The 72,089-nt window shown below is 36.1% G+C and overlaps 3 protein-coding genes across 5 annotated transcripts; all 3 read right to left on the minus strand.

Moving 5' to 3' along the window:
- Positions 1-20,909: 20,909 nt before the first annotated feature.
- Positions 20,910-47,712, minus strand: osi (electron transfer flavoprotein regulatory factor orsai). Of its 3 annotated transcripts, none has more exons than XM_081759138.1 (3): positions 47,614-47,712; positions 39,259-39,318; positions 20,910-21,848 (listed from the first exon to the last, which is right to left on the minus strand). In XM_081759138.1, exons 2-3 carry the CDS (start codon positions 39,295-39,297, stop codon positions 21,642-21,644), a joined length of 246 nt encoding a protein of 81 aa, XP_081615264.1. In that variant the 5' UTR covers positions 39,298-39,318; positions 47,614-47,712; the 3' UTR covers positions 20,910-21,641. The 3 variants fall into 3 exon arrangements, with proteins under 3 accessions (XP_081615264.1, XP_081615265.1, XP_081615263.1); XM_081759139.1 differs by having other exon boundaries at positions 47,596-47,668; XM_081759137.1 differs by lacking the exon at positions 47,614-47,712 and adding an exon at positions 47,443-47,607.
- A 12,168-nt stretch (positions 47,713-59,880) lies between these two features.
- Positions 59,881-61,086, minus strand: LOC145685263 (uncharacterized). The gene has a single exon (XM_081757631.1). It carries the CDS (start codon positions 61,084-61,086, stop codon positions 59,881-59,883), a length of 1,206 nt encoding a protein of 401 aa, XP_081613757.1.
- A 1,145-nt stretch (positions 61,087-62,231) lies between these two features.
- Positions 62,232-63,006, minus strand: LOC145685264 (uncharacterized). Its single transcript, XM_081757632.1, has 2 exons — positions 62,458-63,006; positions 62,232-62,351 (listed from the first exon to the last, which is right to left on the minus strand). The coding sequence occupies exons 1-2, from the start codon at positions 63,004-63,006 to the stop codon at positions 62,232-62,234; spliced, it is 669 nt and encodes a 222-aa protein (XP_081613758.1).
- Positions 63,007-72,089: the final 9,083 nt, after the last annotated feature.

The following is a 72,089-nucleotide window of genomic DNA, read 5'->3' on the forward strand; positions in this document are numbered from 1 at the left end:
ATACTGTATATGTATAGCAAACAAGTCCTTTCGGGTTAGTAGCAATGGGTATCTTGCAACATTTCGAAGTTTGACATTGTCCTCATCTTCAGGCAAATATGATAGGGCAATAGAGTAAGTGAAATATATACTTCATGTGTGTGTGATTGGCCTCTTCTGATTGATAGTTGGAATGGCTGCTTCTGATTGGTGCTTGAAATGTCGGGATATGATTGGTGCCCATGTTTGATCAGATTAAACCAACCAGAAAAATCCGGCCTAGCCGAGCATATCATCAATCAGAAACAAGATTTTATTCACAGATACCAAAATAATAGCAAAATGCTCAAGAGTTTGGGATAGAATAATAAAAAAAAGCTGTTGCAATCACGCAAGAAAATAACGAACCTTAACAGAAACACAGGATTCCAACTAAGTCAAACATGGACACCAATCATATTCCGACATTCCAACCATCAATCAGAAGAGTCCAATCACACACACATGAAGTATATATTCCACGCACTCTATTGCCCCATCATATTTGCCTGAAGATGAGGACAGTGTCTGCCCTCGAAACATTGCAAATACGACAGTATTTACCTATCTGCTAACCTAAGACGACCTGTTTGCAATACGTCGCCAGGAAAGCTTCAATGGATATTTTAGTATATGTATACTTCTAAAAAAAAAAATGCAAATGGTGTCTACATTGATCTGCACATGCCTACCAACACAATATAAAATATAACTCTCACTGCTACGGATTGAGACATAATCCAAAATTGTGTAATCGTGTTTACGGGAGTTTTATTTGTAGAGCTCCTTCCTAGCTATATGGTTACCATACCTTCCTTTGGCATAGGAGATACAGGTACGATCCCCAATAGGAGCTCATTTAAATCAGATCTCATGTTAAGCAGTAGGTCCACCATGTTTCATATAGTCTCGGTACTGAAATGGAATATTTCAGTTAAATTCTGTGTATAGGTGTTTAAATTTCAGGATTCCTTCACTTGTTAATTACCCTTAAGAGTTGTGATATACTTTAAATGTGATTTACCTAGTCATGTATTGAGTCAAAGAGGAATTATAATATACGTAAGCAAATTCAGACTGATTCAAAAACGAAAACTGTCCCATTCTTATTATAGCTTATGTGTGTATTTTTGTAGAAAAAGAAAATTGTCAAATGATATCATTGCAGTTAATATAATGAATCATTATTCCTAATAAAACCTCCTCTGCTTTGTAATTGTAAACCATCATCATGTTAATAAATCTTATTCTTCTACTTATTTACTAGTTTGTCATTTCTTATAATTTATTTGTTTGTTAATTTTTTTTATATAAAAAAACATTCAGAGTGATGTTAGGCGATTTGTGATTCATTACATTGGAATACATGTGGTTTTCAAAGAATAGAAAGAGTCTTGATTCAGATCTCGAGTTCCAAGTACATATTTATAACAACGGTAGAGAGCTCACTTCTGATGAAGGATGCCTGGTTTAATCTCAAGTTATGTAAGTTTGTTGTGGAAACATCCTGTCCTTGATTGAAGCACACGAAACAAAGTATTTTACTTTACACTGTCCATAGTTTTGCCTAGGAGTGTATCTGTATACCTCAGAGCCAACGATTTTAACACAATCATTGTTACTTTAAAAAATATGAGAACATCCTCTTCCTTGAAATACTGAAAGCAGCAGTAATGTGGTAATTTGCTTTAAGATGGTCTTCAGTCCACTTTATAATAGACGAAAACTCCAACAGAAACTTTTATCTTGAGTCCGCTCAAAAATAATAATTTATGTTCTTTAGTGAGAAAGTTTTAAGTAATGTAATACCCAGATTTTACTGCTGTATAATTTCGTCAAGCTACAGATCTTGTTAGGGTTAGTTTGTTTAGCACTGTAGAAGCCTTACTGTTCGTTAGATTGCCAAGTCTTATATTATTGTTATTGTATTCTCTCTCTTCTGTATCCTCGGCAATAGTAATGTAATACGAACAAATTATGTCTTCAGAAACCAGGGGGAAAAAAATCTTAATGAAACATTGGCTCTGAGGTTGAATTAAGGTATCTTTCTATCTTCATGTTACAGATATGTGACAAACTCACACATTACAAATCCTTGGTAACATGCTGAGACCTAGTGAACAAGTAAACTATATAATTAAATCTGGCAACTATCTACCTATACAGGCGATTGAAGCAGGCTATTTCTCTTCTGACAACTTACGAACCTAGAAAATTAGTTTTCCTGTGAAAGCGATGCCGTCTTGGGAAGGGTGCTGCAGTTTTGCGCGTCCATTTTTATTAAAATTTTTATCCTTCATTTATTAAGAAAAATATACATTCAGACATTTTCTTGTTTCTTTGAGAGAATCAATGTCGAGAAATTTAGAAATGAAAAAAAAATGTCTCTCCAGCTGCCTGAACAGCATACTTCATTTAGAAAGTTAATGAGAAGCTCTGTAGCTTACATTGTTCCCTTGATCTAGAGGTCAAACACAACCGCAGTACATGGTTGTTCGAAGTAGGGAAAAGGGGAAAGAGTGATTCAGTTCCATGTAAAAATAGAAGTATTACTTTTAATTTTATTTCCATTAAAACAACGTAATTGAACAAGATAAAAATCGACTATCAGAAGTCCAGAATGAAATTATTCATTGCAAGCAGTGGAAAGTCCAAAAAAGGAAATTATAAAGAACTGGCATTGCCAAGAATTATAAAAAATAGAAAGGTCGTTCCTAATTAAATAATTACGATTGTTATGCGCCTGAAATATTAATACAATGTGCTAATACAAGCTGAGATATTAAGAACAAACCGTAGGAATAAAACAAAAGGAAATGTTCTAATAAGCTATGATTAATTAACCCCTTAATTGGCAAGCATTGCTAGCATTTACCATTAAAGTATTTAGTTTGTTTTTATGGTTGAATCATGTCTTCCTGATCATAAGAAATTTCGTGGAACGTAGGAGAAAAAGCTCTACAATACTAAATTTCACTGTCCCCTGTTGACGAAAGAGTAGAAATATCTAAACAAGTGACCCCGCGCAAATCATGGTATATGAATATTGTATGAAAACAATAATGCCAATTAAATGATGACTGGAGTTATAATTCGTGCGGATAACGCAATAGAATGCGATGTTACTTGGGAGCAACAGTACTAATAAAGGATTAACATTCAGATATAATATTTATCTTCTGGGTTATAGTGCTTAACTCTATTTTAAAACTATACGAGAACTCGTATTATGTTCATAAAATAAAATGACAAAAGCGATAAACTATTAATAATTACAAGAGTTGAAACGTGAGATAAGATGAACCAGGATCATAATGAAAAAGAAATTCAAGACCAGCAGGAAGGGTGATGCTAAACAGTGTGCGAATTAGATAATCTATATTGGGGGGGATAAAATTAGGCCAAAGGACATAGTCTGAAGGTTCAAATTTCAAAATGAGACAATAAATGCCTTACCCCCATATATATATATATATATATATATATATATATATATATATATATATATATATATATATATATATATATATATATATATATATATATATATATATATATGTGTGTGTGTGTGTGTGTGTGTGTGTGTGTGTGTGTGTGACATCTGTAATAAATAAGAGATTTATTAATTTAATAAATCTACCGACAATAACTATGCACATATATATTGTCTGACATACACACACCCCACTAAACCTTTCTGAACGTGTTTTAATGTTGTACTCACTCTTGTCCCCGTAGCTCTCTAAGGTTTATTTATTTAATAATTTGGCTCGAGCGATAGCCATGATCACAAGCATATGTTAATTTTTCCACTCATATTGAAAGCTTCCACTTTGTATTAATACATACAGGTTGCGAAAAGAAACCTACTTCAGTCTTGTGAAAACCACTAAAATTATCAGTTAAACCGGACATTTTTTTTAAAAGAAAATCTAGATATTAGCCTATCAAATAAGAAATGGATTGTTGCTGGTCCCGATTTCTCACATCAAGGTCAAATCGAAGGCCAAATATTTAAAATCTCTCAATTCAAATTTCGAGCTTGTGCTTCTACTTCCCGCTAAAGCTGTGCTCATCACGACTTTTTTTCTCCAAATATCGATTCCGTTATGGGCACTTAAAGTCAACACTTAAAAATTACTTTACTGTTAGGTTGAAGATGAGTTGATTCACTATGGGCTACGTTATTCAAATAAAGTAAAACATTACACTGAAGTTTTTCAGACAACATTAATTGCGTGGACAGCAAACTGTACAACGAAAAGATGGAAAAATGAAGGGTTAACTTAAAAAAAAAAAAAAAAAAAAAAAAAAAAACTGCTCCAGTTGAAATGCTTATACAGACACGGACAATGACACGGAGAACCAGTCTTATTAACAAATGCTGAAACAAATCTTGAATTATTCGCTTATTCAGCTAAAAATCACCTTCATTAACATGTCTGCTCACTAGGAGCGTATCCCCCAGCGTGTACGTTAACATATACTTACGAGAGAATACCTATATTTCAGATTTTGAGTATAGTTTCAAAAGTTCATTTCCGTAAACTGTAAAAGCAGTGATTACTATGCTAATTATCACAAATTAAATGCAACTTTTGAGTTGCATACACACAACCTACTAGGGAATGAAGACCATGTGCTAACAAAGAGTACACTGGAAAATGAAATAACATGTTATAACAAAAATTAAAATAAGATGATAATCGATACAAATATAGAGAATGAATATGACATACCCGAACTTCGCCAAGTATGGTAGAAGAAGCTATTTGTTTACTTCTTCTTGGCCAACCGCTAAGAACATTTATAAATTTATATGTGGCTTTGTTATACGCAATTAGTACATTCAAATTCACAAACGATGACGAACTGAAGGGTACGAAGGTACAGTGGCAAGTAACAACCGTAGTCATAATAATATAGTTCTACTAAACAACGTTGAAAATAGTGGGTAATTAGGTGGTAAGTAGAAATGACCAAAACTGAACAGTTTACATCGATCATTTCGAAATACAGCTAGAAGATTAAATTTACAAGAAATAACAAAAATCAGTGAAATTTGGAGTTATACTAAGCATAGTTTGAGGTGGAAAGCGAGCATCCCCGGTGGGGATACTTCAGCTGACTTCTTTGGGGGGGAACACAATGTGATTGAGGGGGAAAATCCCCCTCATCCTCCCCGGTAATTCGCACCCTGATGCTAAACATGTCTTGGTACTGAATAGAGAGCCTTTACTGGAAGCCTACCTGGGAAAGAGGTGTAAACTTAACAGTGTAAGATACAGTGATGTGCTTGCCAACAATCTAAAACCAGCAATTCGTATCTAAATACAGATCTATTGTCGACGACAGTACTTTTATCGTATGATCATTGTCCGCTTTTCTTCCTTGTGCACACTGCCAACCGAGTGGCCATGTTCTGTCTGCAATAAAGGAAGAAAGATGGAGCTATTAAGATCAAACTCTCATAGTATTACCACAACAGGGCGCAAAGTCTAAAGAGGCAGATGGCGAAATTGTTAACAATTTTTGACTTTTCCTTGTATATTGAAGAGTAAACAATAAAATCGGTCGTTACTTTTTATCGTCCAGTCCTAAAAATTCGTAGACTCACTGGTAAAAAATTTTGATGAAAGCTGCCTATAGAGATAACATCCTTTCATACAGCGACAAGACATGCAGAGAAGCAATTCAAAAGTGGACACACTGCCATTCAGAACAAACTAAGGAGAGGACAACCTTGTTCCGTTATAGGTGGCTACATGTTTGAACAGTGAAATGTATAATGTTCTGGGTCAAAATGATCAACATCAACTCTATGATGAATATTGTCCTAATTTATGGTTTAATCTTGGCCATACTTCATGAATATCTACAGCTGTTCAAAGTGTTTGGCCAGTAGATTTCGCGCTTGCTAATAGTTGTTTGAGAGGGAGTAGGATGTTCACGTACCAATTATGCATAGGATTAGTGATCAGTGAGTGGTGGATGGGATGCACCCAGGGATGTAATGGAAGGTATACGCGGGTATACGGCGTATACCCACCTCTAATTTTTGGGAACTATCGTATAGCCACCTAAAATTTAGGAGGTACGCAGGTATACGCAACATTCGATTAATAGTATACTCACTTCATTGGAACAAAGAACAACTGCTTTTCATGTATTTTTCAAAACAAAAATATCTCACTAAGCAGCTGGTCATCAGGCTGTTACCGCGAATGATGTCTAAATTCTTTTAAAATATTTGCGTTTTCGGGGCATGGGAATCAAATTTTCTGAGAATCTCTTCTATAAAGGAAAACAGCGCTCTGGACATGCAGTGATTTTTCATCAAGATGTCACATGGGTTGTCCCTACCTTCCAAATTCTAAATTCAATTTAAAGTCTGTCGATTAGATACAATTTGAGCAAGGCAATATGGGATGGAACCAGTTCCTTTTTAATCGCGGAAGGAGGTACCGAAAAAATGTGGTCTTTACTTTACGAGTTAAGAGGAAATTAAATGAATATATTTGAGCCAAGAAATCGTTGGCCTCCACAAAAATAACAAAACATATGACCTATCGTCGGTCTAGTTTGAAGCATTCACCGTCGTTCCCAATATCACCAAATACAACAGCAAACCTCGGATTAGTACTGCTCATTTGTAGCCGCAATTGACCAATGAAAAGAGCGATTGATTTCGATAAATATTCAGCAGCTAGTACTAGTAGTAGTTTTTCCTCAACCTACTGAACAAAAAAAGGGACGGGGTAAAAATAAACATTTTTCTTCGTTATTTGATTTTCTTTCAGATAAAAAAGAAAATTGAAGAAAATTTGTTAACAGGAAGGGGTAGAACACAAAAGTTAGGAAAGACTTGTAGCGTATGAGCATGTCACAGCAATCTTTGATCTTTTCGATACAGCCGTTACTTCGAAAATATTTGCTTAGTAGTGTTTAACCCTTTGGAGATTTACGGTACGAATCGGTACCATGGAATAGCGTTGTGTTTAAACGCTTATTAAGCTCATATAACACATATTGAACCCATTTTTTTTTAAATTGGTCAAGTCAAGCATGGACCAAAGAGCACCCCAGATGCGTTTCGGAACCGGATGGTAAACTTGGCGGTGCCAACTGGGAGCGGAGGGGTGAGGGATTTTTTTTTTTTTTTTTTTTAACTTAGTTTTCAAGATATCAAGATTAAAATTTTGCATACGGATTGCGTGCACCTTTGAATATTTCTCTCTCTTCTCTCTTTTTGTTTTGTTTTTTAATACCTACCTGAACCCGGTTCTTTTAGGAAATACTTTTAGGAGGAGTGCATTTTTTTGTCTTTATCTATTTTCCTTTTTTTCCAGGGTGCGTATTTATTTTATTTATTTAACAATCACCAGATACAGCTCAGTGGCCATTTTATACTGCATATCTAACTACAACAACAACAATAGAAAGGATTTGGGAAAATATCGGCCAGGGCCTGTTTAGTAGGTACTATCTCGGAATTTGCATCGTAGAACTGAGGAAAACCACAGTCAGGATGGTTGGCAGCGGTAATCGAACCCACGACCTACCGAATGCGAAGCCATGCTCTACCACTTGAGCTACTTCTCTCGGAAAGATTGCCGCTTGTGATTTTTAAAAATCGCTCCTGACGGGAAACCTAAAGCTCGAATCGAAAGAAATTCTTGGCCTAAAGTTTTAGATGGGTATACCGATACTACTCGACTGTAACTTAGGCGCTTGTATTAGGGCTTAATTCAACCATAAATTGGCCTCGAAAATGCTCTCCAATGCTGTTTGGTCGAAGCGGCTCTTTTGGATCGCTTCTGATAAAACATACTATACGTTTAATTTAAAAAAAAAAAAAAAAAACTTATCGGACCAAGTTGCAAACATGAAAAATACTCGACCATAAATTGGCATAGACCCGATGTGACTTCCCTCAAGAGCCACCCCTTTATACGAATTTATTGAAGTTTAGTGTCAGTTTTCAACACCGTGACTGTATGAAATATTATCCTGCATTTTAAGGTGGAATCCCGGAACCATTGTAATGCATATAAGGCAGCAAAAGATCACAACAAACACTAGATTTGAACTTATGACAGAGGGCGATTAATCTCTTCTTGGTTATGGCCCTGATTATCACAGCAGCCAGTAGGCAGTGATCCGCGACCGATTTACAATGTTAAAATTCAAAATTTCAATCTTAAATTACTCCAAATATACTCAACATTTTAACTCAAACGAGATATGTGTATTTCTGTGTACATTAAATACATCCTTTGAAAGTCTCACAGTGATAGATAGTACCAAAGGAATGAGCAAGGTGTCGGAAACGACATTGGTCCAAGTCATTTTTTTCTTCTTATAGTTATTAGTCATACAAGTACAACCACTTCTACAGCCTGACCTACTTAACGCAGAGAGCTAAATAAGGCTTCAAATTAATCTATAACATTATAGGTAATCTTTTTCTTAGTCAATGGTTGATAGGTTAAGTGGTTCGGTAACTGTCCTCCAAAACATAGCTTTCCATTCAGACTTCTCTTGCTACTTCATGTACATATCCTGCTTGTTATGTAACCGATACGCACAGAGAGCCAGTGTGAATTGCCTTTAAGCAAGGATATTTCACCATAACTTTCTTATAAACTTTGAACTTTAAATCTTAATAGTGCAAAGCCTGAAAGTATTGAACACCCTATATATATATATATATATATATATATATATATATATGTGTGTGTGTGTGTGTGTGTGTGTGTGTGTGTGTGTGTGTGCGTGCGTGTGAGTGAGTGAGTGACACAAGGGATGAAGCGTATACCCACCTAAAAATTAGCATTACATCACTGGATGCACCAGTATGATCCCGAAACGAAACCTACAAAGCAATAAGTGGAAAGACTTAGCGTCACCCAACCATGCACAAGTATCGACACAGAAGGTAATACTCGTAATAGTAAGTTTGCAGATGTATTCTTCTAACAATCACCTTAAATTTAGGCCTATAATAATCACTATGCGAGGCATTGAAGCAGAAAAGATGCGGCATATTATGCAAAGATGTTTCCCTGCTAACAAAACAGCAAACCGTTCAGCTTGACAGGGAATATGATTACACCCAGCAATCACATCAACTTTATTCGTCTTATAGAAGACCTTGTTTTACGTTATCCCCCAACTGAAGAAGCCTATGTAAGAGAAGCATTTCGATCTACTATTCATTAGAGAATCTTCACGACAAAAATGAGGACCTAAGAAAGCGTAATATATATTGTTTTACACGAGGAACTACTCGTATGTAGAGAAAACGTAATACCACTTTGTAAATTCTATTTATGTACTTGTATTCTTTATATGTTTCATGAACCGCCTCATTTTCCTAAGTCCTCCACAGTCAGGTCAAAAACTTACCGGAGTTTCCTTGTCTTTATGCTGATACAGCCAACTAGGATAATTTTACACTGTTTATGAAATAAATTTTAGATGGCAACACTCGATAAGACTTCTTTGAACAGTAACTGAGTAGCTATTTTAAGTGTCATTTTCACAAAAGAAAAACACTCAGGGAAATCTAAATATTGTTTGTTACTGTTACAATCACACACTACTCCACCTCGAATTATTACTCATGAGCAATTGAAATCGAGTCCGCTGCCCAGACATAGAGTCAGACACAGAGACAGCTGCTGTTCTAGAGAAAAGGGAATGCGCTTGGCCCGGCGAATATAATAGAAGGGCGTGGCATGTAACCGCGAGGACGTCGTCAGACCTCGTACGGACTGTATGAGTAACTGTTGACTCCAGATGTATGGGCCACCATATTAAGAGTATATCGTGAGTTCGTGGAGTCGGGCAGAACCACCACCGCCAGGATCAACTGTCATGATATGCGACGCGTTGATGCCAGGGGGCGTCGTCGCCTTGCTCGGATAGTAACAACAAATAGATGGACCACAATTCAACAAATCACTTGTCAATTCAATGTTGGACAACAACGATGTGTGAGCAGGCATACTATTCAGAACCATGTCCTTGTCATGGAGTATAAAAGCAAACGTCCCAGGACCCAAACGCAAACTTCTGCTCAACACCCGTCACAAGGCATAATGGCTGACATGGGCAAACGAACACCATAACTGGACGCTCGAAGCATGAAAAAGGTCACTGGCTCCCCAACACTTCCGGTGTCTTGTGAAGCCCACCTCACACCGCATCGCTGCCGCCTTTAAAGCAAAACGGGTGGTGCAGCTATCTCTAAGCCAACTACTAGCCAGGTATCTCTAATTCAACTACTCATGAGTGTAATAAAATAAATGTATCTTATTTAATCGAAAATGTTATAAATCTTAATTTTACGATATCTTAATATAATTTATTCGCAACACAAGGAGTATTCGATGAAGAATAATGTTCATAATAGCACAGTAAATGTAAGTAATGACAACCCATTCTCCAATTGGGTATGGAATCTTAAACGAAGACTGGGCAAGATAATTAGCCAATCAGATGTCAGAAATAATTCTCAGATATCCCCAAAAACTCCTGCAAAATCTTTCTATCGGCCCAACAACGTCCTTGCACCAGAAAGCTTGAGAAGGCGTCTAATCACAACGTCTTCGGTTGAGTTGTAGCAGTTAGTTGAAGCGGACATGCGTCATCACTGTCTCTCAGCTGCCAAAATATCTTATTACCGCGACAGTGTTACGCCATTAACTCTTGAGTGCTCTTGAACATGAATGCTTCGACCACGTACGAAGAGCTGAGTATGAACTTTTAGTGACCCTGTGATGTTCAATCGATTCTGTTTACGATTGCATAAACGGATGGTATGATGGTGGAAAATGCGCACCAGTTATAACATTAACGGAAGAAATATTGAAAAGACTGCAGTTGTCATTCTTAGTATTGACCTACGTCTTACTGTTCGATAACTTACTTGCACAGATATTGGAAAATATCAATGGTAAACACCAATGATTTTGGATGATCAGTTGCATGTGTGTAAGGCGAGTGTCATGTAGTGACAATTTTTAAACACACACCTCATTTCTATGGTTCCACATGCGCTGTATAGCCTCGCTTAGCCCCTTATATTATACATATACAGGGTGTTAATGAACTATACCGACAAAATGTAAGACGTGATCTCACATCAAAATAAGACAAAAAGTTCATAGGGACCTGTGTGAAAAAGTGCATACTTTCAGAGCTAGGGCTGTTCAAAATCGCGAAAAAGCCAAATTTCGAGAGGCCCTATTTCGAATTCGAGAAACTGTGGATAGTGGTTCTATTCAGCGTAAAGGAAATAATTCATATGCAGTCCAAAAATGCACATTTCATTAATGTTCAATGGGTGTACAAAATATTCCCTGCAGGGTGAAATTGCCAGACGTGCCATCAACCGAATTTTGAGATATGCTCTGACTTTATGATTGCTCCAAAGTAGGCAAACGAGAAGCCTTGATACCAGTGAACACGGAATCCTTTGACGCGATGTCGGAAGTGTTAAGGATAGTCAGCAAGACGGTCTCTTGTACTCGGGAAAACGCATGCTGCGATGTTTTCTTTCACACTTATAAGTGAAGAAAACGTGAAATATACCTTGACGAAATACATCGAATCACACGTTATTCTGAACACCAAAGAATATGAAGCTGCCGGTTCCTAACACTTTCAGCTTCCCTCCGAAGCATTGGATGTCCATTGTTGTCAAGGCGTACCTCCTGCCTACTTAGGACCCCCCTTAAAGTCAGGGTATATCTGAAAAATCTATTGAGAGCATATCTGAGAATTACATTCTGTAGGAAATACTCTGTACACCTATTGAAAATTAATGAAATATGCACTTTTGGATTGTGTATGCGTGGCTTCCTTTACGCTGCTAAGGACCACCATCCACAGTTCCCTGAATTCGAAATAGGGCCTGTTGAAATTTAGCTTTTTCGCGATTTTAGACAGTTCCAGCTCTGCAGTTTGTCGGTATAGTTCATTAATACCCTGTATATATATATATATATATATTCCTACATTTACAGCATTCAGGGCTCTTTGCGTGAGTTGAATTTTTACCATAGTCTAAGATTTGTCGCAAACACGTACGAAAAATAGGAAAAGAATATTGTTCAATAATATTGCAATGCCAAATTCAATTGGAGGCCTCGGTGCTCAGTGATAGAACGCTTATCCCTACTAAAGTTACTATAAAAACGCAAGAGAGAGTATAGGAACAACAGAGGTGCGGGATAACGATGGGAAATATAATTTAAATTAAATGAATGGTTCAAACAATAACTATTAGTAGCAATTGGGATGTAAAAGGGCTAAGATGGTAGAGTTTGGGAAAGCAACTTAATTTCAAAGCAGTCTCACCGAAATAGATGTTGTTCCCATGTTTCTCTCTCTCTGGTAGGTGATAGTGTACGTCGTCCAAGAAGTCCTGAAGTCTCGAAGAGCGGGCGTCTCCGACTGTTTCCATTGGAAAAGATTCAATCGTTAATTGACCATAACATTGAATGATGGAAAAGTGACCGAAGCCGAAATTACCAAAGGCGAAATGGCGAAGCGGAAGTGACCAAGATCGTATTTTCTCAATTGCTTTTGATCCGACTGCTCCTCTTACGTCATGAGCGTAAAGACGAAAGGAACACCCACATGTGGACCTATGTCAGACAGAGGTGGTCAATTACTCCAAAGTGGCACAGACGAAGTTCATAGGCCTCTTAGAATTGACCATACACAAAGTAGCTAAACTCAGAAACCAAGCTGCTAGCGTTGCTAGATGTTGAATTCCAAAATCCAGAAATACGAACCCATGGAAGTCAAAGTACTTACAATAACCAATACTTCCTCATCACTGCGATGAAAGTCAGGTAAACGATCGTAGCAGACAAGTCTCGGTGATGACATATGACTGCGAGGGTCAGTAACATACAAATTCATTGAGAAAGCGTCTGATCTAATGACAAACTTAAAAACAGCATGTGTGAGACTTTGTAAACATGATGAAACATAGACGAAAGTGAGGACAGGAGTAAAGATTCGGGAAACTGTTACCACAGTTTTATTACAAAAGTTTTACAAGTATAAGGAATTCCTCGTAGACAGCAAAACGATAAGTAGGAAACAAACGCATTTCGTTGACGTTAAATATATCTGTCAGCTGGCGACGTCCGGGAGAATGGCCGATGTTATTAACCATCCAGGCGATGAACTTGGAAATGCAGAAGAGTGTTTGGCTGTCAGTTGTTAGGCAACTGTTTACCAAAAATGATTAAAGCTGAGTGGGTCCCAAAATCTGTTACACTAGTGTATAGTCCCTGGTTCGATTCCAGCTCTCGCCAAGTGTTTTGTGGTGGACAAATACTATCCACGTGAATTTTATCGGGGTTGTCCCATTTTCTCCCGTTTCTTCATTCCATCATTTTTTATCATCATCACTCTCTCTCTTAACCTCGGAGCATAATCGTGGGATGTTAAATGATATTTAAAAACAACAAGTGCATAATATGGTTTATAAAGTTTAATTCGTAATACCTCGCTCACTTGGTGGCTCTCAAAACAGAATTTAGAAATTTAATACTACTTATTTCAGATGTAAGCACTGTTCGTAAATTTTATTTAAACTGGATATTTCTTACGTATGAATTTACGTATATCGAATTTACGTAACTCCGGGACTGTTTGTTTAAACCCTTTGGTCGAAAAAGATCTTAAGAAACGGCGAGAACGACAGTGAAAAGTTCGAAGATGAACCTGGAGCGAGTATCGAAGAATGATTTCCCATATATCTTTCAGGAATGGTAGAGGAATCGAAGTGGGACAAATGTATTGCGTTAGCTCGAAAGTATTTTTGAAGGAAGCATACGTATGAATATATAACCTATAGCAATATACTAGGAGTGCTCAAGTGATCGGTTCTCGTCACTAATTTCAGCCCCAAACTACAGGAATAAGTCTCTAATTTCCAGGAAAACACACACTATGTTCTCTCTCTCTCTCTTTCTCTCTCTCTCTCTCTCTCTCTATATATATATATATATATATATAAAGTGTGTTTTTAATAAATTTTCACTGAAAATATGTTTTATAAAGTCGAGAACAATGCACTCTCTCAGTATTGACACCTTTCGACTCCAAGTTATTGAGACGGTTAGAAATTTAAAAAAAAAAAAAAAAAAAAAAAAGCTAGGCCAAAATAGATTTATTTATTTATTTTTACCAAAGTCATTATCGAGCAATTTTTAAAATCATGGAGGTAAGGAGGGAGGCAAGGCGAGTTAAGTGATCACAATTCTCTGACTCTACGCAGTAAAGATTATGTGAAAACCTCAAGAAACACACATACCATATTCTGGCAAAATCGAATTATTGTTGTGGAAACTATCGTAAATTATATGTTTTAAATTCAGGTGAATGAGAGAAAAGTTCAATGTCTCGTTTTCGATTGAATTTAAATCTAAGTAATGGAATAATTCTAAAATATCAATAAATATGCGCCAGCCCTAACATTTGTACAAAAGATACCGTGGATCATTATTTTTTTAATTGAGGAGGAGAGGATATTCATCCTTTCATTCTTACCAGATTTAAATATTTTAAAGAAACTACACACTATGCTTTGACATAATCGAATAATTTTATTTCATATGAAACTATAAACTATGCTTCGCTGCGCTCCCTTCAACTAATAACACCAACAGCGCCAGTTTAAACTAAACATTCCTCGTGCAGTAAACTGGTATCAGAGAATGTTAAACATTACAGTTTTACAGAAATTCTATAATAAAAGTACATTTGCTTTCCATACTACGAAATTATTTTGATATCAAAGACACAGAAGTTCAACATTGCTTTTCCACGTATATGGAGCGAAATTACAATTAATGTGCAATTCGCAGCCCTAGTCGCCATGTCTGAACAAGATTTTACGTATAAGTATTATTCTCATTTACAAGCATGATATTACGAACCGCTTCAATGTGCCCGAGAGACATTCATTGGTCTGAGCTTCATGTGTGTTGTTCATTTTATTAGCATGTGATGATACGATGGGTCAGCTCTCAACTAGTTTAGCCATATTATTAATTATTCTATAAGGAGACTTCAGTATGATTTAATAGAAGTACATAATATTATTATCTACCACAAAAATTATGAATAGCAGAATTAAAGAACTAACCCTAATGCTACCGGTGAAAGGTGCTCACGCTTGGATAAATTTTTAAGTGCGATTTTTAAACTAATTTCAGGATGCTAATCCATTGAATATATTTTCGAACATTTCCACGAGAAAAATATCCTCAAAGTCCACTTACCTTTGGAATACAACTTATATCAATGGTAAAAATGCCCACGCTTTGATAAGTTTCTAATTGCGCTTTTTATACTAATTTAGGGGTGCTGAATCCAATAGAAATATTTCTAAACATGTCTCCTTATGAGATCATGATAAAAAATAACTATGTTACAATTGGGATATAAATAAATATCTCAACTCTAAGTTCATTTTTCTTATGACTCCATGGATGGATATCTTTAAAAAATAGTGCCATTGGATTCAGCACCTCTTAAAAACTTACCCAAGCGTTGGCGCTTTTACCATTGGCATTAGCGGTAGTTCAAATATCCCAACTTCGATTTTTTTTTCAGACGCCCCCCCCCCCCAATAGAAGAACATGTTTAAAATTTGCTTCATTAGATTCAGCATTCTCAAATTATTACAAAAATCGCACTTAAAATTTATCCATGGGTCAGCACTTTTTACCAGTAGCATTAGCGTTAGTTCTTTTAAGTTAAAAGAGAATTAGGGATCTTATTTCTTTATAATTAGATACCGTTGCATGATAGATTCTCTGGGACTTAAAAATTAACATTTTTGCATTTGTGAGGAGAACTCGGTTTGGATTCCACGTTAAAAGTATAAGATCACATTCCATAGCTTCGATGCTAAGAAAGGAACATTAAATTCGAAACTCACAAAATAATACTATTTAAAACGAACAGTGGTTCTTGCACTTAATTTTACAGAGGCGAAAAAAAAATGCAAATGGAATAGCTCCACAAATAAAATTTGAATTCCTTAGATCATGGGTTGAGTAACTACAGGTATATCAAGTTATAATAATTCTATTAGAAAAAATGAAATCTTTGAGTTTTACGTCCCACGGTTATGCCGGTTAGGCTAAAGGAGACGGTGATGATGAGTAATGAATGAAATGGTAGAATGAAGAAAGTGGGAGGATACGGGAACCCCGAGAAAACCCACGCACACGGTGTTTGTTCACCACAGGTTCACTTGGCGGGGGCTGGGATCGAACCCGGGACCCCAAGCACCAGAGGTGAACGCTCTACCACTGAGCCATCGCAGCCCCCAATTCTATTAGAAATTTAATATAATTACAATATATATGCACTATATCTCAATATGTATAGCATGTCTTACAATTTCATCTCATGCTGAGGATATTACAAGATAAGTAGTAATGATTTCAAATTGGAAGAACAACACTCATTCGTAACAAGTATTCGGCATACATTATCAACGAAGCAGCAAATTAATCAACTACCTTCACGATAGGGCTGAAAATAAATGTGTTTGTACCTGTTATTTAATATTATAAACATCGAAATAGTTACTTTTAAAATTTAAGGAAAATTATTTCTAAAATCATACTGACCAACGTGGTGATGCATTGTAAAGAGTAGAATCTATCAGATAATATTAACTTCTTTGTTTTCAATTTCGTTCTTATGTTATTTGTTTTTTCATTTTCCACGTCTTGGAAGATGTGGACAACATACTTCAGTCTGTGAATGCGGTTTATGCAGTTTAAGAATGTAAAATAAATTGTACTAATTTATGTAATGCACACGTACGTTGAATTCTGGTTATATGCTGACATTACAACTCATAATGAATTTCCTGTTATATAAGTAATCTAGGACAATTTCTCTAACAAGAAATGAGTTTTTCAGACTACATAATTTTGGAATTGAGGGCACAGGTATGTAGCGGGCATATCAACATTTGTTTATGATAGCACTCTAGATCAGCATACTGGCATATAAAGTATACTGTTTATTTTGAAAAGTACGTTGGTTGGAAGCCGCACCTGTAGCTGACAGTCGAAGCCGGAATCTGATTATACTTGGTCTTTGAAAATCGTGAACTAAGTGGTATTCTTTATAGATCAACAAAGTTAACAGAAGGACAGGCAGAGAGTCTTCATTATTGAATTCTGACAACAAAACTATAAAGGTAACCAAGAAAGTTCTGTCACTTTTTGTGGAGGTGTGTGTTCTATTCACCCTCATACCGTGAGTTGAATGCGAATGGAGATAAGGCGAAGGTCAATCGTTGGTGTCGGTATATCCAACATACAACCTGGTTGTGGCAGTTCAGTTTACACCGTGAACTTGCGTAAGGACAGAGTGAACATGGGACCTGCACAGATCGTCATAAGAGCGTGTATACTGTACGAGTTCAAACTGGAGTCAAACGCCGCTGCAGCGGGGAAGATATGCTAGGCCTTTGGTGAGGGTTTCGTGACTACGCGGACAGTGCAGCGGTGGTTTAACAAGTTTAAGGACGGTGACGAAACACTCGAAGACGCACCACGTGCCGGAAGACCAATACGGACAAAATGAAGTTTTAGGCAATAATTGAGGTGAACAGGGGCCAGAAATGTAAGGAACTGGGACTGCAATTCAGTGTGAGTGGAGAAACCATTCGACAGCACCTCCATTAACTTTGGAAGCACTACAAACTGGGTCGATGTGTCCCACATGAATTGACTTCGGGCCAGAAGGCAATGCGAGCTGACACCTGTGTTTCTTTTTTCTGTCTCGTCTGAGGAAGGAGCCCTTTCTGGACAGGGTGTTGACATGTAATACGAAGTGGGTCCTATACGAAGCTTCACGACGCCGTCATCATTGGTTAGCATCCCATGAACCGGTTCCAAAAACAGCCGAAACCAGCACTGCACCAGATGGTCCTCCTGTGTGTTTGGTAGACTGCTCGTGGCATCGTGCATCGGAAGCTGCTACCAGCTGGTCAGAGCATCAATGCAGCTGTGTACTGTCTGCAGGTCAGCAGTGTTCAACAAAAAACTAGAAACTCTAGAGCCAGCACTTCTGAATCGAAAAGGGGTCCTCCTGTTACAGGACAACGCTAAGCCCCACGTGGCTAGGATGACCCGGGACATCATTCTACACCATGGAAGGGAAACACTATTGCACCCGCCATATTCTCCGGACATTGCACCGTCCGATTATCACCTATTCCATTCCTTGGGCAATCACCTTAGAGGACGCCAATTCAAATCCCTAGTAGAGGTTCAAAATGCACTTGATACCCTCTTCACTTCCCGGCCCACCAAGTTCTACTGCGATGGAATCCATGGCCTTCCAGATCGTTGGCAGAAGGTCGTCGATGCTGATGGTGACTTCGAACAAGATAACTATGAAGAACCGTCTCCTGGCAGATAAATTAATAAACCCAACATCAGCCAGTAAGTTTGAAAATGCGTCCTCAGTGCGTTAAAGGTGGAACATACTCAGAAACATATACACAAAACATATTCAAGTAATTCATTACACACACAAACTTGATGAGTGTTTCAATCATTTATATAAGTTGAGCCATATGGATGGGATATACTTATATTTCAAATATGGCGAGCAATAACAATCATACATGTTTTTCATATAGCTTAACAGGAAATATAAGGATGGATTTATTCGTACATGTTTCTTTCCTCGTTGTAGGGAATCATCGTAATGTGGACCGCCGTTGAAATTTCGCACGCCGTGGAGGCGTTCTTCAGTAGTGGAAGCTCCATCGTTACAGAGCAACGACGTTTCAAACTTTTAAGAAACGGGTACTACCATCCTGAAAGGTCATACTGTGTCCTATTCAGAACTTTCGTGACCGCAAACGCGAACAAAAACTGGGAGACTTCGATCGTCGTGTACTGCAACAAATATTGAACGTGTGTCTAATGCAATGAACTAAAGTCCGAAGAAATTAACTCATCAAGTATGTCGTCAAGTGCATATTCCACGTATAGTGTGCGGCAAATCCTTAACAAGGACTTTACAAAGCCCATTATCATCAATGAGCTGAAGGGAGATAGCAGCCGTCCCTGCCGAAATCTTGCGCCAAACTATGTTGAACATGACTATTATGGCCAAAGAATATTCTTACGAAGATGGTGCCCATTTAAGGGATGTAATCTTCAAACACTGAACACAGTGCAAAACTCTCGTCCTTTGGCAATGTGTTCCACATGGTTGGTAATAACAGGGCTCATAGCGAGTTACTTTTTTAACTAAAAGTTACTTTTTTTCAAGTTGGTCACTAAAAGTTACTTTTTTGGGAGGTAACGTGTGATTTATGTTTTCATTGGCAGTTTTCTAAGAAAAATATAAAAATAAATGGAAAAAGGCAGAAACTTGTTACTCATTACTCTTCTGAAAGCTTCAGTACTTGCTGCCACATGTGAAATAGTCAATTTTATTCTCACTTCAGCTTTTATTCTTTCTAAAGCACAGTGGATGGTTGGTGGATCCTTAAGCTCTCAAGGTAAGGTTAAGAACCCTTCTATGTCTATTATTTCTTCTATCATAATAGTCTTTTAGTTTTCTCTCGTAATAGTTAACGCTCCGCTCAACGTTGTGTATGTGTGTGTTTATATGGTTCATAATGTCCGTCTTGTGTTATGTTTCTTGTATGTTCTTCTTAAGAGTAGGTAATGAATTTGAATATTTCATGACTTTGAGAACTATCAATGCTAAGTTAAATATAATATCTGGGATGAAGAAAGTTGGAAATAGGCCAGAACTGGTTCCACTTACTCAGAAGCTTCTTACATATGCTAAATCTGCTTACTGTAACTACAAAGCATACTTAGAAAACCTAAGAAAGGAGGAAGCCCAAAAAGAAGTAAAGATAAAACAAAACAGCAAAGAGAGAGGTGATGGAGAAACTGACAAAGGAAAAAAGGGGCATGATGAGATTTTGGTCACTTTTTCGTGTGCTTTTGTCATTTTTCAACTATTTACAAGAGACCAGACCACTATGAGCCCTGTAATAAATATTGCGTTCAACATGCTCCACAAATGCATTTTAAATATATCCCATCAAATGGCCACCCTGTAAATTGCTTAATCACTCTACCGAACTTCATTCGGTAAAGATTGTACCCCTCTCTGCGGTTCAAGATAGATCTTTAAAAAAATAAAAAAATAAAATCGCTATTAACCCCTGGAACTAGAATCATATTGAGGGGGATGACATAGTGGAGATGCTGGATGGACTTTCTAGTATGACAATGGTGTTCAAAATTCAGAACAAGTGTACAAACTATTGAAAAAAAATATGACAAATACTTAATTAAAAAAACGTAATAGGTGGATGTACAAAGTGAAAGAAAAACCTTGATTGGCTCTAGGAAGAGTGGACGTGACCCCTTTCACTTTTTTTTATGTAACTAAGTAGTTTCTCTTTACAGTTAATTCTTGGTCTCTCATTACAGTTAATTAATCTTTCACAACGTGGCTCATGAAGCTGATGTTACATTGTTGAACCTGTTACAACAGTATTACTAATATAGTACATGCTTTGGTCAGTATGTTTTAATTATGTATGTTGTAATCACTAAATAGTAATAATAATTAATAAATAAAAAACTTAATTTGTGTGAAAATATGATCATCTGGTATAATTCCCATCACTTTCTGTCCAAAGATGTATGTTCAGTTCTTAGGATTATCAGTGATTTACATAATGAAAACACGAATTACTGTAGCAGTAGATACAAACGAAAAACTGTTACCGAACAAAGGAACCCTTCAGAAAGATTTGATGGATATAATATTAATGACACAGCAACACAGTCAATTTTCTATGTCTTATTTATTCCCTTAATCTATTACATTCCTCTAATGAAACAGATTTCGATAAAAGATTATATGCACAGAAAAGTGACTGTGTTGTATGAGCTCAGTAGTAGACCATCTGACAAGTGAAACACAATTTTTCATGAGTCTCATGATTAATTTTTACAACATTCGAGCTCTTTGCTTAAAAAAATAAATGTATTTAGGTCGATTAACAAATAGTTACAGTGCTTTGTTTCTATACAGAACAAACTTGTGTATATAAATACAATTACTTCATAACTGACAATCTTACCTTGTACCAGGTTTTGAATTATCTACTCAAGAACAAACTTTAGTAACTATACCAATACTCCATTGTTTTTTGTGTGAAGCAACTACTTTCCTATTGATTACATATTCATGGAGATGAAAGATTTAATCTAACATCAGCTACATTTTCCATATATACACATAATCCTATCCCACAGTAAGTTTGTACAATATTACATACAATATTTTACAACTTGATTCTACATAGAAGTTTAGTAAATTCACTCCGAACATTGCCCTGAACTCTCGTTTTCAAGTCTAAACATCTATGGCTTAAAACAACATGTCCGAGTGTTTAACGTCACTTCTAAAAACATCACAAATTCGTCCAAGAAAAATTTATGTGAAGTTGAAATTGTTCCAACATGAAGCATTTAGATACGCCACATCTCGTTCAATACTGCACGACACATGAATTAGTCTGAATAATATCTCTTCTTCAGTGTCCGATACTTTTTAAGCATATAAAGTGCTTCTATTTCCTTTATAACATACTCTCCACGAGCTATGCATGTGTCAATCTGTTTTGGATCTGTCAAATCTTTGTTCTTCAAGAAAGCTCTCTTCAGACGAGTTCGAAAATAATCATACCCTTGAGGATAATCTCTGCCAAGGTATAAGAGCTGCAAAATTAGAAACAATTAGTTTGATCAGAAATATCCAACAGTGTTCGAAATAATTGCAATCATTACACAGCGACACAGTCAATTTTCTATGTCCTATTTATTCCCTTAATCTATTACATTCCTCTAATCAAACAGATTTCGATAAAAGATTTTTTGTAGAATTTCACAATGCAAACGTACTAGTCTTTGTTCCTCAAACCTTTCTTTCTACTTAGATTTAAGATACTTTACTCGCTCTTATGCTCAAGTTAGGATGTTTGATATTTGAAAGATAAACTAGACTGCATTATTTCTGAACATTATTAAACAATTAGACCTAAAAATGCAAATTTCCTTGCAGGAGAAAGGAAGTAATAAGACAAAAGTGAGGCAGTAATTTAGCTGTAACCAGCTAAAAGAAAAGCAAAATAAAAGTTAGTTAAATGATATTGATTATTTTTTATTGGGTCATAGTTTATGGACTAGTATCTGTAATTCAGAAAACGAGATCTATGGTTAATGATTAAACTGTATGCACTAACACTGATCTTGGTGTATGGATAATAAAAGACATAACCGAGGACGAGTTGAATTTCAGTTTAGCGTCCGTTTCAGCAGCGAGGCTATGTGAGACGTGGACCTACTGATTAACGTGGAATCCGAACCACATGAGCTCCCGCCGGGAATCGAACCCGGGGTAACCGAGGACGAATAATAAATAACTTACTATTAAGCTAATGACCGATGAACATTTTATTTTAAGTTATGTTGAATAGTATTGAACTAATATTAAGAGTAAATTGTCACTTACACCTTGTAAGTCTAGTTGGACCATCCAAGTTGTTTCAAGGCAGTGGCAGTGGAAATTAAGAAGTGTACTAGGTGGAGAGAGTATTTTACATTCTTTAAACGAACAAAGAATCTCTCTTAAATAATGAATTTAAATTATACCAGGGAATAGTTTTTGACTGGGGTGGTTAAAATATTTATTAAGGCGCACAGAGTTGCAACAAACTTTCAGGTTAGATTTATTATTCAAACCAAGAATGTTAGATTGATACATTACATCTCTACACGATTGCCGGATATGCTGTGCTTTTTTCACTTTATCAATAAAAGGTACTGCCGTTAAATAGGGACATATCAAAACAAAGATAATTCAGAACTGACGAAAGTGATATTGTATCAGTTTAAAATTGGATCTTCTGACTGATTTCTGCAAATAAGGCTGGGTTGAAACAGTTTTTCAAGTCTGTTCCATTTATCTTGGCAAACTTTCCAAAGATCGTTAAATGTGTTAGCTGTCGACGCTTAAAAGTTCATTTCAACAAAAGGAATACATGGGGAATACATCAGGAGATTTCACAAGTATAACTGCAAAAGCCATATAAAAAATACATAAATTCACGTGTAAGCCACCGTTAACTTCGTCATATTATGGACGCCTTGTAGTGGTGAATGACGAAGATGTATCGCTGCCCTATAGGGATGGAATATCATGGTCGTAAAGTTACTTTAAAATGTTCATTTGATACTAAGCTGCATTGATTTCGACCTTTTAGTCCACTCTGCGTAACGTAAGTTTGCCATTATAGCAGTTACCACGAACAATCATAAAACCTGTCACACATTTACGCACCCAATCAGAACGACCTCTAGAATCACGAGGACGATATAAGATGACCCTTTTTTATTACACTTCGACAGATACGTCCATGTCTCGTCTAAAATCACTACGAACTTTCACACGGGATGGCGTCCATATAGCTTTCGATTGTTCGTCTTCTTTTACGATATGTGAGGGACGAAACATATGAACTTGAACCTGATGCTTCTTTACGAGACGTAAATTTTGCGATTTACTGTCACAGCGGAAAGCTGCACTATCCATGCTATTGTGCTTTGAGACGGTGAGTTCTCACGTGCATCAATGAGCGTACTTTCTGCAGAAAATCCAGGATACGCTTGGGCCTCTAATATCTACGATGCACAATTGAAGGGGCGCCTGTTTTGTTGGATATAACACGGTGTTGATCCCTTTACGAGTATTTAACATTCGCAAGCCTTTTGTCACTATTTACTTCTTTGGTATAACTAATATTGGAAAGGAAAGAAATGTAGGCCTCCCAGAAGTCCATAGTTTTCAGAGTCATATGATCTCACAGACACATAACAGCTACTCCACTGCAAATCAACACACTGTACTTTCGAATTACCTGCAATAAATTCTTGAGCGTGTTCATGCGTGCTGCTGTCTAGCGATCAAGTTAGTTATCATCCTAAAAACATCTTCTGTATTGGTGTCACCACAGGTTAAATATTCATACACTTCCAAAATCTCCTCAGTCAATACAAAGCTCCTATCCCATCTCCTCTGCCACTCTTGCCAAGACACATTACAATTGATAACAGTTACAATCTAAACTGTCAATTCGTAAATTGAATTGGAGTTTCGTCCCTTGCAGTAATAAGGCTATATAAGAAGTGGACCATAGTTTAAGGTGGATCTAAACCACCGTAATGCGTTAAATTTCAATGCTCTCCCAGCAGGACAACAGGTGCACGCGCTAGCACTAAACCAGCAGGAAGGGCTAAATAATTTGCTAGAGTTTGAACACGTATTTACGAAAGAAAAAAATGAAAGTTCTATCTCTACAGCAACATTTTTTAAGACAGTCTGAAAAAAACAAAATCAATGAAAGAAGAGAAAAAACAGATTTTCATGACATTTCCAATTCTTGAAAATATATATATATATAAAAATTGTAGATTTTCCACGATACGTAAAAGTTTTGTGAACCTAAATGACAGTTTTTAAAATAAAGTTTCAAGAAAAATATTCGGTACAAAAATTTACAATCATTTGAATAGAGAAAGTTACGTCAATCAAAACTTCATGTTAAATATATATTATACGTACAAATAATAAAATTCAAACGTGGTCGGAACATTTTCGCATCAAAATTGTGTAGAGGATATATTATGTGGCTTTGTTGGATTTTTTACAGAGAAAGAAAAAAAAAATGAAATCTTTCAGTTTTACGCCCCACAGTGCGCCGGCTAGGCTAAAGGAGACGGTGATGATGAGACATGAATGAAATGGTGGAATGAATAAAGTGGAAGGAAACGGAAGAACCCCTAGAAAACCTACCCATTTGGTGTTTGGAGAAAGAAAGAGAACAGAACACAGAGAGAGATATAAAACGACAAACAGTACATTTTGAATGGGACAAGTGACTTTCAACAATAAACATTCTAGACACACTTACAACAAGAACCTATTATTACGGAAATATATACGCACAATCCTATAATTTTTTAAAGTGACAATACGTCTCACTGCGCATTTTCAGGCAGACTCCCAAGCTGTTATTTTGCACCTACTTATAAATTAAATGTAAAGACAACTCTACTTGTCTTTATCAGTAAAAAGGTAAATAAATAAGTAACTCAATGTCTTATGGTTGTTATCCTGAGTACGTTCAAGGATATGAATGGTAGTTTCAGTAAATGATAATGGTACGAATTGGTGAATGAAAAAGTGAGGACACGGACTATCCTAAGTAAACTGAACAATAAGATATTCCCCCACCACAACCTTCCATGGGCTATGCTCGAATCAGAAAAATTTCAGGTCAGAGAGGAATAATCTACTACTGAGTTACACAGCCCCTAGCTTTAGTCTAACATACACAGAATTATAATCTACAGGATAAAGAAAGACGATCAAATACTCGCTTGATCTCATGCAAATTGACTGTTACATCAAATCGTTGCTGTTTCCTTATTTCTAACATCTCATTTCACATCTAAGAATATTATTAAATAACACATTACAAAATACGATTACTTAACTCTCTAAAAATTACACTACTAACGAAATAAATCTCATACTATTTAAATAATCTCAACTCTTCTCCATTCTGTTGCTAATTCGTTGAAAAGAGCATTATTCGTTAAATATTCGCTGATTATACTGTCAGCATTGTTGAGAAATACGTTGGAACGTTCATAAGATTTGATGGAAACCTGCGAAATATATAGGATAAGTGAAGACATTCTCATATCCTGTTAAGTTTTTCCTTATGTTCTTTTGAGGCTCTAATACTGAATTAAAAAACACTTTTCGAAAAAAAAAAAAAAAAAAATTGTTTGAAATCGAGTGAAACAAAGGCATACCTAGCATCATCCTTTCTTTTGATACTGTCAGTTCAGAAGAACGTTTTTCAGCCTATGTAACCATTCTTCTTTCCGGTGTTTAATAAAATGTTGATTTCAGTCATTTAGTCATTCTAGAAATAATTCATCTAGATGTTGACATTTATTTATTTGTGTGTGCCGAAATTGCGTATATGTACCGTACCAGACGCCTGCTGTATCGTTTCGGTGTATATTAGTGTGAAATTTAATTTCTTATAAATGGGCATGTTAAGAAAATTTAAACTGTTGTTGGTTTTAGTTTCCTTTGATACCTTGATATTAAGATTATTTGATAAGGAGTTTATACTGTTGTATATAAGTTCCAACTAAGCATCATCCCTATAGAAACAAATGTACTGTGTCATTCATAAATTAATAGTATTCTGTGTATTGTAATTCTGGAAATCTTACAATTTCGATCTGAAAATGATTTAGCTCTTCATTTGCTAAAACGAGAAGTAAGACTTTTTTTTCCATAGGCAAACCGTCAGTTTGTTTATAAAATTTATTCGAAAATTATAAAACTTTCTTCCTCAGACAGTACTCTAATAAAGTTCAGTACAGGAGTAACAGCACTTGCGCTTTTGATACGTCGTTTTGCTTGGTAATTCAGTTTATTCGGTACAAAAACAAATGTAGTGTTACCAGAATCTACTGGCTGCGTCTGCATGTCAGTGTGCGTGCGCCATTCACAGCACGACACACATCCAACTGATAATCAATTTCACACCAGACCAATTTCCATTCACTGTATATTACTTTCTTTTTAATGCTGACAGCATAGTAATGAAAATCCGATGATAAATGATCTTTTAAAGAAATTCGTTAAAAGATACGAAAAAAGAATAAGATACCATAAATATATTTTGAGTTTATTTATAATACAGCTCTTTAAGTAGCTTACATTAACAATGTATTTACTTTTTTTCTTGTCCTAGGAATACATTGTTATGTTACCATAGTGAACACTGCTTTTTTTTTTATCAATATTTACAATTGCCACGAATTTCCACTAAGTCCGCGTTTAATCTATATAAAGAATTCTTTATACTGTATCACCGCATTTCATTTTATAAAATAGCGTAAGGAACCCATAAGCTTAGCAGACTACAATGGAGCTATTATAGCGACACGCTTACAACTGGTTTCTTAGAATTGCATAAGAGACTGGGGCAACAATGCTAAATGCAGCAGTGATGTCTACACTCTACGCTGTTATTTCACGGCAATAACAACACTGAATCTTCTTCCAAACAAAGGAAACATACGAATGCATACTGGAAGTGACATCCGATGGGACAGAATCTGATCTTGTAGAAGACCTGTAAACGCTCAACTATAACGCAAAGGAGTAAGTTTCCTCAACATTTCTTATGACTTCATAGTTCCGTGACGTAATTCAGATTATCTTGCTTGTGATCCCTAACGGGGCAAACCAGTCTGATATTTGACCAGATGGAAGCCCAACATTCCTCGGACGTAACTATTGCGCCCACTCACTTGTTTCGTAAAATGTTTAACTATCGCTGGTCCATATGATACCGACTGTAGATCTTAGAATTGGCTAACCAGAATGCAATTTCAAGGCAAAGGTAATGTATGATGAACTATAACAGGCCTTGGAAGAGGCAGACCAAGATGATCTTTACCAAAATCTTAGATCTCAGAGGAATTTGGAGAAGTACATCCCAACTGCACATCTAGATTTTTGAAGAAGCTGAAGGAGCAACGAGATACATCATAATTATGAATTAATGAATCTGGCTCTTTAACAAAGCCAGGTCTGTTCTAAAGAACTTAACTATAATTATTCAGAGAGAAGTCCTAGTATGTACACACGTTGACACAATTGCAATGATCGAATTACCGTATCAAATAGGTTCAACTCATAGTTGATGTGCAAATGGAAATTCTATGAAAAATATGCACCATGAATAAATAATTTAAAAATATTATTTGGTTTACATTTTCATCTATGTGTGTACGCACTTCATATTTATCCTTGTATTTACTATATAGCTGCTAAAAAATTAAAATAAGAAGAAAGAGGAGACAAAATTAGAGGTAGGCAATGCTGCCATTCCGTTCATATCACAAACATCGCAATACTGAACTGATGATCCTAGAGCATAGCAACAATCTTAAGATTTTGTTTTGATTATACTGAGATTAACATTTGAACAACTACTTCTTGTAAATCACAAAAATACAGAAAGTGGATAAGAAAGAATGTTAAAGATTTAATTTTTAATTTGTACTCAACATATCCTAGGATAAAATGAAACTATTTTACCTTGAGGTTAAAAATTTCACATTTGCCTGTTGTTTAAAACTACATTTGCTCACAAGTTTGCAGCATGAATAACGAGAACGAAAAATAGAGAGCACAAAAAATTGATTCCGACAAGAAATAAAAACGAACCTAAAGTTAAAATAGTTTCATTTTATATTAGAATAAGAAAGAATTTCTAGCTCTAACGCATTCGTTCTTCTTTTATAAACACAATATATCTGATGACAACATGAGATAGTGGCTGATAAACGTTAATCCAATTGAGGGAAAACAGTTACAGCACTCAAAGTAAGTTCTTCAAAAAGTGGCCAAGAATTCCATAGAGATCGTATACAGATATGTTATTCACGAAGAAATGATCATAAAAGTTCATAATGAAATTAAAACACGACGAAAATATAAATACAAAGAATTAGCAATGCAGAATAAGGATACGTGTATTTGGAGATTGGCATATATTTTTAGCATTAATATTACATTAGACATGAATGAACATCTAAACCATACAAGGGAGCTTGTCGGAAATTATATTACCTAAATGCGATTTTCATTATAAAATAAAATAATGCCTATGCAATATCACAATATGTAATCGTGTAACATCTTGTCTAAGATGAAAGATAAATTTTAACAATCATGGATCAAAAACTCGTTCTTTCAAAATGAAAAGCCAAATGCGTGGCAAACTAAATATATAGAGCAGCACAACAACTATGAATTATTCTTAAGATTCAATCTAAATTTCTCAATACACGGTTGGGTTGGAAATTAATTTATTTATAATTTCACGTGACATGGTCCTATACTTACCATAGGAATGTGAGTGCATTCTTCATAATTATTGATTCCTTACCGTTCTTAAATATTTCAATTCGTTCCAAGTGCCAACAGAATTACTATTTATATTTCATGTTAGTTGATAGGCAATTAAACTCCTCTATCCCTTTCCCTCTTTGCACCGCTGACTTTGTGAAGGAGTGGAACTTTTTGTAAGACACTGTATATTGTAAAAATTAAATTTCCTCCCCGTTCGCTCGTACTTGATATTGGTGAGAAGACATGCTGTTCCTTTTAGCGGCTACAAATAATTACTTTTAACAATTCCTCCATATAAGAGTAAAGGATGATTTGAGGCAAACTAATCTTTAAGTAGAAGCTTTGCTTTGTTATAATTAGATATAAACTAATTATTTGCTGAGCAAAACTATATATTTTCATTAAAATTCAACACGTATTACAGTTTCGCCAACTAACTCTTTGGCTTCGTCAGACAATATCAGACAGAAAATATTGTCTGATGAAGCCAAAGAGCTAATTGGCGAAACTGTAACACGTGTAGAATTTTAATGAAAATATATAGTTTTGCTCAGCAAATAACTAGTTTATATTTAAACTAATCCTGTCGAGATTCCTACCTTTGTTTAAAGAAGGTTGTCCTCTATGTGACTGGATTATTGATTACCTGAAGTATTGAAGTTGCAAACTATCGTGTGAATGCAGCACGTATAAATATTATATTCAGTGTCGCCTTTATTAGAGGATCGGAGAGGAATTAATCCACCAATATTTAAAGTCTCACCATTATCATGTTAGAGCACCCTGATATTCTACCCATACATACTGTATTTGCTTTTGGTTCGCATATTAACCCTTTAATGAACGAATTAATTTGGTTGTGTTGATTTTTCTCTGTGTATTACGTAGGAAAATGAAAGTAACGTAATTTCTTGTGAACTTTTACTTGTGCTAGAAATCTGTCTTACCCCAACCTTTTGCGGATGCAATTAAGTTATTTACCAGGGAACAAGTTTTTCCTACTATATCTAACTATTGTATCAATTAACAGGTTTGATACCATTTGGCATCATAGTGTGACTTTTGTGAAAACCAGGTTTGTTTCATATAGTATATTTACTTGTAAGAAAGAAAAAGAGAGAAAGAGAGAGATTTGTGAAACATTTGTAATGCTCGGCACCGCTCCATATTTTGACACATCTGACTTTTATTTTATATAGACCAAGGAGTTATGTTTAGCCCTAAAACTGAGTCGCCACCACGTTTATGCAAAACGTAGAAAATCGGATTTAGATCCAGATTCTTGATTTCGGAAGTAAGTGAAACCATGAAGATTTATTTGATCACATTGCACGGTGCGAGATGAAAAAGAAACCGTGACTCACTGAGTGAATGTATGAAAATCTCTTCAAGTAAATTTCGGATTTCAATAACATAATTTAAATAGATAACAACTAATTTGAAGACAAACAAATAATACTGTTTTGAAGTAGCTTGTTTATAGCATATCTTCATAAGGAACAGATTATAAATAGGAGTTCAAGTAGTTAATATTGGGCATGCCACTCATGACAACTTTCTTCGTCACGACCACCTTAAAATGGGTTGGTTCCGGTCACTGGAATTAATTAGTTACAGAATCTTCGCGTAAGCATTACCCATGGTCAGAGTTTATCTTATTGCAACACTGAAGTTATTCTTTATACAGTCAGCATTATCCAGAGCTCATAAATTCAACAAAGGCAAACATACATTAAATATAAATTCTACCATATATTAAACACATTATTTAGAACTCCCGTAAATACATTTATCTCCTTTAATATTCCTTTATAATTATATCTTTTATCTCTTTAAATATAGCCTTTGTATATACCATAATCGTTCTGGCATTGCTGTAACTATACGATGTCTAACTTCATGTTTCAATATGCAAACTTTATTGACTAACTCTGTTTTATCCAATGGCATAGACTACGTTTAATGCTGCGCTGATTCATATTACAGGCATCAGTTATATAACTAAAGGGTCAGTAACATAGTAGACGTTATGATTACTATAAAATCATGCCAAGGCAATAACTAATTTCAAATGATATTTGTTCCCGAAGATATTCCATTTTACAGAAAATTACTAGAATTTTGATTGTATATTTGCCGATTACACTGTAATTTCCATCAGAATATGTTTTTAAGGTGAGTTGGCGGTATGGAAGAATAAGGGCCTAAGCCCCAGAAGAAAGTATTTAATTATTCATATTTATTAATTTACTGCCACCGTTAGAAATATCCACAACACGTTCAAAACTTATATAATTACGGATTAATATATAACTTTTACCAGATGATGATTCAAACACATTAATAAGTTCTAAAATTATTATTTTCGTTAAATTTGCAGTTAAAAGAATTAACTGATTCACAATTACAATTCTTCTTTTTTTTAAATATTTCTTCTTCCTCTGATATTTAATGAATTAAATTTAGTTTTCAAAGATTAATTTCGGATACCGACCAAGAAGTAGGTTGACATATAACAAGACATATAACAAATAAAATCTACATAATAGACAAACACGAATAGAAACAAAAAAAGCAAAAGATATAAATAAGAATAATTGTGAAGCAAAAGATACAAACAAGAATAATTGTGGGGCATAACAGTTTTCCCCCTCCTTCAAGAAAAAAAATTATCAGTGATAATTTTTTTAAGTCACCTCTATAGTATATTTTTCCATTAGTTTATTTTTCTCCTCAGGTGAACATTTGAAAAGTTTCAAGTTTCGGAAGTTATGAGTTCCAATCGATTTATTGTCTAGAGTATCCAGCACTGCACAATTACGTAACACTTTAGTTACTAAATAAGGTCCCACATAGCAGTTCAAATATTTTGCCGATTCACTTTTGAACGCAGATGATAAATAGTGTGTCTTTTTCATTACTAAATCTCCAGGTTTCAGCACAATATCTTTCTCACTCGTAGCATTTGTAGATGATTTCGGCAGAACAGGGTTTCGTAAGGTTATGATCCTATCGTGTATGTCCAAAGGATATAATTCCTCCGGCCAATTATACGCTTTCTTAAATCTCTCGACAGATGAATGTCCGAGAAAGATTTCGGCAGGAATTTGTTGTGTCATGGTATTCACGGAATTATTTAAAAGATCTTGTATTGATTTCAACATCTTGCTCCATTTACTTTGTTCTTCAGCACAATATAGTCTTATAATTCGGTTAAGATCTCGATGTTTTCTTTCTATGATACCGTTTCCTCTAGGATTATACGGAGATGTTAGGCAATGCTTAATTTTACGTTCCTGGCAAAACTTTTCCCATTGCGCCGAGGTAAATTGTGCTCCTTGATCGGTTACAATGGAAGATGGGTAAGGGAATACATAAAAGTAGAATTTTTCTAACGTTAGGATTATTTCCGAGGTGTTAGCTTTACGTAGTGGATAGAAACAAACGAAGCGTGAGTATACATCGACAATGGATAAAATATATTGAAAACCATGACTGTTAGGAAGTTTACCTTCTAAGTCTAAACAAATTTTATCGTGTACATAATTTGCGTCCAGATGATATGTTTCACATTGGATTTTCCGATTCGCTGGTTTAGTTTTAGCACACTCTAAACAGTCTTGGATACAGTGTATCATGTCTTTTTTCAAAGTTTTCCAATAGAAAATTGATTTACAAAAAGCTAAACACTTCTTTTGACCAAAATGACCCTTCTGATGGAGTCGACGAACAATGTCCTTAGCCATAGTTTGGGGCACTACCAGAAGCCAACTCCCACGTTTCACGTTCTTAACGAACAGCAAGGATTTAAATAATTTAATATGTTCAGATGGTTCTGCTTTTATTTTATTCTTCAGTGAATTGCAATAATCATCTTGCATTTGCTTCCTCCTCATTTCCTCAGGATCATACAAATCAGGATCTTCTTTAAATATAAAATTACCATATAATTGGTGAATATCTTTACCCAGTTGTTTCGGGTTACGTGCGATGTCATCATTGGTAGATATATCAGGGGATACATTTCCATCGCAGCCTCCTACCCCTGTTTCCGTAGGCTGCGGCGTTAGTTTCCCGTTTGCGGATTCTGAATCGGATGTAGCGCATCAGTAGTAGATGATGACACATTAATTTTCTCCAATTCAGAATCATTAACTCTTGTATCATTGGAGTTCCCATTCTGGTTTCTACCTGTTCGGAAATTTCGTCTTCTATTCCACCAAGGCGGTGGAGGACCATACGGATTCATATACCATCCTCGATTATTTCTTCTCATATCTGGATAAGCTGGTCCGTAGTTATATCTCCATTTGTTCTTGTTAATGTTCTCAGAGGGTGATTCGTTAGCAAACGATGGCTTATTATCCGGGTTCTCTGTTTGTGATGCAGAATCCATCTTCATCCTTTTCGCATACCTTATTTGTGGGGTTCGCATATATGGCTTAGTATTCCCTAAGTATCTAGGTTTCATCGACTCATTATAATTCCACGGATCACCGTAATCTTCCATATCAGCTATCTTTAGTACCAGATCATCCACATTTCGACTAGGGTTAGCTCGAACAATTTTTGCATCTTCTGGCGGTATGTTGTCTAGAATTATTTCCATTAGTTCCTTTTCATTCCCATCCGTTATTATAGCATGATATCGTTCAACTATTGCCCATACAAAGTCCGTCAAAGAAGGATATTGGTTGCGTTCATGTCTCATATTTTGCAATCTCCGCTTTTGTACTCTCTCTAGTCTTGGGGACAAATACTGTCGTTTGAAGCTATTGACAAAATCCTGGTAGGTACGAAAATTTGGCAACACGTTCCTGAACCATGCTCCGGCTCCTTTAGTTAAACATCTTTGTGTAATTACCAGTTTTTCGTTTTCACGCAACGTGAAGAGATTCAGTGTTTGGGTGAGCTCTTATAAAAAAGCTTTTGCTGTTCCATTCGGCTGACCGTCGAATTTAGGAAAATGGCTTAAGTCATTCATTGTTATTCGTCCTATCGTTCCAAACGTTTCTGTCGGAATCGTACTAATGATTTTATTCCCCATTACTGGATTATTACGCACAGAGTTCTCTACCACGGAACATACAGGTTGAGGTGTAACTATGGAACCAATACTAGATCTGTTAGTCATCAAGGAATCATTGACATAAGTATTCTGTTGGTTACTGGTTACCGTTGTGATAGTAGTACTACATACAGTCGCAGAACTCAGTAATATAGGTACTACCGGAGAATTTTCGTGACATACTTCCTTCCCATTCATGTAAGACTGTTCTTCACACGATCTTTGATCCTTCAATTCTTCTTCTAGCTTCGTTATACGAGTTTTTACTTCGTCCTCCAGATTTTCAATTCGGCGAGTATTTGTTTCAATTTTCTGACAGTTCTCCTCTTGTCTGCTCTTAATTGTGGCTACTTCCAGACTGACGTCATCATGAACTTTGACTAATGAATCAACAGTTTTTTCAACATCTTCTAATCGTTTCTCCGTTTCTTCCTCTTTTTTCTTTATACCCACAATTTCTTTCTTCAGGTCTCCGATGGCTATATTCAAATCCTCACGTATTTCTTCCTTCAACTCCTTTCCGAACGTTTGCATATTATTAGCCAATGTTGTTATATTATTGGCAACTTCTAATCGAAACTGGGATAGTTGTTGCATAAGCAGTTTAAACATTTCTTGGTTATTTACTTCTGATGATGATGCATTCGGTTGTTCCTTGGCTTCGTGTAAAACCACTGACTCCATCAGAAGACAAATATCTTTTGTTTTGTCTGCCAGCGCCTTTTCTTCAATTTTTCCTTCTTCCTTCGAATTCTGCAATTCTTCTTGTCTAGTTTCTTCGTTTGGCACTTCTTCTTCTTTTGAATTTTGAACTTCTTCTTTCCGTTGAGCTTCTTCTTTTCCCAGCTCTCTCTCCTTTTCTTTTTCTCTGTCTTCTTCTGTAGCAATATCTTCAAAATCATCCTCACTATCTGTCGTGTTATAATTCTCACTTCCTTTCGATTGGCAGTCTTGACAGATCCATTCCGTAAAATATTCAGTACCTTGTTCTTCTGGATTTTCCATGATTCCCACACATCGCTGGTGGAACAATTTTGTGCATTTAACACAGGTAATTACTTTATCTCGTACATTGAGTTTCCTCTTGCCTCCTTTCTTTATCGTCGGAACTACTTCCCCGCAACACTTAAAAAAGTATTTTTTCAACTTCAACACTGGACATATTAATATTTATAGTTTCTAGGACCATAGCATCTTTTCTTCTTTCTCGCCACGTTCACCATATTTACTTTCTCGCATTCACAGTTAATATTTGAGAGGGAATTTCAACGAAATTCCTTCATATCTCATACATCCGCTCCAGCAATTTATTAGAATCTTCATGACGACTTGACTTCTTTATCCAATCCTGGCTGAAAGGTCGCCAAATTCTGTAATGCTCGGCACCGCTCCATATTTTGACACATCTGACTTTTATTTTATATAGACCAAGGAGTTATGTTTAGCCCTAAAACTGAGTCGCCACCACGTTTATGCAAAACGTGGAAAATCGGATTTAGATCCAGATTCTTGATTTCGGAAGTAAGTGAAACCATGAAGATTTATTTGATCACATTGCACGGTGCGAGATGAAAAAGAAACCGTGACTCACTGAGTGAATGTATGAAAATCTCTTCAAGTAAATTTCGGATTTCAATAACATAATTTAAATAGATAACAACTAATTTGAAGACAAACAAATAATACTGTTTTGAAGTAGCTTGTTTATAGCATATCTTCATAAGGAACAGATTATAAATAGGAGTTCAAGTAGTTAATATTGGGCATGCCACTCATGACAACTTTCTTCGTCACGACCACCTTAAAATGGGTTGGTTCCGGTCACTGGAATTAATTAGTTACAGAATCTTCGCGTAAGCATTACCCATGGTCAGAGTTTATCTTATTGCAACACTGAAGTTATTCTTTATACAGTCAGCATTATCCAGAGCTCATAAATTCAACAAAGGCAAACATACATTAAATATAAATTCTACCATATATTAAACACATTATTTAGAACTCACGTAAATACATTTATCTTCTTTAATATTCCTTTATAATTATACTTTTTATCTCTTTAAATATAGCCTTTGTATATACCATAATCGTTCTGGCATTGCTGTAACTATACGATGTCTAACTTCATGTTTCAATATGCAAACTTTATTGACTAACTCTGTTTTATCCAATGGCATAGACTACGTTTAATGCTGCGCTGATTCATATTACAGGTATCAGTTATATAACTAAAGGGTCAGTAACATAGTAGACGTTATGATTACTATAAAATCATGCCAAGGCAATAACTAATTTCAAATGATATTTGTTCCCGAAGATATTCCATTTTACAGAAAATTACTAGAATTTTGATTGTATATTTGCCGATTACACTGTAATTTCCATCAGAATATGTTTTTAAGGTGAGTTGGCGGTATGGAAGAATAAGGGCCTAAGCCCCAGAAGAAAGTATTTAATTATTCATATTTATTAATTTACTGCCACCGTTAGAAATATCCACAACACGTTCAAAACTTATATAATTACGGATTAATATATAACTTTTACCAGATGATGATTCAAACACATTAATAAGTTCTAAAATTATTATTTTCGTTAAATTTGCAGTTAAAAGAATTAACTGATTCACAATTACAATTCTTCTTTTTTTTAAAAAATATTTCTTCTTCCTTTGATATTTAATGAATTAAATTTAGTTTTTAAAGATTAATTTCGGATACCGACCAAGAAGTAGGTTGACATATAACAAGACATATAACAAATAAAATCTACATAATAGACAAACACGAATAGAAACAAAAAAAGCAAAAGATACAAATAAACAAACAACAAGAAAAGCAAAAGATATAAACAAGAATAATTGTGAAGCAAAAGATACAAACAAGAATAATTGTGGGGCATAACACATTTTACACGTAACAAACACGCATGCTTTTTTTTTTCTTATCTATGTATTCTCTGACGCTCTCGTTCAGACCTCTCCTATTAGCTTGATGCCGTATAAAATCAGAGTGCACCATTCGTTAATTATACACACTTAAAGAATATTGTTATTGTTCGTATTATTATTAATTAACTATAATGCTAATTGGGATCAAGGTGCAATTTAGGGTTAAATGAGATTACCCTAACACGTCTGGTCTCTTATCAGGTCTAGGTCTAAAACTTCTAACACAACTCCTGTGATGTACAGTGGTGACTCAAGTGCAGAAGGTGATAAAAGAACAGAAATTTTTAATGAATTATCTTGTAATAAATTCCCTAATGTAAGTACACCATCCACCCCCACTCCCCCGTTCAGGCTGTTTGCCCATTCACGTTATCTAACATATCTACCACTCCTTCAGAGGTTGAGTCATTCTTATTGTCTCTTCCACCCAAGAGAGCCTCAGGCGCTGCCAATAAGCTCGATCTTTCTGCGTTTCACATCATTTATTATTTCTTTTCCACTTTCACTCATTTTTAACAGGAGGATATGCTTCACTGAAGGATATTTTCTAATCTCATGGAAAACGGCCCGTGTCTTCCCCATCTATAAATTCGGACCGGAAGATCACGTGTCATTCTATAGGTCCATTACGCTTCTTTCAAACATATCCACGTCTGCGAGAAAATGATCAAAGACAGACTTTTCAAATTTACCTCTCCCTATATTAACATAGTCCAACACGGTTTCGTGTCCAATAGCTCTTGTCTTACTAACCTAAGTATCATGCTTAATCATACAATAAATAGTGTCTCCAACAATGCACAACTAGATACCATCTATCTCGATTTATCTAAAGCCTTCGATTCCATTGACCATCCCTATCTAGTTCACAAAATCTGTAATAGATTGGGTACTCATGGGACACTCTTATCCTTATTGACTAGCTTCCTACAAGATCGCACCCAGACAGTCGTCTTGGCGGGATCAATTTCTAACCCGCTGCCTGTAACATCCGGACTAGCACAGAGAAATGTACTTGGACCACTCTTATTCATATTATACATGGATGACCTGGCTAATGGCTTCAACTCAACTTCCAGCAGAATCTTATTATTTACAGACGACTGTAAAATCTTCAGGGAAGTAAACAGTAGAAAGACTTCGACCTATTTAAGACATAGATATTTTTTTCTCTTGGTGTACAACATGGCTCTTAAAAGTAAACCCCGATAAGAGTAATCCATAACATTTTCCCTAAAGAAAAATATTGCGCACACCTCATACGACATAAATGGTTCGCCCACCACGAGAGTCATTAGTTATAAAACTTTCGGAGTTACTTTTGACACAAAACTAAATTTTTCAGAACATATTAACACTATTGCTAAACAATTGATGCGTCTTCTAGGATTCCTGTACAGGTTAACAGAAATACTGAACCTCTTCCTTAGCAACGTCCTACAAGGCAATAATTCCTTCTAAAATGGAATATTGTTCACCTATCAGCACCTACAAACCTATCTCGGTCAAACACAGTTCTAAACTTCTTCCTGGCAATAGTACGTTTCAGAGTATCTTGCACACGTACGGTGACAAAACACGAACTGTTAGGAACATTGAACATTCAACTACCTGACACTTGTCATAAAATCACTGATCTCAAATATCTGTACAAACTCACACATGGCCACCTCAGATACGAAACGCTACTCTCAGAATTGTATTTCCGAACACTGGAATTATATTCGTAAATTAATTAATTAATTAATACAGATTAATGTATTAATTTTTTTAATGTGGTGTTATTTGATAGTTATTCGTTATACTTTTCTAGTGTTTTCTCTTTATACGTGATACCATAAATTTTAAACCTCTGTGTGCGGGGATACATGGTGGTAAGAGGAATACTAGTCTTTAACCTTATCAGATCCCGTGAGAGTGCGTGATGGGGGAGAAAGTTTATTTCGCTCTCATATCAGGTTACGTGTTATGAGTATGATGTAAATAAGCGGAAATCTCTCGTCTATAATACTTTAGTTACACAATTTAACTGTGAAGGTTTGAATGAGCAAGTGAACAGAAATATAAACAAATCATTTTTTTTAAAAAAATACATACGTACCTTTTTATATAAATCAATAACCCTTGATCTTTGGCTCATCTTGACAAGAATCGCATTATTCTGCAAAAATAGGATTTAATTAAAGTAACAAGCGAACACTATGGAGTATAATAAATCCTATAAGTCATATTTAAGAAAAAAACATGACAATTATTTTTCTTCTTCCTTCTTCAGAATTTCTTTTACTTGACGCATATATCTCATGCTTTGGTACTTATTCAGCAGTGTTACGATACAGTATGGACAGAAACGCACAAATAGAAAGAAAGGAGTTTTGAACTGCAATTTCACATAAATTACGTAAATTTACTAACAAAGATGGACAGTCAGATTTCTTGAACAGGTTCTGAAGCTTAATAATAATAATACCTGGAACACATGAGCCTGACTTAAATAAATCGCTTTCTTGCAACCGAAGGTATAGATTCACCCTATTTCATGAAAACCTTTTTCTATAAGGGATTTGTAATCACGAACTATTCGCTCTAGGGCAGCGTTTCTAAAATATTTTTCAGGTTGGGACCACTTTTAATGGTCAGAATGTCTTACGGTACCTTACTCTTGTCCCCTTCGAAAGTTGTTTTTTTTTTTTTTTTTTTTTTTTTGGTAGTACCAAAATTAGATCTTATTTTGAATCAAATCTTATTCTCGTTTTAAATGATAATAAGATAAAGATGAGAAAGGCAGTACTAAATTTACTTGCAAATATAAAAAATTAGATCACGATGTAAACTCTGTTATACAATCATATCTGTGAATTTGTCTTATGCGCTTATAACAGCTTTACTTACATAATTGAACTCATTACGAAAAGCTGGTACAGACATACTTATTTCTTTCTAAATTCCGAAATTTATTCTAGAACTTCTGGAACCCGACTTTGAATACTTTTATTAACTGCACGCGGCTTTACGTCACGTCCACCAGCTTTTAGATTACCAGCCTCAGCAAAAGATCCTCATATAAAATATTAGGTAATTTTAGAATTGGGGGAGTTAAGAGAGTGGTGAGAGTTGTGGCAGTTCAGTGGATCTCAGAGGATAACCAACGTAAAACTCTATGTCCATTGTCATCATGGACATAACCTAAGTCCTATACTCTTCGTTTATCTAACATCAATTTAAACAGTATTCACCCTAAGTTTAACGACGCCGAAACGGAGGGTGTACGGTATAATCGTTGCAGGACTAGTAAAGGAGTACTAGTCATGAACATTTCGTCTCCAAGATAAGAATCTGCCACCAATCAAGACCATATTAGGATCGGAGCTGAAGTGACAATCAAAAGCGTTGAACTGAATATTCATCATCACATGATCAGTCAGGTATGTATCAGAAAGATCTGTTTGTGCTAGGCTTTCCAAGCGCATAAGACGATTCACTAACAAACACAAATTCACATTCAAAATTAAAAATCTATTAAAACACTTTTAAGATTGATTTATGAGATCTCATTATTGTACCTCCCGCAATACACCCTCAAACTAGTACTGAGAAATAGAAATAATATCATACCTCAACAATGTCTTGTGCATTCACCAGTATAGTAATATATATATATATAATTATAATTAAAGTTTTCTTAATTTAAATTGAAACTACAAAGAGAAAATACTTTTTTAAGTAATAGAAGGCTATCAAGAGTACTATATTTTATAATGATATATCTATATGAAGTATTAGAATTCTATAATCTTTACCTCATTAAACTACAATATCTTAACTATATATAAAACTACACGAACTGACATAAATTAAAGAGGTACTTCCGGTTGTCGTGAGAAGTTGAAATTTGGCATGATTGTATCTTTTCGGGACTAATCTACAGGAAAATTCCCAAAAGCGAATATTTTTAATTTTTAGGGGGTCTAAACGGGGAATGAAGAATTTCCCCATGTTATTTAAATGGGCTTTTTTTTTTTTTTTTAAACCTACTATCTCATATTTTAGGTACTTGAAACTAGAATAAAAACTTGAAATTCGGTTTGCTTGTACGTTTTCGTTGGCATTATCTAACTAAACCAGTAAAAATAAAAATTTCCAACTTTGGAGTGGTACTATGGGTAACTGAAAAATCTTTCCCATGTTATTTATATGGGACACCTTTTATACCCTAAAATTATTGGGCACTTCCTGTAGGGCTGTAATGATTAAATTTGATGTGATTGTAGCTTTTTGGGGCTAACCGACAGAAAAATTGCCTAAGAGGGTCTAAAGGGGAGATGAAGAAATTCCCCATGTTATTTAAATTGGCCTATTTTTGGTCTTATAATCTCATATGTTAGGTACTTGGAACTGGAAACGTGAAATTCGGTACGCTTGTTCGTTTTCGTTATCGTTACCTAAGGAAATCAGTAAAAATAAAAATTTCCAACTTTAGAGTGGTTTTATGGGGAACTGAAAAATCTTTCCCATGTTATTTATATGGGACGTCTTCTACACCCCAAAATGTTTAGGCACTTCCGGCAGGATTACAATGATGAAATCAGGCATGATTCTAGCCTTCCGGGACTAACCTACAGGAAAATTGCCAAAACTGAATACTTTTATTTTTTAAGAGGTCTAAAGGGAGATGAAGGAATCCCCATGTTATTTAAATAGGCGGTTTCTTGGGATACAAAATCTTATCTTTTAGATAGTTGAAATAGGAAAAGAAACTTGAAATTCGGTAGAGTTGTGGATTTAAGAGGTGCGAGGCCGTAGGCCGAGCAAACGTGGGGGTGTGGGGGCGAAGCACTCAGCTGGGTAAATTCAGGAAATATGAAGAGCAAATGCACGAAATTCAGTGTTGATGCAAAGGCTGACGTGAGGCCGTAGGCCGAGCAAACGTGGAGGTCTGGGGGCGGAACCCCCAGCTAGCCAAAGCCAGGTATTATTTATATAATCGATACGTCTTTGAGATTTTCAACTATAGTATGCGACACTCAATTCATTTCTATCTTTTTTGGACTAACGTTCAAAGGACCACAAGAGCATACCTCGATGGTTAATAGTTTGAAAAATGTTTGTGTTCTGAACCTAATTCCTAGTACGATCCCCATTTTATCACATCCTTTTGCTAGCGATCCCCTTATAATTTCTGGTTTGTAATAAGCTTGGTGGGATTTTTAATATACCTATTACGAAGATCTCATGATAACCATCTATTTCTATAATACTAGAATCTATTTCTTGTATATAGTGGATACAGTAACTTCCCTAAACGCGAATGGATTAAAACCAAATTTGGTCAGTTCATTCATATTACAAATATCGGATCGGTCATACTGTTTCAAAATGAATACCGTTGGCCGAAGTGGTTATTCTTCCATATCTATTGAGTAATTGGTAACTGTAATGTGGATAAGAAGCTTACACTATAATGTAGAATCTCAATGAATAGATGAATGATAATGAATAGACATATAGGTTTCTCTAATATACAGTGCGATTACTGGTAAACCACAAAAGATATGAGCATGCTGTTCATGGGAAACGTGTAGAGGCGGACATATACGTATGTTATTGGCGATGCACGAGAACCTCTCCGCACTCCCCCAGCCCTCATAATTAAAAAAGTTGAAATGGGAAGATATACCTTGCGACATATCAAATGAAAGGGTGTGAAAAAAGAAACAGATTGGTAAAGTAAATATTGCAATCGGACAATTGGGTCTCCAGCAACAAAAAATGTACATGATGTGGATGAAAACGTTTCCTCATAGTATCAAGTGTCCCTATTGACACTACGAAGCGATACGAATGCGTAATGCGACTAACGTATCCAAATGCTTTAACAATTTGAGTAACCCATTGAAAGTCACTGTAAGCAAATAACTAAATGTATCAAGAGAACCGAAATATGATACTTACCATAGGCATTTTCAAGTAATTGTGTACCGAGTTTACTTCAGTTCATAACAGCTATTGAAAATGTTACCCATTCGTCTCCATTCAATAGTACAATCTATTTTCAAATTCACTCCGTACGTTTTCGAATGTGTGTCTAGGGATAGCCTGGCACTCGGTGTTTATTCTGTTTCGGAGATCCTTCAAACTTGCTGCTGGTGTCGTATACACAACCGAGATGTCCCCATAAAAAAATAAAAATAAATAAAAAAAAATAAAATAAAATAGTGGTGATAAATCGGGTGACCTGGCGGTCCATTCCATTGATCCTCTTCTACCTATCCACCTGTCAGGAAAGTTGCGATCTAGCCAATTGCGAACTATCAAAGGATAATGAGGAGGAGCGCCCTCTTGCTGAAAATGAACAAGGTGTTCATCGAACTCCAAGTGACCATCTTCATCCACACTATTTTCAACTAACTCGGTAATTAATGGATGTATGAAGTTCTCAAGTAGATGTAGATACATGTCAGCAGTTAAATTGTCAACAAGAAACAGAGGACCTACGATAGCGTTGCGAAATATTCCAGCCCATACATTGAGCTTTTCTGGAATTTGCGAATGGCCTTCAACAACAGGATGTGGATTTTTATCTGCCCAATATTGACAATTGTGTTTGTTGACAAACCCATCTAAATAAAAGGTGCATTCATCGGAAAAACAAATGTGTTTTACTAGATTGGGCGTTTGTCGTAGTAACTCAGTCATTTCCTTACAGAATTTCACTCTCTTGTCACTGTCTCTTCTTGTAGTTCATGTAAAATCTGCATTTTGTAAGGATGAAATTTATGAACCTTTAACACTTTCTGCACAGATCCTACAATCTAGTACTTGCGGCAACGTTTCGTATTGATGTTGTTGGATTAGCTATCCTAGCACTTCAATTTCAGGTAGCTCGTTAACTACTCTGTTGCCGCTCCACTTCCTGTTAGCTGCCGATCCAGTCTCGGTGAATTTAGTAACTAATTGCTGGACGTACAAGTGGATCACATTTCTATCGGGATGTTTTACATTAAAAAGTCTTGCAGTTCCGCTAGCACTCCCAGTAGATCCATAAATAAAAATAATTTCCACTCTTTCTTGTAAAGTATACACCATTTTAACAACCGTTTATAATCCTACTATTACTCACTTAAACAAACGCCATAGGTACTTCACTCCACTTTAAACACAAGACAACTTGAATACCAATCAACTAAGCCACAGTCACCATGAATGCACAACTACACTAGGCCGCAGTTACCATTCCTGAGTTCGCTGCTTGTCGAAACGGAACGCGTGTCCTATGCATGTATGTGGTAGCTTTTCTTCGTCATAACTGTTAACCTTTGGCTGTTTTCGAATACTCATCACACGTGCCTGCTGATATTACGTTTCTACAAAGTATCCAATTCATAATGGAAACTGCAATCAAAAGTGTGTATAAACAGTACATTTTCTGCCATTACTGGAGAACCAAGCGTTCTATTTCAATATTTCCTTTTCCAACCCGTTTCTTTTTCCCACGCCCTTTCATTTTATATGTCGCAAGGTATATCTTCCCATTTCAAATGTTTTAGTTGGGGGAGTGGGGGTAGGTTCGCGCGCATCGTCATCATTCCTAGGCACAATGTGGACACTTAATACTATATGGAAACGTTTTCATCCACATCATTTACATTTTTTGTTGTTGATGGAGTCCCAACTGTCCGAATGCAATATTTCCTTTACCAATCTGTTTCTTTTTTTGACACACTTTTATTTGATATGTCGCAAGGTATATCTTCCCATTCCAAATTTTTTAATTGGGGGGCTGCGGGAGTGGGGGCAAGTTCTCGCGCATCACCAATAACATACACATACGTCCCCTTTTACCTCTACACGTTTCCCATCAACAGCATGCTCATATCTCTTATGGCTCACCAGTAATCGCACTGGCTATTTTCAAATGTACACCCTGTATAGTCCTTCTAAACTAAAACTCCCAGGATCGTTCGAGAATGCGAAGTAATTGTAACGCGAAGTTGAAGTTGTCTGCAAGAATTTCCATAAGTCAGGAGGATCTATTTTTCTTTCTTTAGTCATAAAGAAGACGTGCATAGTATTATGCAATAATTACATGGATTAAAAAAAAAAAAAAAAAAAAAAAGTTTGCCAGAAGAAGCAACATTGCTAGCTGTCCAAAACTGGGATAAGAGTACACAGAGTACGCATCCATCTTTTAGTCGGACTGGTATATGTCGAGAAAGAAAGAAAGAAAAAGTGAACTCAGGATTTGCTTACCAGATCAAAAATTAAGCCCATTCAATTTTGTGCAGAATACTTTATTTATTTATTAATGTTACGACGTTATGGAATGTTCTGTTTAAGTTAGTAGTATCAACAGTTAACACCTGAAAGGTACTTTCGCGCAGTAATAAATACGGTGGAAAGTGTATTTAATAAATATGAAATTAAACGTAAATATTTTATCGCTCTTCGGGTCAAGAGGGCTTAGTGGTGGACAAATACCATGCATATTATTCTTTTTCACAGTTCTCCCGCTCCACCATTATCATCCACCTCATTATCACAGCCTCCTTTGGCTTCGGAGCATAATTATGGAACAATAAGAGTGTTTCTCGATGAGCTACTCACATAGCCGATGCTGCATAGGAATGTGACATGGGAATCTATAAATTTACCTGCCATCTGAATTTTGGTGCTATCCAAGTTTATGAGAGCACGGTTTTGTAAAATTTATGGAAGAAACACGAATTATAATTTCGAAAGAACATATGCGAAATCCGAATATATTGGATTTTATCTATAGCATACGTAAAACGAGACAATGTCTAATACAAATTGTGGACTTGTAAGCATACAAGAACGTACTGTTAAACATAGAAGAGATCACAGTGTTGTAAGTCGTGATCCTTAATGACCGAAGTATCCAAAAACTGTATGACTATTTCTAGTGGGCTGACTGAAGTAACGTGCTGTCAGTGATAACAGTGTCCGAGAATAGTGCTAAGGTATGGCGGAACTATTTGATGTCGTGTAAAAATATCAAAGAAAATTAAAACAGCAATTTGAATTATCTAAAGTGGGAAAGGATAAAACGATAGAATTTCCACGAATTCCTAATGTTCAATTCCTCTCTTCCCTAGGTTGTAGGAAAAAGAAGAACGTAATTAAATATTCCCAGGAATATGAGTTACTCAATGGTGATGTAATATGTCAAAAATGCGACGTGAAATGAAAGAAAGAAATTGGCAGTAAAAAGGTGCAAAGAAAAAAGGATTGGTGAAAGTTACAGTGGGTTTAAGTTAGTTGTGTTGTCATACATAATTTACGTGAATACCCACCACACCTTACGCGCCTACTGCCTACGGACGCATCCCCTCGCATACGTTCGGAACCCTTAGTGCGCTCTTCCCGGAAGTATTCCTGCTTTTTCGTTTCCACCTAGCACAATTTGGTTTATGTTATTAAGTTTGGTCTTGTTTTATACTCGGCCTTCTTAAAGTGAATCTCTATTCATTAATGCGAATCTTCCCTTAAGAAACATTATCTAAAGCGGTAAGAGTGTATTTCCTATTAAGAGAAATTCATATTCCATTAATATAAATATGTTCCCATAAAATTGGATAGTACGTAAATTCCTATAGCAGGCCTATACTAAATTTTAGCTAAGAGCCGCTGTAAAACGAAGGGCTAAGTTCCAGAGTTGTTTCTCCGTTTCTAGCAAATTTTTGAACATTTACTAGGAAGAAATAGATAATTTGCTCGTTTGTGTGCTTGATAATCTGTAAGGAGAATGGAAGTTGTGTTTATTTCTTCTTATAAGCAATGATAAACATGGAACTATTTGGCAAGCAAAATGAACTCTTTTTTTTTTCTATTATTACGCTTTTTTGTCGAAAACGAAGCGGATGATCAACTTCGGAATAAATGCCAGAAATAATATTGACCGACTGATTGTTGTTTTTTAAAGGTGGAGTTAATGTCAAAAGACTTGGTAGAAAACAATTATTTCTGTTTAGCTGAAGGGGGCCCAAAATGTGTAGAACCTAATATAAACAGAAAATTGCAAAATTCTAAAATTTTGATTTTTTTTAAAAAAAAGGACTCCTCAACTACACATTACTCAAAACAACTGCTAATAAACGTCTACTGAAGATACGGAAAAGTCCATCAATAACGAACTATTTAAATCGATGTATAGACTCCACACTCACTCAGACCATGACAATAATATTGTATATTAATTGCATAATACTGTATTATTTAAGATACCAAATAAATAAATTTTTTAAAAAAAAGAAATAAAACTAACCCTTGCACCGCATCTAGTTCTATCAAAATAATCGTTATAATCTTGTTATTGTTATGTCCGTAATTCTTAGTGCCAAAAAAAAATGCAAAATAATTTGTACGTCTACATATATGATAGCTTATCTGTTTCTTAGATATTATTTTCGTTATTTACCACTATTTCTCAACTCACGATTTACGCATGAAGTCCGTCTGCTGCACCCAGTGTTGCCAAAATGTTGACACAAAAGGTTGCTAAACGAGAAGTGAAATGACTCCAATTTTGGGTGAAAAGTCGCTATATATAAAAGTTATTCGTGATGTCTGATTATAAGCATTGTTTTAAAGTTGTAGATGTAAAATAAACAAAATGTTCGGTGCAGTTTTACTATATGGATCCATAGATTGTAAAATGGATCTACAGATTAACAGGTTGTTTGTTAAAAATTACTAAATTTGTAAGTAGCTATAGTGCGTCCAGTAAGAGAACGTCTCTGACAGCTCGCAGTGACATTGCCACTACTCGCGTGTCAAGGTTTTTTTCGGTGCAATTGTAGTGGCGATTTAATTAATGGTATAAGACAGAGTGATCGTGGTTGGTAACACTGGTATCAAAGTAGGGGCTGCAATGTCCCACCACATGTGGTAAGAAAGGTCAGAGACCATCTCTTGTTGGCCGTGCTATAAACCGTTATTTAGAAATCACCAAGAAAGTAGCAATCGGAAAAAAATATTTTTTGTCGCTATTTGGAGGTCGAATCCCCCAGATTTAGCGACTTTTCCCCCAAATTGACAACAATGGCTGCACCCCTTACATCCAAATGAGACCCTGTTAGATGATAGAATTAAGGTTAAGGCGGGCTTTAACTCTTGGCGCGCGCTGAGCTTCTCCCTATCTAAAACAATGTAAAATTTGGTCATAATTATTTCAAGAATGAATGTACTTAGAACATTGTAATTTTGGATAATGGCTACTCTCAAGAAAATGGCTTAGTCAGTTTTTTTTTTTTTTTTTTTTTTTTTTTTTAAGATATTTGGTTTCGTTTTGCAGTTGATTTTGATAGATTAAATTTGACAATCATTTAATGAGACCGTCTCTGTTAGCCCGAGCGGATGCATGTTTTTCATGTTATATGTAGAATTCACCCACACTAGCTATAGCTGTAGACTTTGGTTCCATAAATGCGACTACTAAAACAATCGATTGAATGAAAAGTTTTGTGTCGTATTTCTTTCATAAAACAGAAAAATTGAATTTTGTTTAGTCTTTGTAATGGGAAGATATGTAATGGGAAGATATGAGTTTGACAGAGATGAAGTGGGTCAGTGGGTCAAGTTTTCTGGGTGGGTCAGTGGGTCCACCACCCACCATGACCCACTGTGACCCACCACCCACCGTGACCCACTACGACCCGGCGACTCAGTCTGACCTACCGACTCACTCTGCTTACTGCATTGTAGTCAGTATCTTCTGAAGACTGGTAAATTTGTCTGCGTTTTACTTTCAAGACCTTCATTTCCCTTCCTTTTCCATTTGTTTTAGAGATGCAAAAAAGCCGGCTTTTTTGAATCGTTTTTTTTTTCACATAAAAAGCCGGCTTTTTTGGGGAAAAAAACGAGAATTTTGGAAATTTTGGCTTTTTTCATTTTCATGATTTTTCTATCCAAATAGTTTTCTTATAGTATATTCTATAGTTAGATAAGAATTCCATGACCTAAATGCCATATTTAGCTCTGTAATTCACCATCAAGATGGATGGAGCACATGTTTTTTACGAATTAAAGCTAACATGAAGAATGTAGTATTTGAGTGCAATTTTACAGGCTATTTAACTTTATTTTAACTTTTGAGTTATAGACATTTTTTTTCTTCTCTAGATCATTTTAGTTTGTCATCCGTGTTTCATTTCTAAGAGCTAAGTACTCTAGCTTCTAGCACAAAAGTTAAACTTACGTTTTTCTATATATCCGTCAAAGCATACGTTTATCAATGTGTCCGTCAAACCGTACTTCCACATTTCTGTTATACTGTAGTTGTGCAATGATTTAGCAGTAATTTTCCGGATACAACCTTGAATACCAATTTATACAAATAATCAGTAGCGGATTTAGAAAAGTACTTTGGGAGAGGTTTCTCTGATTGTTTCGTTTTCTAAAAAGTTCTAATTTTATTTGGGAGATGCTTGAAGTTTATGAGTACAGACATAACTAATATTTCGTTTCGTTTATATGTTTAGCAATAATCTTCCGGATACAACCTTGAAGATCATTTTATACTGAGAATCCGTGGCGAATTTAGAAAAGTATTTTGGGAGGGGTTTTCTTACTACTAATGTTTAGTTTTTCTAAACATTCGTAATTTTTATTTGACGGGAGCTTAAAGTTTATGAGTAAAGGCATAACTAATAGATATTTCGTTAGTTTTAGACATTCCGCAACTTTGGGGAACAGGCTTCAGTCCCATAAACCGACCCCCTAACCTTCGCAAAACTGTCACTGCTGGCAATTAGTAATACAGTGAAACCTCTCTAAAGCGGACAGGCGTGGGGAATCAAAAATTGTCCGCTATAGAGAGGTGTCCGCCTTAAAGAGGTTTCAATATTTTCTTACGTAAATTAGTAAACATGGTAATATGCAATTAGATAAAATATTTTTGCATGAATTATGTATTCACGATTACCAAAATGTTACTGTACCTGCATTATCCTCCGCCATCCAATACTCTATGTTTGAGGCACAACATGGAAATAAGATGTTATAGAACTTTGCACTTTAAATTTATCATTACTTACTACGTTTTCAGTATGTTCTTTAATTTGTGGATTAATTGCAGCCCAGGAATATGCGTAATCGCGGGCAAAAACTACCGAACCTGGCTTCTGCTTGATTAGAGATTCCAGCGGGACAGCAGAATAATGTGCCATCCCAAATAGGGGGCAACTGTTAATCACTTTTGTGTCTAAAACAGGTTGGGTGTGCAAGTGAAGGACATGAGAGTGTTGTTCAACAGAGACGCTTCGTCTTGGTTGCTGAGCAGACAATTGAGGAAGCAAAATGTTGTCAAAATGCTTCCTTGGTGACACATGTATGAGTTACTAAAAATGTATTTTTACAGTATTTTTCAACTTGTTTCTAGAGAAAGTGTCTGTAATATGGAGGTAAATAGTACCTATTAAAGACAGAAAAGACTGTCCGTGTCCGTACTAGAGAGTGTCCGCTTTAGAGAGGATTGCCAATATGTTTTTTCCTATTATAGTGTTTGGGGATTACATAATATGTCCGTTACGAAAGGTGTCCGCTTTATAGAGGTGTCCGTTAGTAGAGGTTTCACTGTAATAACGATTTAAAAACAATAAGAAAGGAAGTCTGCCAACTCCTACACTCCTAGTCGGCCAGTACATGCACTATTTCTACATTCACAGATGGAATGAAGGAAAGCTTGGTCAGAATGGTCGAATGCTGGGTTGAATCCCGGACTTCCCGACAGAAGCGCGAAAGTCAACCACTCAGTCATGTTTGTTGTGCAGTTGTATTTAGCTTAACTTAAATATATTCCGTAGTCCTTTTTTTTGGGGGGGAGGGGGAGTTCCGTAATGATATGTTGAATCCCTCTTGTTAAAAATTCAGAAAACTTGAGGACTGAGTAAACCGTGATGGTGGTCAAAGGCGCCCATGTTGTGGTTTCCCAGGGGGGGGGGGGGCTAGTATAAGCGACGTTTCAAAAATAGTTTCAAATTTTGCTGTAACTAATGTAAAAATTCTATTGGATTTTCGATATTCTGAAGTACATTTTCTTCTAGGGGGGGCGAGCGCCCCCTTGCCCCCCCTGATGGGCACCCTCGATGGTGGTTATAAAAACTTAACTGTAGAATTTCAAGAATATACAGAACCAAAAGTTCCAGATGTGCAACCTTTAATTGTATCTTATAAATCTAAGTATTTCTCTTATGTTTTATTTTAATTTTATTTTGTTTCAAAACGAGGGTATGGAATATTTTGAAGTAAAAATACTACATAGAATTTTGCTAGTTATTTGTATATTTTTTAAAAAGAAGTTTATACTTTTAGAGTTGGCTCGTTTACACCAGCTGTTTTTTTTTAATAACTGGTTTAAACCAAAAAAATAAAAACAAAAATGCGAATCGTGTGAACTTCATGGTGACGTTTCCACATGTCAAACCATCTGCATTAGTCTTATTTCCTTAGCGGTTCGGAAGTCACTTTAAGCGAAAGTCTTCTCCTTGATAACCTCGGTATTACGTAAGGATGTTAAGCCTAAACATACGAAACGAAACCAAATTATATATTTCTGCATGCCTGTTGTTTTATAAAGAAGCCAAGGTTGCTTAAATATATTGATTGAAATTGGTAAAATTTATCGATTGCCTACGTAGCTTCCAACATTAGCTTGAATTGGTCTTTCAATGATATCTACATACTAAATTTATAATTTAATACCTCAATTTAGCGTACTGATTATAATACGTTGACCTTTAAATTTTACATGGAAAGCAATAACAGAATTTTCCCGTTATTGCTTTACATTTAAAATAATGACGAGATTTTCCCGATGGCTAGGGCGGGAGTTTCTCAATTTAAGAAATTTACTGACCGGACTTCTTTAAGCTTATGGGACCTCCTCCAGCATAGTCCCGTTGTTGTATAATAACACCAAGGCGAAACAAACTTATTTCTGTGAATATGTAATATAAATACATAAAACAAAATATCTAAATCAAAAAACCTGGTTTAAAACCCAAAAAAGCCTGCCCCCCAAAAACAGGTTTTTGGCATTCTCAGAAACAAACATTGTTCTTGTCAACTCTGCTTACTTTTGTATATAGGAGGTTAAATTTTTTTTATTACATACATTGGTTAATCCTTTGGAATTCATAATGTAGAAATGTTGAAGTAAAATTGTTTAAAATATCTTTTCGAAATTCATGGTTTATTTTTTAGGTTTTATATTATTATCAGCATCAACCACTAATTAAATGACTTTTTGTGTTATAGAGAAGCGAAACAAAGTCTGCTTAATCAATTTAAAGCAGAATTTTGAAAAAAGCCCACAATTTCCCAAGCAAAAAAGCGAAGCAGAAAAAACCGAGTTTTTTTTTTTCAAAAAAGCCGGGTTTTTTTCGAGCCCTTGCATTTCTAATTTGTTTCCGTCTACTTACCTGAGGTGAGTAGGCTATATCTAAGTGAAAAAACAACTTCAGACAGTTTTGGATTTGATATTTGTAATTGTAATAATAGCAATAGGACGTATACTACTACTTGGCTTTCGAGGCCTGTCAGTTTTTAGAGAAGCTAATTACTGGAAAAATACATTTTTGAATCACAGTAATGTATAAATTAATATTTTAAAAAAATGAATGTAGGGGAAAGTGATCGAATTCTGCGCACTTAAGGAAAAATCGTTATTTCTCTGCTGTTTCTGTAAGCATAACGACATAACTTTGCACAACCATTGTTTACTGTGTAATAGAGAAGGTAAACACGTGGCTTAAATAAAAGCCCACACCAGTACTCGATAATAAACAAAAAACCTGAACTATACATTTGCGCAGAATTACCCAACTAGGTGGGTAATTCTGCGCGTAGTATAGAATAATTCTGCGCGAAGCAAGGAAACATCTTCATAACAAATAACATACTTAGATATATGGATAGAGTGGATTCAGAAGAACGACAAGATGGGCTACAAGTTTTACTATGTACTTTATTCTCTACTTGTTTTATAACTGAAAAAATACACATTTTGAGTGTACTGAACACATAGGCTAAGCGTGCGATGAGAAGGGAAAACAATGTCGCAAAGAACATTTTGTATTCACAATAATGGAACTTATAATGCAAAGATTGAATGTAAACGCATGATATGAGGTACGTATTCACTAAACAAAAGCTCCTTTTATAGAATATTATTATACTAAAACATGATAACAAAAGTACATGAAATAACTGTATCTTCAATAATTTTAACACGTAACAGCAAATAATATTATAATACAGGGTAGAGTTAATGTTACTGATACAATACAGGGTTACTATAAATGATGAACCCATTTTTAAAGATGTGTATTTATTAAAGTACAAATCCAAAATGAACAATCTTTATATCAATGAATAGAGGAAGGTTGAAAGTTTCGGCGAACAATGATGGTTCCCGATGCGGCCGGTAGAGTTCGCGCGGCAATAGGCCGTCGTTCGTTTCCCTCTCAGTTGTGAGCGAGATGGCTACAGTGGAGCCATCTCTGGCCACCGAGATCTCCTGATATCACCCCATGTGACTACTTCTTATGGGGTTGTGTTAAGGAAGCTGTTTACGTCCCACCTCTACCAATAACTCTGGACGATCTCCGGAACCGTATCACAGCTGCCGTGCATTCAGTTAACAGTAGATACACTTGCTCGTGTGTGGGACGAGTTCAGCTACCGCATAGATGTTTGCCGTGCTGCAGACGGTGGATACATTGAACATTTATAATGTATTGAAAAAAAAATGAAACTTCCACTTTCCATTGGTATAAAGATTGTTCTTTTTGGATTTGTACTTTAATAAATACACATCTTTAAAAATGGGTCCATCATTTATAGTAACCCTGTATTGTATCAGTAACATTAACTCTACAGCAAGTGCCAAGCTTATCGAGAGTCCTTATTGGCTGAAAGACACAGTAATACATCGCTCATTCGCTTTTATCCCTTTTTAAACAAAAATCACAGGTATAATTGTCTGCTGTGTCCCAACCGCTGCACTCTGTGTGCGACCAAAAACCACAAAGCACACAACGATACCATTTTTCACTGTCCATTCCAAATTTTCTGCAAACAACACAAAGATATTTAGAACACATAGACTGAAGATCATCATCATCATCACGAAGCTGGTGCTCATCTAAAGAGCCCTAAATCCAGCTATGGCTTTGTCCATCGTTGCAACTTTGACGCATGTTTCATCAAAAATACTGGCGAGATTGTAGTGTGTAATTTTATCGTTTTCACGGTCTTTGCTACTCGTTGATGATTTATTTCTACTTGTGTCCTTCGACTTTAAAAACAGAGAGCATTATTTGTAAAATGCTGTTTTCAGTGGTGCGTAGAAAGCAATGTCTAACGGCTGAGACTTATGAGATGTATGAGGAGGTATTGATAATAATATGCTGTTATTTTCTCTACAATAGATGCGAATTCGGAGTGAAATGTGGTTAGCGTTGCTGTTAAGTATGAGAAGTACTGGATCGGTCGTAGATCGGCACACAAAATTTCTGAAATGATCCATTGCATAAACAAATCTTCATTAATTAATCCATTCTTACTCCAGGCATAGACTGCATCTATTGGATTCCTTTCTTCTACTTGTTGTGACATTCGACGCCGTGCGAATATAAACATGGGCGAGACAAAGATTCCATATGCGCTACAAGCACACATAAGAGTGACTGTCTTTCCACGCTCTTACGAAACAGCAGTTTCTATCTGTTTCTGACCTTTAGGTGCTAAAATTCGAACAGGTGTTTGTATGTTCGAAATACCCGTTTCGTCCGCGTTGAAAATTCTACTGAGAAAATGGTGCTTTTCCATTACTGTTTTCAAGTTCTTGAAGAATAGTGTCACGGCTTCTTCATTGAATCCCTTTATCCTATTCAAACTTACTCACTCAGGTTGCATTAGGCGTATTGGTGGATTTGTTTCAAGAAACAATCTTAATAGTCCTTACCAGCAAGTTTGGTAGTTCCATCAAAATTATGGACAATTTGATTTGCTTCAGCAAATTCGTATACTAAACGCCGAAGGTCTGTAGGTGTGACACCAAAAAATAAATTTGCAACGGTAATCACATAATCTGCAAATTCGCGTTCTTGTTCGGAATGGTTTTCTTCCTAGAGTAGCACGTTCCGTATTTCGAATCACACACCAACTTTTAACGGACTGATATCTTCTCTTAGTTGTTCCTCTGTATGACTACTTCTCGTAGTTGTGACAATACTTTGCGACTCTAATACGTAAGCTTGTCATTAACATAAAACTTCTTGAGGTGCAATTCTGCGCACTGCGCAGAATTATCCCATCGATTTTGCGCAGAATAACCCCACTTCGCCATTTCACAAAAAAAAAAAAAAACATAAAAATACGACATATTAAATATCGATTAGCACTACGAATTGCTGTGGTTATAATGTCCATTGAACAATATAAATGTAACATAAAAGTAACTACCTAGAAATATATAAAGTATAGAACGTATCTCTTAATTTGTTTCAAGAAAATTTAATATCAACAGGGAAGAAATAATTCAACGCCCACTTGCAGTCTAAACATTTGACATAATGTCTTCCCCTCTTCAATGTTAGTTACTAGTAACGGCAGCATCCTGGTAGCAGCAACCAATGTGTCGTAAAGGATCTCAAAGTTCAAGAAACACGTGCACGCAGAATTATCCGCTGCGCAGAATTCGACTACCTTCCCCTAACTATGTGTGCCTGATCATAACGGCCAAATTACAAAGTCAAATGAAATGACTTTTGGTATATAGTTAGGCCTTAATCCAAACTGGGATGTTATATTGCTTTCATTATAATACACATCCCAAAGAGGTAGTGAGGATCCGAATTTTTGTGGAAAAGAAATGAGTATCTCGCAAGCCGTTAAACTTACGAAGCTGAAGTTCAGTGTATTAACTCTATTAAAAATAAACAAAATCTATCCTAGCATTTTTTTAAAATTCTCCTTTATGGGGAGGGGGCACTTTCTATATTTGGAAAATTGGAAGTGAGTTGGTTTGTAAAAATAATCAAAAACGATCGATATTAGTTAAGAAAAAAATTCAGAAACAAAAAATACAGTGCTTCGCTTCATATATCCATTGCTTTCTACTATAATAATTGCTGAAGCTTATATTTATTATATGGAGCGCTTACAGCACAGGGCAATCAATCCATAGAGTTGTGAGAAAAATAGACATAAAATTTGTACTGTAAGCTTAAGTACACGGAACTTTTAGTTTGAACTAGCAGCGTTCACCCCGCTTCGCTGCGGTCACCCCGGAACGCAATAAACTTTGTTACTTAGATAATTTTTACTTTTTCGCTTTCAAGTGATTTATAGCGCCTGTTAGTTATGTTAACCCGCCGAGTCACAGGGTCATGCGGGTTGCATATAAATACGTTTATTTTTATACCTATGATGAACTAATAACAAAGGATTTCTACGTATGGACACCTGAATGATCAATTATCTCAAGACACTGGTAATTGAAAATTAAAGTGATATGATAAAAATCATCTAGGGTCCACATCCTAACAACCCCCCAAAAATGAAAGAAATCGGTTCAGCCGTATTAGCGTGATGAGCGGACAAAGGATTTTTTGTACGTATTGACACCTGATTGGTCAATTATCTCAAGACACTGGTAATTGAAAATTAAAGTGATATGATAAAAACCATCTAGGGTCCAAATCCTAACAACCCCCCAAAAATGAAAGAAATCGGTTCAGCCGTATTAGCGTGATGAGCGGACAAAGGATTTTGTGCGTTCTCTTTTATATATATAGATTGTATGCATAATTATATGGAAAATTTTACACTTTTTTTTCCCCTTTACGTTGGTCTACTTACCTTGATTTGGGACTTTCAAATTGCATCCCTTTTCCCACTGAAAAGTATCTATAATTCAACAAGGAAATAATTATACTATGATAATTTAATTGAAATTCATCGTAATTAGGCCCATAACAAACATCAGTGTGGTAATTGAAGGGGAAGAAGGGGGAAATTCCCAGACACCTCTGAACACTTCTCTGAAACCTCGTTTCCTTTTGCCTTCAAGGAGAGAGGGAACTTGGTAATGACATCAAACTTTCATGTGTAATTACAAAAACTAAATTTATAAACGAATAAGAAATAATCAGTTTATCATGTTTTAATTGATAATTTATGCATAAGATTTCCTATCGAAGATGTGGTAGATGAAGTTTCTGTTCTCCATGAGTCGACATTGCCAACTGACATGGTCGATATGGTTGCGGAGTATTTCAAAACTGACCGAGAAAAATCGTTATCAGATTTAAGTCTAACAAGCAGATTGTCGAGTATTACCAATTTCCACGACTGAGTGCGAACGGGGATTTCCCCTTATGAATTAACAGATGACTGACATTAGAAATAGACTTAGTGTTCAAACATTGTCTAACTTGTTGTTCATCAATGTTAATGGCCCGCCACTAGACAAGTTCAAAGTAGACGGAGTTAGTTATTTCCTGGCTGAAGGATGGACATCATTCCGCTGCGGATGATTTACCACGAAAAATTCCTGGAGGCCAACAGGAAATAAACCCGATTTCAGATTTGTTTTAAGGTGGCGAGTTATGGAAAATGTATACTTGTATTACTAATGGCTTATTTGTGTTTTTTAGGGATGGGCACGAGTCGAGTCAAAGGTAATTTTCTCTAGTCGAGTCACTGTTTTGAGGTCGAGTTTCGAGTCGAGTCGAGTTTGATAAATGGCTCGCTCGTTCAGCTCGTTTTAGCTCGTTTTGAAATCACGACCTGAGTAGACTAGAAAGCGAAAGCCATGAGAAATATAAGTAGTAAAGTGGATTACTTTTAATGTTGCTCACGAGAGGGAACATTGTTCGCGTCTCGTCTTTTCTCGATAACGAGACAATAGATTTTTATAACGAGACAGTCTCAAATGTTGTGAGCACCAATAAAGTATGTAAACTGTGTAGATCTTACTACCAAGGCTGAGACTTGTACGGGATGAGCCATCAGCTCGGTTGAGATGAGCCATCAGCTCTGTTTGGTTCGGCTCTGGTGAGCCATCAGCTCGAGCCGGCTCGCTTGAGGTGAGCCATCGGCTCAGTAGCCATGACATGCAAACGATTTTTCTGAGATCGGCTCTGTGGTGAACGAGTCGTGAGCAGTGTTGAATTCAGACATTTTCACCCGGGGGGGAATGTCAATTCCTCGGGGGGAGGGTTGTTTTTCTGTATTTTTGCAAGAAAGCAGCATATTTAACAATTCCATTCATATCCACATCTTACCTAATATTGAGACTAATTCAGGGTGCGAATTGGCGGGGGGGATGCCAGGGATTTCCCCCCCTGACAAAAATCTTTCCCACCCTGGAGAAGAAAAATTTTATCCCTGGCAGGGATAACTTTTTCCCCCTCTGGAGTATTTTTAAGTGGACATAAAGATAAGTAGGTCTACTTTGCGTAGCTAACCTAAATATTACTTGAGTGAAAATTTATGAAAGATCTCACATCTCAACTGTTTTGTACTTGTTAGTGTATATATATATATATATATATATATATATATATATATATATATATATATATGGGGGGAGGACTGGGTGTGCATATGGGTGAAATTCATCCCCCCCTGGGAAAATTTTTCAATTCGCACACTGGACTAATTGCTGCTAAATATTCAATGAGAGATTATAATTAAAAAAAAAAACAATCGTTTAATTTTATCTAAAACATTAAATAAAGACTGGCAAAAATATTTTACACTAAACTTTAACTGCTATTTACATTAACTATTTTTAATATTATTTCCCATATTCAGTAGTTACTGTTTGTTACCAATATAGAAGTTTTTAAAAAGATTTAAATTAACTGAAATATTTTTTGTCCTAAAACAAACATACATAGGAATATCTTAACAAAAAGTTATCATCCTTTCTCATACTTCTGATTCTAAATCAAGCATATTTGATGATGTATGAAGGGGTGATATGTTTATGTACTTCATTTACAAATCACACATATCACATCCAAAGCTAATGAACTGTATGATTAAACCCATATTACTGATTCACCCAGATATCATGAAGGAACGAGAAATAAGACTTAACGAATAATTTAGCTGTTACTTGCTTCAATTCTTATTCAAAGGTACATGCGTTAATATAATAAACATGACATGCTTTGTTCGTATGTTAACATAATGATTGATATAATACTTAAAGGTTAGTACAATGAATTACTTATCTTAACTTGTTTCTGCAGTAATTGTTGCTTGCTTGCTGCTAAACCACATGGTTGCTTGCTAACCTGTCATACTTTGTCTTCGGTCACACATAAACTGAGTAGCACTCTAAAACACTGTTAAGAACATGTAAATCTTGTCTATTAATGAACATGAGTGCTTCTCTAAAAACTATGAAAAATATGCTTTTCTAAAACTATGAATGAATATGCTTGACTAGTTGTACTTCGCCGCACATTTTCGAATGTACAGACACACTTGAACAGCACACTGAAGGCACTGTTGCCAGCCAATGCAAACACAACTCAATAAAACTCACTAGAAAAATCACTAAAAGAATCACAAAGAATTCACTAAAACCATTAAACTATATACAAAAAATGAAACTAATATAAATAAAAATAATGCACATATGCAAGCTTATCCATCCTCCCCCTCCTTGATTGGACACAATCAATTAATGCTCTAGGGGTAAAGGAATTAGTTTAGCAACACTGCGCCGAAAAATGCCACTTTTACACTTCACAGTTGCCACTCGCACTAAATTATCACTGCCCGGATGAACTTCTTCAATCACACCTAACTTCCACACTTGAGGAGGAACATTGTCTTCTTTTAACAATACGACCATGCCCGGTTGTAAATTAGGTTGAGCTGACTTCCATTTTCTTCTTTGTTGTAACTGGTTGAGGTAATCTCTGGACCAACGTTTCCAAATATGCTGCTTCATTTGTTGAATCCGTTGCCATCTTCCTAGTCTGTTGATAGGCACGTCTAGTAGATCTGGTTCCGGAAGGCTGAGAAGTGTAGCTCCCATTAAAAAATGTCCTGGACTGAGATACATTGGATCTGTAGGATCGTTGGAAATGGCTGTCAATGGTCTTGAATTTAGAATGGCTTCAATTTGAATAAGTAACGTGTTCAACTCTTCGTATGTCAGACTTGCAGTTCCTGCTACACGCCGTAGGTGGTACTTCATGGATTTTATTGAACTTTCCCATGACCCCATGTGAGGAGATCTGGCAGGAATGAATTTCCATTCTAAACCTTCTTGAGCTGAGTGTTCCAGGATGTCCTTTCTGTTAGTCTTGGATTCAAAAAATTGTTGCAATTCTTGATTGGCGCCAACAAAGTTTGAACCATTGTCGCTACAGATAGATAAGCATTTTCCTCGCCTAGCAACAAATCTCTTCAATGCTGCGATGAAAGCTTGAGAAGTTAAGTCTGAAACTATTTCTATGTGAACTGCTCTAGTGGCTAAACAGATGAACAACGCTGCATAGACTTTCATTTGAATTTTGCTGCGAATTGTGGGCTTGACATAAAAGAATCCTGCGTAGTCCACTCCCACGTGTACAAATGGTCTTGCTTCATTTACTCTTTCCTTGGGTAAGTGTCCCATTAACTGTGATGAACTTGTTGATCTCCATTTGAAACAAACCAAACAATTGTGTACTATTGCCTTGACCATCTTCTTAGCTCTTGGAATCCAATATCTGGTACGCAAAGATGCAATAAGAAGCTGTGGTCCTGCATGAAGCAACCTTTTATGTTCTTCTTTGACTATCAGATGGGTGAAATGATGACCTGCAGGTAGGATGAATTGGTGCTTGTTGTCGTACTCCAAGTTTGAATATTCCAATCTTCCTCCTACTCTTAGCATTCCTTCCGTGTCCAGAAATGGAAAAAGATCCTTGATTGGGCTCTTTGTTGAAACTTCCATTTGTTGCTGCAAGTTCAATATTTCTTCATGATAGGTAGTATGTTGTACTATCTTGATACATCTGTGTAACGCTAAACGAAGTTCCGAAGCGTCAAGACTATCGGTTTTTCTTTCTAATTTCTTGGAAAGACAATTATGTTTGAATCGCAAACAATATGCTACTACTCTCAACATTTTGTTTAACGATGAATACCTTTTCATAAAGCTTGTTTCATGAACTGCCACCAAACTTATCATGACTTTCTTCTCTTCTGGAATATTAGCCGGCTCATTTTGTTCTTGACATGGCCATTCTGCTATGTGAAGAAACTTTGGACCATGCCACCACTCTCGAGACTGAATAAGAGTATTGGGATCCGCTCCTCGACTAACTATGTCTGCCGCATTTTCTTTACTAGGCACGTGGTGCCATTGATTGATTGATGTGATTCTCTGAATTTGAGCCACCCTGTTGGATACAAATGTCTTCCAACGATTGGGAGGTGATTTGATCCATGACAAAACTATCGTCGAGTCTGTCCACAGGTGTATACCACTGACCTCTATGTTCAATATGGATAGTGTTTTGTCTATTAGCTTCGAAAGTAACAGTGCTCCACATAATTCCAATCTAGGCAAGGTTTGCTTCTTCAGTGGTGCAACCTTCGACTTTGAACAAAGTAAATTGACTTCAATGTTTCCTTGTTCGTCTGTAGCCCTGATGTACACTACTGCTCCAAAATTTTCTTCACTTGCATCGCAAAAACCATGTAATTGAATTTCCTTAACGTTCTCCGAAGACATTACGTTTCTTGTAATTTGTATCTTCGCCATCGCAGGTAACCAAGACATTAATTGATTCCACTCAACTTGTAGGACTGTGTCTAATGGGTCATTCCAATCCATTCCTGTCTTCCACAACTTTTGTAAGAAATTCTTGTATTTGATGACAATTGGAGCGATTAGACCTAATGGATCGAAGATAGATGACACTATGCTGACGACTTGTCTTTTTGTCATTGCAACATTACTTTCTGGTGCAGTTCCGTGTTTACAAATTTTGTTCGAAATTATAAGTTTGTCTGTTAATGGAATCCATGCTATTCCTAAAGTCTTAACACCGTCTTGCTGACCAAGTATGATTGGCTGTTGTTTTTCCCTGAAGTCTTCAGGAACTCCTTGAAGTACTTCTTCTTTGTTAGAGCTCCATTTACAAAGCTTGAAACCTGCTCTGCTTAAAATATTAATAAGATCCTTCTGTAGTTCTAAGGCCTTTGACACGTTTGGTACTGATTTTAACACATCATCAATGTAGAAATTGTGTTTTATTACTTCTGCCGCTTCTGGAAATTCCTTGGAATTTTCCTCCGCTATTTGCTTCAGACATCTTGTTGCCAAGAAGGATGCTGACGAAGTCCCGTACGTCACTGTTTGTAACTCATACAACTGGATCGGTTCTTCTACTGAATTTCTCCAAAGGATGCGTTGTAAACACTTGTCCTCATCATGAATTAATATTTGGCGGTACATTTTCTCTAAGTCTGCTGTAAATGCAACTGTATACAACCGAAACCTTAAAATAATGGAGTACAAGTCATCTTGAACAATTGGCCCAACTTGAAGAATGTCATTCAATGATTTGCCATTAGACGTTTTTGCACTTGCATCAAAAAACACTCTTAATTTAGTTGTTGTACTGTCCATCTTGAATACAGGATGATGTGGAAGATAACAACTGCTGCTGCTGTTCACGTCTTCTTCTGCAACTTTTTGCATGTGACCCAAACTTAAATACTCATCCATGAAGGCGGCATATTGTTTATGAAACTCAGGATTTTGTAGCAATCTTCTTTCAAGCTGCTTAAATCTTTGTAGTGCCATGTTGTAAGACTCTCCTAAAGCTGCATTCTCTTCCTTCTTTGGTAATTTGACAATAAATCTTCCGTCTCCATTTCTGGTTGTATTTTGTAAAAAATGCTTCTCACAATTTTCTTCTTCCGGCGTGTAAATCTTAGTCTGAAGATCTTCGAGTTCCCAGAATTTTCTCAATTGTGTATCCAAGTCTGTCTCCATCTGAGCAAAACATGAAATTACCGACTGGTTGGCTTCTTCGGGTATTGAAGGCATATTTCCGACGACAACGTATCCTAGCTTCGTTTCCTGCAAAACTGGATAATTTCCTTTTCTAGTCTTCTGGCCTGGCTCAAGGAGACTGTAGAATAACCCCGCACCTATAAGCATGTCCACTGACGACGAGCGATTAAAATTTGGATCGGCTAAGCAAATATCCTTTGGCAAGTTCCAATTACTGTAATCGATATCCTTAGAAGGTATGCAACCTGTAATGTTTGGCAATACTAAACAATCGACCACTGCACTAAAATCACATGTTCTTGAATAAATATGAACTTTAACACTGTACTGAGCTTCGGAGGTTACAGAATTGATACCTCTAATGGGAACACGATTTTTCGTTTTCTTGAGGCCTAATCTATGAACTAAAGCTTCGCTTACAAAATTCGATTGAGACGCTGCATCTAATAACACTCTGCATTGTTGAAAACGACCTTTAGTGTCTGTTACGTTAACTAACGCTGTTGCTAATAAGACTTGATGACCATAATTAATCTTAAATGAGCAATAAGAGTCCTGTGGTTGAACTTGAACCTGATTCTGTTCCTTAACTTTAGGTACGTTAGTAGTATTGTTATTTGTTTTGCTTGAACTGTCTTTGTTAGTAGCCTCTTGAGTAGTATCTTCATGCAACAGTGTATTATGCTTAAAATTACATTTCTTACAAGTACTTGATTTGCATGCCTTTACTTGATGTTTATTACCTAAGCAATTAAAACATAGTTTATTTTGCTTCACGAGCTCCTTTCTTTGATTAATGTTAGCACTCAGAAATTCTGGGCAGCGAAAAACAGCATGCATTTCTTTGCTACGGCAAATATTACATGCATTTGAAAGCACAGTAACAAACGAATTCACTTGACTGTTATTCTTTCTTTTTGCTTTGGAATCTACACTTTTGTTGTCATAAGTACTTTCAGATTGAGTAGGAAGAATGTTTTCTAACATTTGACAACGACCTTCTAAAAATGAAAATAATTCCAATAACGATGGAAAGGAGTCACTACTTTGCTCAGCTTCCCATTCCCTTTTGCTTGCCGAATCAAGTTTTTCTACTAAATGCTGTGTTAGTAGTACGTCATGCAAAGGTTTGTCCAAATTCAATGCTTCAAGGGCTTGAAAATTACTGCGAGCAGTATTTACAAATTGTCTAATGTCTTTAGCGTTTTCTTTCGTTACTGGCTTGATATTGAGCAACCCTCGTACATATGTCGAAGCTATCAGCCGTTTGTTTTCGTAGCGTTCAACAAGAAGCTTCCATGCAATTTCGTAATTTCCTTCTACCGTTGGCAGATTTGCTATTAATGTAAACGCTTCTCCCTTGAGTGATGTGCGCAAATATTGAAACTTACAAACTGTACTTAATGATTCGTTATTGTGAATAAGGGAAATGAAAATGTCCTTAAAGGGCGACCACTCCTCGTATTTACCGCAAAATGTGGGCAAGGAAATTTTAGGCAATTGTACTGAACTACTACTAGAATTTCCAGCTTTGTTATTTGCTGTCCCTGAATCCGTTTTTTGTTCAAAACTATCAATAAATTCTTGTAACTTAACCTTTGAATCATAATACAGTTCCTCGAATGTAATTCTGTGCGTTTCTTGTTCACCCGTCTCATCCAACAGCTCTATTTCTGACTGTATCTCATCAAACTTAATAAAAACCCCTTCAAGTGCAACTAACCTCGTTCTTGCTTCTTGTATGCTAGGTTTATTTTCATTCTGTAGTTTTTGAAGAAATGTCTGTATTCTTGTTGCCTGACCTTTGACCGAAGCACGTTTCTTAATTAATTGACCCAACTGCACTTCTGCCATTGTTTGTCTTTCTTTTTTTTTTAACTACTCAAACCGCTGACAATAATTTTTCTTTTTTTTTTACTTCTGAGTGACCTACAAACGTGTAACCTTGAATTCAGCTGGGTTGAATGCACACACACCACTATACTAATATGAACAGCTTTGTCCTGCTTATGACAGCAGTACCCACACAAACACACACGAGAACAAACAATGCAAAGTCACGTTTCTCGTTCTGACATCCGGTGGACGGAGGACCAAAAAAATGATGATGTATGAAGGGGTGATATGTTTATGTACTTCATTTACAAATCACACATATCACATCCAAAGCTAATGAACTGTATGATTAAACCCATATTACTGATTCACCCAGATATCATGAAGGAACGAGAAATAAGACTTAACGAATAATTTAGCTGTTACTTGCTTCAATTCTTATTCAAAGGTACATGCGTTAATATAATAAACATGACATGCTTTGTTCGTATGTTAACATAATGATTGATATAATACTTAAAGGTTAGTACAATGAATTACTTATCTTAACTTGTTTCTGCAGTAATTGTTGCTTGCTTGCTGCTAAACCACATGGTTGCTTGCTAACCTGTCATACTTTGTCTTCGGTCACACATAAACTGAGTAGCACTCTAAAACACTGTTAAGAACATGTAAATCTTGTCTATTAATGAACATGAGTGCTTCTCTAAAAACTATGAAAAATATGCTTTTCTAAAACTATGAATGAATATGCTTGACTAGTTGTACTTCGCCGCACATTTTCGAATGTACAGACACACTTGAACAGCACACTGAAGGCACTGTTGCCAGCCAATGCAAACACAACTCACTAAAACTCACTAGAAAAATCACTAAAAGAATCACAAAGAATTCACTAAAACCATTAAACTATATACAAAAAATGAAACTAATATAAATAAAAATAATGCACATATGCAAGCTTATCCAATATTAGCCTTGGTTTCTTCACTGCATCAATAGTTTAGTTTACGAAATCTTCAGTAGGATTAGTGCCGTGTCGTGGAAAATCAGCGCTTGGCGCGAGAGTATACGATGGCACCCGTATATATGAGTGAGGTCGACAGACCAGCCGTGAAACATGAGAAAATTTTAATAAGTAAACCCTGCTTTTCCTTGATTTTGAGCACTTTTCATTACTTTTTTCCTTTCATTTTATATATGTGCACGTGTTTCATTCCTGTTTTTCTTCTCTCCTTTTCTTTTCTGTTTCCCTCCCGAATTTTACAGCCCCATTACTTCATTACTTCGGCGCCCGGGGCCGTCGCCCCGCTTGCCCCTCCCCCATGGCACGGCACTGAGCAGGATCTTCATCACCTTCAATAGCAATCTTTTACTCATATACTACTATCATATTGATAAATTCTCTATAAATCTCTAACCAAGGAGGGATAACTGTTCCTTCCTGATCCCTCTAAATGACACTCTCTGAATCTCACCCTTTAACTGAATTATTTTTAATTAAAGAGAAGTGTGTTTACTTTAACAATCGTAAAAACATTTACATCTGTTACTTCCGATGGGAGAAATGGGATTTAGGCGCTCGATTTCAAATAATGCAAGAACTGTACATTTTCAAGAACTGAAGTCTGCTGACATCACAGATCATATGGAATGATCGAAAGATCTTCCCTATCTTTCCTTTCCTATCTCAATCTGTGCTAGTGCTACCTACTAATATATAATATAGGGCGAGAGTATAGTACCTACTAAAATACAAACCTTTCTTCAACAGTTAACAATTTCATGTTCTGCCAAACTCGGTTATAGAGTTAAGAAATACAAGTTTTACTGACTATTTGGTGTTCCATCTTAGATGTTACATGTTTAATATCTATATAGAATGGTTCTGCGTCATTTATATGTATATTGAGAGATCGGATTTCGTCTGCACGTACACGGAAAGAAAGCAAATAATTGGGTGAAGTAATTTCTACATTTTGTGACCGAAATTTTTTAAGTTTCTCCGGGGGGGGAATGAATTTTCTTCGGGGGGGAGATTCCCCCCCGGGCTTCCCCCTGAATTCAACCCTGGTCGTGAGCCGACCCATTTAAACCAATTGCACCATAAGAGTCGGTACAAATGATTCAACATAATCAAATGGATCGAGTTTGTTTGTTCACTAGAAGTCAGATGTCGCTTTTATTGAAGTGACTGTATATCTGGATCAATAGGTCTTGTATCTGGGCCCTAGTTTAAAGAAATTCTTGGTTCGGATATGAGGAAGACTATTACAAAACTAAGTTCTTGTACAATCAGGTGTAAATTTCCAACTCGATAAATTTCTTGTGAGCTAAACTAAGAAAAAAATGTAGGAAGCGTACTTAAAAAGGTAGGTTACATCAGGCACGTAGCCAAGGGGTGGGTCCGGGGGGTCCGGACCCCCCCCTTCGAGACCATAAATTTTAAAAAATTAAGGAAGGATGAAACAAAAAGAAACGAGAAAAAGAAGAATCAGCGTTAAAAATAAAAAAAAGCTACAGCAAGCGTTTGGTTACTCTTTTTTATGGGGAGTTTTGTGTGGAGGAAACGAGGGGAGGGGGTCGAGCTAAAAATGGATGTTATTGTAACGAAGCATTCCGAATTCCATCAAGCACTATGCTAATCTTATGAACTATCGAAAGAAATCTCGTTGCTATCCTTAACGACATTAAACGAAGATAAAAAGAAGAAGAAAGAAGACAAGAAGAAGCGAGCTCAAATGACTTCGGAAGATCTTTTTCAATACTGTTTATATTCTTTTACTCAAGATTTCTTCATAGTTCGTTATTAAAATACTTATTAACATATCCTCATTTTTTGTCCTAACAAACAATTATGGGTATGTTGCCAATAAAATAGCATAGATGGATTGAGTCCCTGATGCGAACAACAGATTTCATGTCACGTCCCCCCCCCCTCATTAAGAAATCCTGACTAAACGAACCAATATATGTTGCCGGTAAAATAGTTTAGAATAATCTAGCCCCTGATGTGATAACCACAGTATTTCGTCACGGACCCCCCTCCCTATTACGAAATCCTTTTACGTGCCTGGTTACATGCGTAATTCCTGTAGTTTTTGAACTTAACTTACACCAGACTTATAACTGAAAACGGATGTTTTATAATACTTTCGGTATAGGTGTTCCATCTATACGTACTTTTCGTATGAAACAATATAGGCGGTCAGGATCTCACATACAAATGGATGTATATAACATATAGCTAAGGAATGTAACATAAATATAGGCATGTGATATATGGAAAAACTGTTAGATGTCAAACATCCTACAATGGCATGATGTAACTTCTAAGGGCAGTGCGTATGTAGCATGTGGATAACGTATGCTCCATACTGATTTCTGTAGTAAGCAAGAGGATTCCGTGTATTTGTACAATATACCGATGTCCGGAGAACGGATTTTTCTCAGTGTACCTTGAAGAATTAATGGATAGAAGCAGTGATTAGTAGTTTTCGTTGGGTCAAGTTAGTGAGGCCATTTCAGCGGCGGATCTAGGAGGTAAAAACTGGGGGGCGCAGTCGGAACCAAGATTATGGTAAGTATACCTTGTTTATTATAAACGTTCAAAGATATATAAATAATAGTTTAAATTATTTTTGTCACTCTAAAAACTGGGGGCCTAGGCGCCCCTGACCCCTGCCTAGATCCGCAACTGGGTCATGGGTCCCTAGCCCTCCCTTTCTGTATGACTCTGGTACTTTAAATCGTCTCCTTAACTTGAGAGCTTTTTGCTTATACAGAATATCAACCGGAAAAGAATAATAAACTTGCTTCTACCGCCTCTTTAAACCGAAGCAAGCAAACTTTTCGAGAATAGAGCCGGGACCGCACATATAGAGGGCAAACATATTTACCATTTGGCAGAAAAGAGGTAGCAAAAATTACCACTGTTCTCAGTTAAAGTTTCCTTAACACTGCAGTGGTCGCGCGTTCTACTATTGTAGAACAGGTGTTTTATTTTTAAAATCCTGAGCAATTGGCAACACGCTCGACCTTAAGCGATTATGTACCTTTCTTCGAGAACCTTCTGTACATTCGAGTCAATTTTCAGCGCTTGTTATTGCACCTGCTCAGATTTGTTCCATGGTTTCATAAGTGTTCTACTATTGTAGATCGCGCGACTATTGGCGTACTGGTTTGTTTCGTATTAGTGATTTATTTTGTTTTACATTTTCACGTTATTTTTGTGCTTGTATATATTTTAAATGTCAGAATATAACAGAGAACAGATGCTTCTTTGGTTAGAGGAGGCAGAAAGTGACTTTGAAATTGTACTTGGGATCGAAGACATGAAGAAGCTCGAGAAAGATTTTGTTGAATAAACAGTTGAGTCAGCCATACCGAAAATGTACCAGACATTATACCGGAAGAAGAAAACATTCCAGTGCAAGCCAGTGTTGAAGTCATGGGTTCTGCTACACCACCTTTTGTCGACATACGTGCGTTTCATATCGGTAGAGGAAAATGTTAGAACCTCCTCGCTGGTATGTAGATCTCATAACGCCAAGAAATTCACGAACTCCCAATTTCAATATAATACCAACTTTTCGTATGCTTGGCCCACAAGACATTACTTTCATGCCTAATTGGTGATGAACGTACTTGGTGTTAATGCTCTTAATATATTTAGAGCAAATAAGGACGATGAGAATGTCAGATGCAAGAATTTTCTGCAGGATCTAACTTTTGAATTGATAAAACCAGCGAATAGCCAACGTTTAGCCATGGAATCCTTGCCGAAAGAGCTTCGACACAGAGGAAGACTTATGCTTGGCTTCAGCGAAGGTGTTCCATTACCACAAGACAGAGCTTCAGGGGTCGGAAAATGTTTCCTTCATGGCCATTCTCCCAACAAGTCAACAAGAAAAAAAAAAAAAAAAAAAAAAAAAAAAAAAAAAACATGTGCAATAAGCCAGAGATGGATGTGCCCAGACTACCAGAAAAGCGTATGTGACAATTGCTTGGAATAGACAATCATTCAGAAAGAGTAAATTAAATCGTTCTACCTGTATGATTTATCATAGAAGAAGGTTTATGTTGTTATTTCAATACTTATACCTAAACATTTATTAGATTTTTTGTTCGAAATTGATAATATGTTAAACAAGATATATATAATGTTTATTTTTGTCAATATTCTTGTATTAATCAAATAAAATAATTTAAAAATATTTTATAACCTGTATAATAATATAATTAACATACCCAAGACCGAATATTGCTAAAAGTCATAACACTATAGAAAAATATTGATGTTCTACAATAGTAGAACGCGCGACCACTCACGTAACGGTGAAGGGCGCGACCAAAGCAGTGTTAACGTAACAATTAATTTTCAATTTAGACCTATATACAGTACTCAATTATAGATACAAACGCATACATAGGTAGCAAATGCATTCATCAAGAAATTACGTGAATGCAATAACAATAGAGAAATCTATAGGAGAGACTCTATAGATCTTAGGTTTAACTGTTTATCACTCATCTGCTAACAATGCTTCGTGCAGCAATGTGATAGTATTAGAATAGCGGCAGTTGACATCTACATAAGGTGAAACAAAGGTCGAGTTTGATCTATGGTCATTATTTCCTATTTATGACAGACCTCTTGTAGCATAGAGGAAACCTAAAACGGAAGGGGGAAAAGGAAGGTGAAGACACTGAAATATTCTTTTGACAATTATCAGTCCTCGCATTTTTTCCCTAGTAAGATACCTTCTAGGAGTAAAATATAGGCCTTGTATAGTTCATTGACCTCACTGAAAAAAAAACTATGTGTCACACAATATTTTTGAGTATATTCCCCTACACTACAGAAAATCTACAGACCAAACTTTTAAAAAATCTGGTTTTCCGTATGGCGACGAAAAATCCCTAGATCTGAAAATAAATATGTAGATCTGGCAACCTGTTATATCCGCATCTGCAAATAGCGGTTATACTTTATCTGTGTTCCTGAGTCTTTTACAGTTGGGAGGGAAAAAATAAACTTTTTCTATGGAGACCGACTGGTTATGATTTACAACATGCTGTTTGGAACAATATATTTACTCATATGTTTCGTATTTTGTGAATCTACCGTCGGCAAATCGGACAAAATGTTCTTTTTTGTGTCCTGTACGTTTGTTTGAAGCGGTAAAACCTCCAAACTTCTAGATAGTGAGAGGATTGGGCCACAAAAAATCAACAGAAAGATGCGGAAAGAAAATACTTATAAGCTTGTCTAAGTAGTGGTCTAGCTGATTTGAAAGAAAATTAAATTAAATATTTAAGTTTTACGTTCCTCGATTATGCCAACTAGGCTAAGGAAGACGGTGTTGATAAGAAATGAAAGAAATCGTGGAATGAAGAAAGTGAAAGGAAACGGGAGAACACCGAGAAAACTCACGCACACAGTGTTTGTCCACCACAAAGTTCACTTGGCACGAGCTGGGATCGATCCAAGGACCCCATACACCGGAGGTGAACGCTCTACCACTGAGCCACTGCGGTCCACCTAGGTGATTTGTCCAAAGGACATGCCTATAATATTTTTGTGGTAATAATACGTAACGTTTGCCACGAACATTAAAATATTGAATATTTCAATAGATCATGTGGAATGAGTGAGCTAATCTTTTTCAGGACTAAGGATGTAAGAATATCTAGAGTAATATGGGAAAAAATTATTGTTTATGACACAAAAGGACACTAGAAGTGTATTTCATTTAAGTTTCCCAAATTCTGCCCCGAAATAGTGGCTACCCTGAGTGACTCTTCGCATCCCCAGTTTTTTCGAGGGAGATACCATTGAAGTTATAAATTAAGTGAAGATCAAAAGCATCACAAATTATAGTTCTGAAATTAGAAGGTAACTTCCAATTGTCTTACGCAAAGAAATCTCGTCTAACAGATTTGTCATGATCTAGACCTATCAGCCTTTTGAATGTTTCTCGATGAAATTTCAATCATTGCGTGTTGTGGAAGTAGGGAGGGGAGCGCAGAAC

The sequence above is a fragment of the Thermobia domestica genome, chromosome 5 (assembly GCF_964235325.1).
Source record: "Thermobia domestica chromosome 5, izTheDome1.hap1.1, whole genome shotgun sequence".
NCBI classification, from domain to species: Eukaryota; Metazoa; Arthropoda; class Insecta; order Zygentoma; family Lepismatidae; genus Thermobia; species Thermobia domestica.

Excerpts from the sequence above, each read along its gene's own strand:
- osi (XM_081759138.1), bottom strand. The coding sequence starts at position 39,297 with ATGAGCCAAAGATCAAGGGTTATTGATTTATATAAAAAG. Across the intron at positions 21,849-39,258 it reads TTATTGATTTATATAAAAAG|CTCTTATACCTTGGCAGAGA; the intron begins GTACGTATGTAT and ends CTAATTTTGCAG.
- LOC145685263 (XM_081757631.1), bottom strand. The coding sequence starts at position 61,086 with ATGCTAAGAGTAGGAGGAAGATTGGAATATTCAAACTTGGAGTACGAC.
- LOC145685264 (XM_081757632.1), bottom strand. The coding sequence starts at position 63,006 with ATGGCACTACAAAGATTTAAGCAGCTTGAAAGAAGATTGCTACAAAAT. Across the intron at positions 62,352-62,457 it reads AATTTCCAGAAGCGGCAGAA|GTTTCAAGCTTTGTAAATGG; the intron begins GTAATAAAACAC and ends TAAGCAGAGCAG.